The sequence below is a fragment of the Bidens hawaiensis genome, unplaced genomic scaffold (genome assembly GCF_021521415.1).
Source record: "Bidens hawaiensis isolate Kalapana, Puna unplaced genomic scaffold, B.hawaiensis_p1.1 tig00030422_1, whole genome shotgun sequence".
Classification (NCBI taxonomy): Eukaryota; Viridiplantae; Streptophyta; class Magnoliopsida; order Asterales; family Asteraceae; genus Bidens; species Bidens hawaiensis.
This window is the reverse complement of record NW_027495068.1, coordinates 9,218-81,306: the sequence shown is the minus strand read 5'-3', so window position 1 is coordinate 81,306 and position 72,089 is coordinate 9,218. Positions and strand designations below refer to the sequence as shown.

Here is a 72,089-nt window from a genome sequence, read left to right as displayed (position 1 = left end):
CAGCTGCCATGCCATATGCCAACATTCGTATGGCACACGTGCATTTTTGTCGGGGAGATAAACCGATTCTACCCACTGCATCAACTCTTTGTGTGAAATATGAATAACTTTTTTTCAAATTGTCGACAATTTGATTGAAAAGATGGCGATGCATTCGAAAACATTGTCTAAAGAAGCGCTCTTCATAGATTGGTTTCGGAGCAAAGTAGTCGTTCCAAAGACGACTGCCTGCTTCTTCATGACCCCTATGTACTGGTTTGCGCTTCGGCCATCTAGCACTAGAACCTTCTTCGGTATAGTGATGCTTTAGTTGCAAATACACGTTGTCGAAGTCATAAGACATCAATTCTTCATACTGTTTAATAGCTAAATGCATAAATTGCATATCATTAGCAGTAGACGAATTTATAAATGGTACTTGCATATCATCACTGGAACTCATATTTATTTAGGGAATACTTAATTGGGCAATTTTGAAAGGTATGGTAAATATGAAAGGAATATTTCTATCTATAATAAGAAAACTAGCCGTTATAGTGATTTGAAAAAAAAAATCATAAAGAAAACTAAAAGTGGCGTTAGCTAGCCGTTGGGTTGGAACCAATGAACATTAAAATTCATAAGTTATATAAATAAAAAATTAAAATTACATAACCTAAAAATTCAAAAGTTACATAACCTAAAAATTCAAACTTACATAACCTAGAAATTATAAGTTACGTTTGTCTTTTGATTTGTTCGCATATCGCCTTGTGCGTCGCCAATCATTCCGGATCCATGTGGGATCGACCCATCATTAGTATATTAATGTCTTGGTTAAAGAGAAATTGGTCCATTTATTGTTTGAACGCACCCGCGGCTTCCATTCGTGTTTTCATCATCTCATCAAACTCTTTGATATTTCCTGCTTCCGCATTTGCTTTTTTACTTTGACTTCACCTTTTCCTTGGCCTTCTTTTACCACATTGGACGGTTCGGTTCTTGATACTCATTCGGCTCGTCTACAACATTGAACTCCTCAAACAAGATAAGAGTGTCATCGTTGAGGTCAATCGGGATAGAGTGTCCATCGGAAGCTGATGTGCTATAGTCCCCCGAAGCTGATGTCGTACTCCTCTTCGGCAGAAAGGGTACCGGTTCGTGCCATTTCGGCTCATCTTTCACAAGTTTCCACACATGATCGAATTGAAACGTAGTACCGGTTGAAGCGTACTCTTCCCTAGCAAGAGAGATGATTTGATCATCAGACCAATCGCTTCTCTTCTTTGCTAAATACTTTTGAGTTGGTGTTGACATCGAAAGCCAGTGTGGCCTAAAGGTATTGGTGGTACGTGAAAAAGCAGGGTCACTACAGAAGTATTTTTCGATACGCACCCAGAAATCTCTTCCTCTATGGACCATTTTTGTTGAACCCTCTTAGATACTCCTATGACTTGTTTCCATTTTTTTTACTAGTAACAGGGGAAGCAGAGTCACCAAGTTTAGGTGATGGTGTCGATGTAAATGACATTTGAGTAGGTGTGAGTGTTTGAAACTATTGTAAACCGGGATGTGGATAACCGAGTTGTTGTGGAAATGGTGGAAATCCAGGTTGTTGTGAAAATGATTGATAACCGGCTTGTTGAAATTGTTGAGATCCAAAGTTTGGATGCGGGTAAGGAGAGAATCCGGGTTGTTGAAACTGTTGAAAACCGGAAGTTGGAGTCGGAATTCGGTTGGTGTTTGGAGCCGGGTTTGGGTTAGGATCGCTTAGCAAACGCTGAAAGAAATTGCTATCATCCATTTATTTTTTTGAGAGGAATATAGATGGAAATTTTTTTGTGGATTCATAAAATGGGCTAGACTAATATTTGAAACAAAAAATAAATCTTTTTTAAGAAGTTACCGTTGGATTGTAAATAACAAAAAAAAAGTATTTTTAAATTGTTATAGTGCCGTTAGTTGTGAAAAACAAAAAAAAAGAAAGAAAAATTTAATGAAATGCTAGCCGTTTGAATTGTTTTAAACAAATAATATTAATTAAGGGACCCACCTTTTTAATGTTTACATACATTTGGAATTGTGAATGAGTATTAACTAAACATCAACCTCCATTCTTCACTTGTCCAGTTCAGAAAAGTGGACATTGCCACATGAGAACTAAATAAAGCACTGGAGATGCTCTTAGAACGGATCTTACAACTAGTTTTTGGATCAATCCGGGTTATAAGCTAATGGAAATAACTTATAACCTTCAAAGATCTCAGATCTTGTTGTGTTTGTGTTATTTGCTATATGAGGAATGGTGGTGGTGAAAGAATAAGGTTAGAGAGAGAAGGTTGCTTTTCAAAAGGATTACTTTTGCATGGATATGTTTCCACTATTTATAGTGGAAACATAAATAGTGGAAATTACATACGATAATTAATGCTAACAATATAAAAGACTTAAACATATAAAATGGGCTCTATCCATTCATCAAAGGCCCAATGGGTTTTGTTTACAAGGCCTCGGTCTCAAACATTCAAAAGACTAAACCGAAAGCAAAGAAATTACATACGATAATTAATGCTAACAATATAAAAGACTTAAACATATAAAATGGGCTCTACAATCACCCTCTGGTCTTTATTTAGCTGCTTCCGTCTCTAGTTAGTTTCATACTCGAATGTGTCGGGGTGATCAATCAGTTGATTGTCAACAAGATAGCGAACACACTTGTTGAACTTCTCAACTATTTGATCAGTGTATCCTCGAGGTGGGTTTTCAAGAGTGCACAGAGGAGACTTATATAACTTCATGATGCCTGCTTCACTGAACCGCATCAACTCATGTTCATCAAACAAACAGTATCAACTCATGTTCATCAAAGAAGCGGTAGGATCACATCTGCTTGTAGTATACTACTGGTTCACCCGTCTCACCATCAAAATGCCTATAGGTAAAGTCCAAAATCCTGTCGGGCTCGAAAGGTTCTCTAAGAAAGATATTTGGCCCATCCTTTGGCATTTTGAATCCACATATCTTTCGCTTTCTTTCACCTATGCCATCACCTATGTTGTTTTCAATGTTGTCGACCGACATAAAAGAGGAATATGAATTAGAATCTTCTTCATTAAGAGCCACGTTGGTTGTATCTACAGTATGAATGGTTAGATTAACTACAACGGGTTGAGGAGCTACATGCAATACATTTCCAATTTGAGGACCACTAGATACATTAACATTACCTAAATTGTCTATGAGAGATTTAATTAACACATACTTAGATACTGCAGCTGAGGCTGGAGAAATTGCAACCGGAGGGATAAACATAACAGGGAATTGGTTAAACAAGTACTCATAATCAAACATCCAGTTTGGTCATGGGAAAGCATCTGTTTGGTTGAGCCCTTGCCAGTCAACATTGAAAGATTCCACAATCACTCATACTTTCTTGTTGTAGAATCGATAAGCGGTTTTGTTGGAGGCGTACCTAACAAAGTAACAAGCATTTGCCTTTTCTGCAAACTTAGGATCTGAAATGGAATCTGTATGAAGTAGAGTGCATGGACATCCAAAGGTCTTGAAATAGTTGACTTGTGGCTTAGTTCTGTAGTAGACTTCATATGAAGTCTTCTTCAGACGACTGTAGAGCAGCACGCGAAACTGGATAAAGCATGCAGTATGAATTGCTTCTCCCCAGAAAAAATGGGTAGCTTTGAGTATGATAACATTGTTCTTGCAGCTTCGATCAATGCTCTGTTGCGTCTTTCAGCAACCCATTTTGTTGTGGAGTGTATGGGCATTGAATTGACGTTCTATCCCTTTGGTCTTATAAAAATCATTCATCGTTCGATTATAGAATTTCGTTCCATTCTCGCTTCAAACACACATGATTCTTTTGTCTGTTTGATTCTCAACAAGAGTCATGAATCTGATCAGGATTTTAGTGGTTTCATCCTTTGATTCTAACAGAAAAGTCAGCTGATACGTGAAAAGTCATCAGTAACAACAAGACAATAGACTTTTCGGCCTATCGCCAAATGATGAATGGGTCCAAATAAGTCCATGTGCAACAATTGAAGAATGGGATCTACAAAATTTATAGTTTTAGGCCTATGAGGGGTTTTGTGTTGTTTGCATTTTGAACATGAAATACATTTTTCAATAGTTGAAAAGGTTTTTACAGGAAAACCCTTTACGTTCTCACCTTTGACAAGTTTGTTTAAATACTTAAATTTGACATGACCAAGACGTCGATGCCAAAGTGATGAATTGTTCTTGAAGGCTTTAGATATCAAACATGAAGTAGTTTGTCGTGAATACGAACTTTTAATTTCAAATATGTAAGCATCATTATGCCTCAGAGTACGCATCAGAATCCACTCCTTGGGGATGTTAAAACATGGTATCAAGATAAAACAATCAATTTTAGTAAACATGGTAGAGTATTTCTTATCACAAATTTGGGATACATTGAGGGTTAATCGAACTCAAAGTAGTCCGAAAACCTAGAATCTATAAATTATATAGAACTATACACAACTTAAATTAAAGCTGTCCAAGGAATGATTATGATGTCTACAGCAAGGATCTAACATCGATTTTTCCAAACAATGACATCGAGTAACCCTTTGATTTAAACTCGGTTAGGTTATGAACAAACAAGAACACCACTAAGTAGCCAAAGATTTTAGAACTAAATGAAGGATTACCGGTGGTGAGGGATCCGTCTTTATGATCTATTAAGTGTGAAAACAAGAGATCAAGCATATGTGTAATTGTGTTTGAAGTTGAAGAGGGGCGGTGGTGCCGACGGTTGGGTTAGAGAGAGAGAGTGTGTGAGCTGAGAGTGTTTAGGGAAAAATGACAGTGGATAATGAGAAGATATTTTGGTTTTCCCTTTATATGGGTCAGCCTATCTCGCGATATGGTCAGAACCTCTCGAGTTTTAAACGATTTTGCACACTTAACCCCCGAACTCTGAAAGTATTTGCAAACTAAACCCAAAAAAATTTTATACACTGAATCCAAACATTCAAATATATACAAGATATATTTTTGTGTGTCCATATACTTAACAACGTTTGCATCGCCGACCTTGACGTAAAGTCATTAAAACTAAAAAATAAACTATGGATAAAAATAAATAAACATAAAAGTAAAAGTAAAATTAAAATGAAACAAAATAAACTTAAAACCTAATTTAAGTTAAGAACTTAAAACAAAACAAAACAAAACAAGATAAACTTTAAAAATTTAAAGAAATAAATAGGGAGTAGATATGAAATTAATATTATATTTTACAAGATAATATATTTACAAAATTTTCTAAAGACTTTAATATTTCAATATTTTTACTAGAAAGATCACAACATGGAATCATATTGATCGATAGCGTCCAAGATCATACTTCTATTTCAATATTATAATGCCAAGAACTCAAAGTTGATTATAGATATAATCCATCTTTGACCTACATTAGAACTCTTTGACCTGAGTTTTGACCGATTGGTCTTTTGTCATTCTTCTTCCCACCTTCATGTTCGAGACTTGACTGGTCTTAATGTCATTAGCAGGTTTTGCTGGATTTGTACATTCTCTTGCAGAGTTTCCTAGTTCATTTCAATGGTAGCAACAAAGCTGATCTTTATCAAACCAATGCTCCTTACATCCTAAAGAATCTTTTCATCCTCAAGAATATTTTTCTTATCATCATCCTCAGAGCCTTCAAAAGGAGTATCAACAAGTGTCATAGTCGTAGGCTTATGAGGTCCATTCTCAATGGATCTGAAGAGATCCAAGTCAGTCATTCTTAAATAGTTCTTTAACCTCCATTATAAATCATCAAAGTTACTTTCAAATGTTATAAGCTTGGAAGGTTTTGTTGTGGTTCCAGCCTCATTCTCCAGCGTCAGACAACTTTTCAACAACTCGGGATCTTTTGACATCTTGTAAATAAGATTGGAAACTTAAACAATCTTGAGTCGAATTTTATTTAATTGAGTTGAATTTTAAATGAGTTGAGTCAAAGTTTAAATTAATCGAATCGAATTTTAAACTCAATTCGATTTGTTTGAAACTCGATTCGAATTGAATGAAATCTCTATTCGATTAGTTTTGAAAATATGGATTCGATTACTCATAACTCTTAATTCGATTGGTTTTGGAATTTTGATTCGATTGGTCCAAGATCTCGATTCGATTGGTTTTTCCTCTGTTGGTGCAATTCTGTGTGTCAAAAGCTTAATAGATTAGTCATGTTTGTAATCGAGTCTGTAATATGTTTGTGTTTGAATGTTATGCAAATGGGTTTGGAATGGCGGTGAACTTAACTAGCGAAGTTGTTAAGTTTACCTCTAATGTGCCAGGCTAACATGTCTAGTATATAAGGACATGCTCGACTTAGGGTTTAGGTGAGACTTTAAATGCAGATACCTGAGACTTCCAGCCCTATTCCAGCAGTCATGAGAGAAAACAAACAACTGGTTCGTAGTCTCTGTCTTAGATTGTTTCTTATGAGTTTACAATCAATAGTAGAATCGTTTAAAGTGATTGTTCTTGTAATATGCGTTTACTTCTCGTTAGTGTTAATCAGAAGAATTCCGCACCTCTGATAGTACGTCTCAATCATATATCGATCCATTCTAGGGACCTACAGTTGGTATCAGAACTTTTGCTCAAAATTGTGTGGTTCGGGATTGATTAACGAGTATTTACGAGTTGTTTTAACAAGATTTCACATCCAAAAATCCTCACAAAACTCATCCTCACTGAAATATCACCCTTATAGCCCATAACCATCACCAACAGCCGTCACAAACCCTAAAAATTCTGATTTTGGAAAGTTACAGCCGTCTAGCGCGAAGTTGTCGCTAGGGTTTTCCACATACCATGCGAAGTTATAACTTAGGAGAAGTTATCTTAGGAGAACTTACGAGTTAGGTGAACTTGTAACCCCAGCAAAATTGTCTAGGCGAAGTTAACTAGGCGAATTTGCATAAGTTTGCTTGAATTGAGACTCATCTTAGTAACCCCCAACTAAGTTAACTTGGCGAACTTGCTTAAGTTCGTGAAAGTTTGTTAAACAAAAATTTTTCTGATTGTTTTGAATACATAGACTGAAAATTTTGGCGACAATATTTTTCCGAAAATTATATTTTTCCTAAAATTTTGTTCGTTTTTGACTAGTTGGTTATTCAGTTTTGAGCATTGAAAGAGACTATAGATTTGGATTTTGTTATAGGTATACCAAATCCACTTGAAACCTTTTAGATGTGTATAAATTTACTTCAATGGCATGCGTTAATGACGTTTTCAAAATGAGCGATAAAACCGGAACACCAAATAAGCCACCAAAACTAGTGAAAGGTGCAAATTTTGCAGTTTGGAGAGTGTTTTAAAGAGTTAATTGAAAATCAAGATGTTAGAATGTGGAGTTGCAAGACAAATGGATATATTTGTCAACTGAAACTGAAGGAAGACAAATAGTGACAAAGTATGTCATAATATTTGATGCTGGCAAACGAATGTATGATGCAGAGGAGAAAGCCATTTGTTTAATTACGAGGGCCTTACTTGATACGGTGATCTACAATTTTAAAAAGTATTGTACTTCAACGATGAAGAGGTAGGTCCCAGCAGAGCCCAGTTGGACCCGCAAGACTCACCTTGAACAGGGACGTCTGCGCAACGACCAACTGCTCCCGCAGGACCCACCATGCTCAGAGAAAACCTTACGCGCAGTACGCCAGCTGTACCCGCAGGGAAAGCCTCCCAATGGTGAAGTACCCAGCCTGTTCCCGCAGTTGCGGATACAAGCCATCAGGGAAGGCTACTCGCACTAACAGCAAGGCTACACGCACAAGGCACTAGCTACTTCAGTAGTCACATGAAGGAATGAGCAAGGCGAGAATACTCCCGCCTAAATGAGCCAGTCCGTATGCTTCTGGAAGATCTTTTGTACTATACCTACTAAGGTATGGGCAGAACAGACGATCTGACCAGAACAGCCCATGAACCAATCACAGGGTGACAGCTCACCGACAACAGTACGAGGAGGAGCACCCTCTAGTACTGTTTGTCATTATTAGCCGCTGCCTACTCACCAACCCTTACTATGGGACGTGCGCAGCCTACAGTTGGTGGAACAGTGCATAGCCGGCAGTAAAGGAACAGTATACAGCCGACCTTGTTACTGTCGGCCGTAATCTATCCACCAACCAGCATGGCCTGTGCGTAGTCCAATGTTGGTAGAACAGGAATACTATTCAGCCGGCTGTACCTTCTAGGAAACCTAACTTCGGCTATAAATACTCCAACATCTTGGAATGGTAAGGACATCATCTGATATCTCATTCTTATCTAGCAATCTCTTAATATACACTTATATTCAGAGCAATCTAGTCTGATTCTCACGCCGGAGGGTTGTCACAAGGAGGAACCCCCCCTTCTTAGTGACGAGCTTACGGTGTCTGTTTTGCAGGTCACCTGAAGAACAACCTTCTCTGCTGGACCTCATCCTCGTGGGAAACATTACTTAACCCCCAGATTATCCGTAATCTGCCCCGGGTCACTTAGTGTTTCTTCATTGGCGCCATCCGTGCATAAAAGCTAGAACTAATTCTTAGTTTTTTCAAAAATTTCTGAAGAAATGGTAAACGTTACTCCGGTCCCAAGGCCAGTTAGCGACCAAGAAACCCCGGTAACCACAACCCCAGCAACTGGGGGGAACACCGGCGATTATACAAATTTTACGAACACTACCCCGGTTACCCAAGCCGGGGCAAGTGCAGTAAACAATATTCCACTGGGGTTCACTGATGCCCAGCTGGAAAAACGAACGAGGGTCCCTCGCCAAACACTAGATCAAGTTAAGGCGTGGGCTGAAGCACGTCAGAAAGAGTTCCAAGCTGAGTTGGATGAACGCTTGCGTTCAGTTCAACAGGCTGACGAATTCGGCAGTACTCGCCAACATCTCAATATGAACAGTGAGTGCGAGTACTCAGACGATGAGCGGGAAGAATCCGATACCGACGCAAACCCTCGCCATAAGGCAAAAGGGAAGCGTAAGGAAACGGACTTCCAACCGACAAGGAATTTTGGGGAAGCCTTTAAACCAACGAATGCGGAGAGAAACCCGCGTGACTTCTCCAAAACCTTCAGACCAACTGCTGCAAATGCAGGAAAGTCAAAGTTTGCAAGGGACATTGCGGAAGCAATCGCCCCGAGAAGTGCCAAACAAATGTCCAACATTGGCACTTATGATGGTCTATCCGACCCAGACGACCACTTGAACAGATTCATCGCGGGGGCAACCGTCAGTAACTGGACGGAACCCACGTGGTGTTATATGTTCCAGATGACTCTGGTTGGAGCGGCCAGGGCATGGTTCGATCGTTTACCGGTCCACCACATATATGATTGGGCGGACTTTCAGAACAAGTTCAGCCAACACTTCAGCCAACAAAGGAAATATACTGAAGAACAGTGGACGATCCTCAACTGCGTTAGAGAGGAGGATGAATCTTTACTAGACTTCATCACTCGCTTCAACTCCAAAAAGCTAAGTCTGGGCAACATAAGTGAAGATCTTGTTCGCGCCGCTTTTATCCAGGGCGCCGAATACCCAGAGCTTATCCGCACATTGACGGGTAAGGACGGCATGCCATCCACATGGGATGCCATCATGACGGCGGCCAAGCGCTTTGCCGAGACGGAAAAGCAACTGGGAAGGGATCTTCCCCAGAGTACACACCTCTACACGCAAAGGACTAGAGAAAACAATGTTCGGATCGCCCGGCAGAACAAAAAGAGGAAGCTAGGTATTTGGCAGTCAAGGGTAAACTTTGACACCTCATCCAGCTCTCACCCTCTTGTTGGCGGAAGAAATAACACACACCCTTCAAGCCAAAAACACAGGTGGACGCCACTCACCAAAAGCGTCACGGAGATATTTACCACTGAAAAGCTACCATGGCCAAAAGCTCCAATGATCCGGCAGCGACCTAATGCGGATCAGAGTAAATCCTGTGACTTCCACGGGACAAAAGGTCATAGTACGGAAGAGTGTACATCCTTGAAGGATATTGTTGAAGCATTCGTCAAGGATGGAAGACTGGCACACCTGGTGGAATCAATCAAGAAGGGAGGAAGGAACGATAACCGGTACCGAGGCAACGGACGAAAGCCCGTTGACATCAGCATCAACATGGTTCATGGTAAGATCAGAGGAAGAAAAAGGCGAACGACAGAACCATGCGCGTGGAAGGAAGCTGAGGTGCGCTTCCCGCGAGTGCCAGGAGGACCCAGCAAAGAAGGCCCTATCGTCATCAAAAGCCAGCTGGGGCACTACATCACTTCTCGCACTCTTGCTGACAACGGCGCCTCGTCAATGGTGATGTACAGGCAGTTCTTCGACAAGCTAGATGACGAAGACAAGGAACGCCTGGAAACGATCTGCGCCTCGATGGAAGGGTTCGATGGCAGCACAAACACCCCCATGGGTATCTTATCTTTCCCCGTCACTCTTACGGACGAGAACCACTCACGCACAGAAGACGTGGATTTTGTCGTAATGAGGAAGCCACACCACACATACGACATTCTCTTCGGAAGAGACGGGATGGCAAGATTCAACGCCGTGGTATCCTCAGTCCACGGCATGATGGGATGGCCAACAGCTGAGGGTGTAGCGATGATCACCGGCATTCCCCAGGTATGCATCGCATCTGTCTCATCCAAACCTAAACCAAAGATGGCTAAACCAACCATCACCGAACCAGAAAGATGGGCCTTCAACGGCAAATACCCTGACCAGGCCGTTTCCATTGGCCCAACAGTTTTTGATCCCACACGCACCTTACTCAAGCGCTTATTACAGAAAAACGCTGACATCTTCGCGTGGACACCAGCTGACATGACTGGCGTACCCCGAAGTAAGGCAGAGCATAAGCTCAAGTGCGACCTGGCTGTTACGCCAGTCGTACAAAAGCGCAGAGTAATGGGGCCAGAACAAACTAATGCGTGTAGAACCCAAGTTAAGGAACTCCTTGACGCAGGCATCGTACGCGTTAGCAGATATCAAACATGGGTTGCAAATCCCGTTATGGTACCGAAGAATAACAATCAATGGCGCATGTGCATAGATTTCAAGGACTTGAACAAAGCATGCCCCAAAGATTGTTATCCGTTACCCGAAATTGATCTTAAGGTGGATTCGTTAGCACCGTTTCGCCTTAAATGCTTCCTGGACGCGTATAAGGGGTACCATCAAATCCACATGGCCGTTGATGATCAGGACAAAACCGCTTTTCGGACGCCCGATGGCACATTTTGTTACCAAATGATGCCATTCGGACTTAAGAATGCCGGGTCCACATACCAACGCCTGATGGACAACCAGTTTCATGCCCAAATTGGGAGGAACTTGGAAGTCTACATGGATGACTTGGTCATCAAAAGCCCTGACGCAGAAGCGATGTTGAAAGACATCGAAAAAACTTTCAACACGCTCAGGAAGATAAACATGAAGCTCAACCCGAGCAAGTGTGCCTTTGGAATGGAAGAAGGGAAGTTCTTGGGGGTCATCGTCACTAAAGATGGCTTCAGAGCGAACCCTGAAAAGGTCGAAGCCATTATCAAAATGGAATCACCTACTACCATCAAACAGGCTCAGACACTGAATGGACGACTAGTGGCACTTAATCGCTTTTTGGCAAACCACGCGGATAAGTCGTTTCCTTTCGTGTCAACGTTGAGAAACTGTTTAAAGAAAACGCACTTCCGCTGGACACCGGAAGCGGAAGTAGCTTTTCAGGAGATTCGGTCACGCTTGATCGAACTCCCAACGCTCACAGCACCAAAAGTGGGAGAGGAGTTAATCCTATACCTTTCCGCAACAGATAGAGCAACCAGGGCAGTCCTGCTAGTAGAGCGAAAAGGCATCCAGATGCCAATCTATTATGTCAGCCGTATCCTAACAGACGTAGAAACCCGGTACTCTACCCTCGAAAAATTAGTCTTAGCACTTATACACGCTTCACGCAGGTTAAGATGATATTTCCAGCGTCACCCAATCACCATTCTCTCCAACTTCAAACTTGCAAACGTTCTAGGCAAACCCGAGTTATCGGGACGCCTAGCCAAATGGGCAATTGAGTTGGGGGAGTACGCGATAAAGTATAAGCCAAGACCAGCCATAAAAGGCCAGGTTTTGGCCGACTTTATTGCGGAAGTGCCTGCATCGCGGGAAAAAGAGTGCCAGGAAGAGGCTCAACCCTCTCCAGCACAAGACATCAATGATGTCTGGCGACTCTACACTGATGGAGCAGCCAGTAACGAGGGTTCAGGCGCAGGGCTGAAACTAACCAACCCAGCAGGCCAAGAATACACTTACGCTATTCGACTGGATTTTCCAAGTACGAATAACGAAGCCGAGTATGAGGCATTCTTGGCTGGGCAGAGAATTGCGTGTAAGATGGGAGTGAAACACTTGGAAGCCCACGTGGATTCCATGTTAGTAGCCAATCAAATCAACGGGACGTACACGGCCGTGAACGACACAATGGCCCTGTACCTCGCACAAGCAAAATCCCTTATGCGCGATTTCAACGACTGCAAAGTCATACACGTCAAGCGAAGTGAAAACAAATATGCGGATGCGTTAAGTAAGCTTGCATCATTAGCCTTCACCCACTTAGGAAAGGACATCCGCATTGAACTCCTCGAGACACCTTCGGTCCCGCACAAGGAAATTTGTGTCATCCAAACCGGCACAGAAACGTGGATGACACCAATAATAAAATACCTTGCGGCAGGTACACTACCAGAGTCAAAAACACAGGCAAGAAAACTACGCTGTAAAGCACTGAGTTATCAACTCATCGATGACATCCTTTACAGACGTAACTTTCTTGGCCCACTCTTAAGATGCGTGGACAACCAAGATGCTGACTACCTCCTAAGGGAAGTACACGAAGGCATCTGTGGAGTACACGCAGGTCCCTGCGCTGTTGTAGCTAAGCTAAACAACGCGGGATACTTTTGGCCGGGGATGCATACGGATGCGCTACCATACATCAGAAAATGCAGGTCTTGCCAGCTCTACGCACCCAACACGTACCGCCCGAAGAATGAACTTGTTCCAGTCACCTCTTCATGGCCATTTCAGAAATGGGGCATCGATGTGACAGGCCCATTTCCTACAGCAGCAGGAAATGTTCAGTTCCTAGTGGTAGCCATCGACTACTTCACCAAGTGGATAGAAGCAAAACCCTTAGCCCAAACAACCGCGAAACATATCAAAAAATTTATTTGGGAATTTATTATTTGTCGTTTTGGACTTCCACAGAATTTGGTGAGCGATAACGGCACCAACTTTGCTGACAAGAAGCTACAACAGTGGCTGAAAGAACTTCAAATCACCCACACCTTTACCTCAGTGGCACACCCGCAAGGTAATGGTGAGGTGGAAAGAGCAAATAAGAGCATCGTCGAAGGCATAAAGAAAAGACTCTTGGAACACAGATCCGGCTGGGTGGACGAGCTTCCGCACGTCATTTGGGCAAACAGAACGCTGAAGAAGGCCAGTACGGGAGAAACCCCGTTCAGTCTCACTTATGGCACTGAAGCCATGGTCCCGGTCGAATTTGGTTTACCCTCACCAAGGGTCTTGATTCAGCCAGAAGACAATGATGCGGAAAGACGGTTAGATCTTATACTAACCGAGGAACGCAGAGACTTAGCCGCAGTACGTGAAGAGAACTACAAGCGAAAAATGCAAAAGTACTACAACACGCGGGTAAAACTCTGCAACTTCAATGTAGGAGACTACATACTGCGTAACAACGAGGCTTCGAACCAAGAACGCCCAGGAAAGCTGGCCCCGGTCTGGGAAGGGCCATACATTATCAAAGAAGTTCTGGGAAAGGGCGCATACCGGCTCGAAAGGCTCGATGGCACTGCCATCCCAAGAACATGGAATGGAGCTCAATTACGCAAATGTTATATGTAGATCAATTCCAAACTTGTAAAGAAAAGGCCTAGAGCCACTTCTAATGGAAATGATTCTCTTTTCACAATGTGTTGATAGCCTTACCTTTATACTTATGAACTTCCCACTGATGTGACGGTATTCACCGCATAAATAGGGGAAGAAGTAAGTCGTTACGTGTGGAAGGCGGAAAAACCCGCATAAACACAACGGTAAAAATTTCAAGTTTTAAGGAAAACCTACACGCAGGTCAGATGTAAGTAAAGTTTAGCCATCCTTGTAAGTGCAAGTGACGGTCTTACCCGCACAATCACGAACAAGGAGGCAAAACTTCAACCTATCATCTACCACGTCCAAAGGTTAACTTATTCTGAACACTTAGAAAATTTCAAAGGAAAAGATGAGGAAAACTTCCACGCAGGTCAGATATAAGTAAAGTTAAGCCATTCTACTAAGTGTAAGTGACGGTCATACCCGCACAATCATGAAAGAAGAAGCGAAACAAACTTATAATTTGCCACGTTAAAAAGTTAACTTATCTAAGTACTAAAGAAATTGCTAAGTTAGATCAAAACATGCGTAAAATAAACAAGGCAAAGAACTAACACAATCTTTATTCCATCAAATTCAAATATTACAAAGATTGCTGGGTGCATACCCGCATACAAAAGAAGCTATACAAAAGCAAAAATCTACGCTAATGGTGGAAAGGGATCTTCAGGATCATGCTTCAGGACAACTTCCACTTGGACCCGCTCCATCAGTAGAGCGTGGTGGTTCAAGGAAAGCTTTAAGGATAGCTAGCCCATCATCAGCAGCAGCGACTTCGTTCACCTTCTCCACCACCGGATGCGGGAAGGCGGCATACTGGTTCACTGCTTGGTCATAAACAGCTTCAGTATCCACATCATACAAAGGGAAGTTGGAAGGCGGGATGCCTTTCTCAACAAACCCTAGACCAAGCAGGAAGCCGGCCTTTTCCCCATCCTCATGAGAAGTGTTGAGGGCTGTGCTCATAGCATCGTCATAGGACGTCTCCGTGAAGACCCGATGCACAACCTAAAAAAAAAAATATATACAAGTATCAAAACCTTTTCTATTTACAAAGAAAAGCGTAAAGACATGAAAAGCTTACCTGAGACAACGCTTCTCGAAGAAGCCATTCCTTGGCAACCAGAGCTTCTTGGAGGGCGGCTTGAGCTTGGGTACAGGCGCGTTCGGCTTCACTTTTATTCAGGTTGGCAAGCAACACTTCCTTTGCAGCAGCCTCTTCGACGCCCTTTAGCTTCCGCTCATTGTGGTCAAGCACGCCCCTCTGGTCCAGGATCTCTTGGAGCTTCTTCGCGTCCTCCATCGCCAAGGCATCATGAGCCTGTTGGAGCGCCTCTAATTTAGCTTTAAGTTCCTCATTCTCGAGGCGTAGAGGCTCAGCAACAGCTTCAGCCTTGGTGGCCCTTTCAGTTGCGTTCCTAGCAGTTTCCTTAGCCAGCCGAAGCTGTTCGTTAACAGCTTGGGCAGCCTTGAAACGGGCCTCGAGACGGGCCTGAACCTCAACTTCAAGGGCGTTGAACGCCTTCTCCTTCTCCGCAGCCGCGGCGGAGAGCCTCCTATTCTCCTCCCGGACAGCCCGCGCCTGAGCTACTTCTTGAATGCGAGCTGCTTTTAACTTGTCGTTTTCATGACAAAGCAGCTCGACGCGCGGCTGCATCCGGGCCAGGAGAACCCGAAGCTCATTGGTTAGCCTACCCTCCTGGTAGCTAGCCATGGCTTCCCCCAACGCACCACTGGGAGCTGCGTGACGAGCCCACTCCACGCACTCCACAGGTGTGCGAAGGGTTGTTCCTCGGCGGATGTTCCATCGTGGAACATACACTTCATTGGAATCCGACACTGCAAAAAACAAAAAGCAGTTAGGAAAAGATGATATAAAAAATAAATAAAAATTAGGCCAAAAGAACCCTACGTACCTGTAGGGTCAATAACAGGCCGATAGCCGCCAAACCCATCACCTGAACCTAAGGGAAATCCGTCCAAAAGGTCAGGTAGATGGGAAGGAGGTAGAGGTTGGCGAGAAGCCCCATGCATACCTGAAGGATCGGCCGTCGTTGCCGATGACGGAGGAGGCATGGTGAAGGCCGCCGCGGCCGCCGCGGTCGCCGTTGCAGAGTCCGCAGCAAAAGTAACCGCCGGCTCAGTGAAAGATGCTGTAAAAATGGCACTGACAGCCGGCGGTGACGTCATCACAGCTGGAATAGTTGGCTCAATGGAATGAGCAACTGAACCAGCGGAAGCAGGCGCAGCCGCCTGGGTCGTCGCCTCAGGTAGGCTGACCAAGCCTACCGTCATTGGCGGGGGGATACTCCTCCCCGCTCCACACTGGAATGCGTCAACATCCACGCCTGCACAAAGAAGAAGTATTAATGATGGAAATCTATGAAGTTAAAAATAAAGTTTGTACTTACGGGTTTTCTTGAGACTAAAAGTGCGGACAGGCGGGGATGAACCCGATGGAGCCGGCCTCTTCACGCCGGTCACCGTTGTCATCCTGGGCTCTCCGGAGGTGACAATCGTCGCAGCCTCCGGAGCAGTGGTCTTATCACCACCGGGGTTCCCCGCCACCTCCTCGCTCTCGGCCTCTGAGTCAGATCGAGGCACTGGATCGGCAGTGGAGGCCACCTTCTCCTACCCCTTCCCGCCGGCAGCCTTCTTCTTCCGCACCAACGGAGGACCATCTGCGGATTCCTGATCAGAACATACGATTAGAGGAATTCCAGCAGAGGTTTCAACATTGAGGGGTCGAGGGTTGAATAGCGCCTTACCTGGCCGCCTGGCGCTCAGGATTTCGTGGCCTAGCGGGTAGACCTCCACGAACCGATCCGCCGTTTGTTCTAGGATGGGCAACTCGTTCTCGTCTAGAGCGCGAGTACCCATCCGAGCGGGACTGTCAGCCTCCCGCGGATACATGAGCGACTGCAAGTCGTTCCCCTCTGAAATAAACAGGAAAGAAGTTAGAAGAGATTCTAAATCAACAAAAAGAAACAGAGCATACCGTAAGGAACATAGTTCGAACCGTATTCAAGGACGATTGGGATCTTTTGCGCATCCGCATCCTTCCACACCCGGCTCATCCCGAGCATCACCATCCCGGACTCCGCAAACCGGTAAACCGGAGATTGGACTCGGGATATCTTCGAGAACCATTCCGCCTCCTGGTAGTTGGAGGCGTGAAGGCTGGGAAGTGCTTGCCCATTCTTGAATTTCATGGCAAGGGGGATGGCGCGAGCGGAGATGTAGAAGAACTCTCGCTTCCACGAGCGAAGACTGCGCTCGGTTGCGCAAATCTTCAAACCCTTAATCCGGGTTATCAGCGTATACCACCCCTGGATGCACCTCCAAGAGTAGAAGGTCATCAGGCGGTCGATATAGGGCTCAATGCCCAGAATCCGGCACACCCACTCGAAGTGGCGAATCTTCGCGATCGCCATCGGGTGCACCTCGGTCAGGTGCACACCGTGCCTCTCCAGGACACGGTACACAAACTTTGTCAATGGGAACCTAAGATTCCCATAAACAAAGAATGCAGCATATACCCCGATCTTGCCTCTGGGGGCATCATACACCGTCTGATGGGGTTCAGAAAACTCAGGCTCGAGAGACTCGAGCATGAACTTGCTGACGATGTACTGATATAGATCGACAGGCAGAGCACACTGGAACTCGCCAGCAGTACTCTTGTCATCGACAAACACCCCAGCCTCCTGGGCTGTAGATTCGAGATCACGAAAAGACATCTTGCAGATGAAAGAAGAAAACGATTTCAAGAGAATGCTCGACTGAAATGTGAGTATTCGCCGGAAATCGTTTTGAAGATGAAGAGAAGAGTGAAAGTGTGGATTACAAAGAACCCTCTCCCCCTTTATATACTAATCGCAATTAATGCGATGAATTTAATGCGGAGGAGAGAAATCGAAGGTGCAATGAAACTATGACACGTGGCAAAAAGCAAGCTGGCAACAGCTGTTGAAAGGACGAGTACCATTAATTTCGCGGCCACGCGCCCGAAAAATCGCGCCCACGCGCCTGAAAAAGCGTCTGGAATGACCAGGTACTGTCACGTCACCATAACTTCCTGCACGTCCTGACATAGTCAGAAGAAACCGTCGCACGACGTTTCAGAGGTTTGGACTGTTCTTATCCTTTCACCAACTCTTCGAATTTCAAAAAAATTCAAAAAGATTCAAAAGTAAGCGGGAAAATACCCCTTACCTTGGCAACCAAGTAACCATAAGACGGGTGCGGGTACAGTGTCAAGGCAAAACCCTTCACATACTTAGCACCCGCAGGGAATTGACGCCAGGAATACCTTGGAAGTAAAGTAACCGTAAGACGAGTGCGGGTACAGTGTCAAGGAAAAACCCTTCACATACTTAGCACTCTGCAGGGAATTCAAACCAAGAAGGATCTTCTGGGCCATGCTTGCGGAAACGGGAATAACATCCCCGCATGACGGGAACGTCGAGAACTATATTGTTTGAAACTCCAAGATGGAATTGGTGGTTTTAGCATAATTCATCAATATGTTGAAAACTACCAAAACCCCATGGAGAATCCACACAAGTGGGACTCAACGCTCCTGACTTGCGAGGAGGTTACAAACCTACCCGCTTCATACCCAAAGATCAAGCAGAAAAGTCGGGAATTTCTGCGTGACATCAGGAAAACCGCGGGAAGAATCCCCACGGAAAACCTAAAAACTAAAAACCCTTTTCAAAACCCCTTGCTAGTCCAAAAGTTCACCTCACTTATTAATAATTCAGGAGAAGAACATTGGACTGGGGGGACTTGAAGAGGTAGGTCCCAGCAGAGCCCAGTTGGACCCGCAAGACTCACCTTGAACAGGGACGTCTGCGCAACGACCAACTGCTCCGGCAGGACCCACCATGCTCAGAGAAAACCTTACGCGCAGTACGCCAGCTGTACCCGCAGGGAAAGCCTCCCAATGGTGAAGTACCCAGCCTGTTCCCGCAGTTGCGGATACAAGCCATCAGGGAAGGCTACCCGCACTAACAGCAAGGCTACACGCACAAGGCACTAGCTACTTCAGTAGTCACATGAAAGAATGAGCAAGGCGGGAATACTCCCGCCTAAATGAGCCAGTCCGTATGCTTCTGGAAGATCTTTTGTACTATACCTACTAAGGTATGGGCAGAATAGACGATCTGACCAGAACAGCCCATGAACCAATCACAGGGTGACAGCTCACCGACAACAGTACGAGGAGGAGCACCCTCTAGTACTGTTTGTCATTATTAGCCGCTGCCTACTCACCAACCCTTACTATGGGACGTGCGCAGCCTACAGTTGGTGGAACAGTGCATAGCCGGCAGTAAAGGAACAGTATACAGCCGACCTTGTTACTGTCGGCCGTAGTCTATCCACCAACCAGCATGGCCTGTGCGTAGTCCACTGTTGGTAGAACAGGAATACTTTTCAGCCGGCTGTACCTTCTAGGAAACCTACCTTCGGCTATAAATACTCCAACATCTTGGAATGGTAAGGACATCATCTGATATCTCATTCTTATCTAGCAATCTCTTAATATACACTTATATTCAGAGCAATCTAGTCTGATTCTCACGCCGGAGGGTGGTCACAAGGAGGAACCCCCCCTTCTCAGTGACGAGCTTACGGTGTCTGTTTTGCAGGTCACCTGAAGAACAACCTTCTCTGCTGGACCTCATCCTCGTGGGAAACATTACTTAACCCCCAGATTATCCGTAATCTGCCCCGGGTTACTTAGTGTTTCTTCAAACGAAGATGTGGGAACAAGTAAAAAAATGTTTTGATGTGAATTCTTCATCAAAATATCTTGGATAAAGTACAAGAAATTGTGAGTTTTGAGAGTAATGTGATTATTAATAAGTCATTGGTATCTCAAAGGGATGGCTTCTATGATGAAAATGATTTTGAGGAAGCTGTACTAAGTGATTATGAAATAGTGATGGAAGAGGAAGATGCTGAAATGGTAAAGGATGCATGTGTTGGAGCTTACATGGTAGATGCACAATGTGAGGTAAGTTTGGAAGTTTCTTGTTAGAGTTGTGAAACTTTGGCTGACGAAAGGAATCTATTGACTGAACAAAATACCAAATTAATAGTGAAATACAAGCACTAAAAGAAAATAATCATTATATTAAAGAAAAGGAGAGTGCCTATTGTAACACTATTAAAATATAAGAGAAAGATATTAGAGCTCTAAAAACAAACATTGGTGAGAAAGTTCAGGTAAACGACTTAGCGTATGAGGTTGTAGAAGAGAAAACTAAAGCTTTTTCTGAAAAGGATAAGGAAATAGCCGATAAGGTTGAGTTAAATAGAAAAATTGAACAATATAAAACCCCATCTCTAGTTTTAAATCACATGATTAGCTCACAAAGATCAACTAAAGATAAAGAGGTAATGGGATTTCATGGAGTCCCACCTCCCTATAATGATAACTATACGAGCAAACCAAGTGAAGAGTAACCTGAAAATGAATCTCCATTTTGTGAAAAGTCAATAGTTGATTAGTCCAGTAAAGTTAACGTCGCTGAAATAGAGAAGGCGAGACAAGTTCACTACCCTTGCTCCAACGAAATCAACAAATTAGGTGAAATTGCCCAACTTCGCCGAAACTAGTCAGGCGAAGATGAGCAACCTCGCCATAACTGCTGTTGAAAAACGAAACTCCTCAAAAATCAAGTCGTTTACTCTGGTAAAATTTGTTAGAGGAAGTGAGATGAAGGATGAAGTTGTTGAAAGTAAAAAATGCTTCAATTCAAAGAATCAACAAATTATTGAACCAACTTTATCCTCGTACTCAAATCAAGAAGGGAGTGTAATTAGTTCTGGGGCTCGTAACTCAAACAAGTTTAAAAAACGGTCATGTTTTTATTGGCGTAATAAGGGTCATGTAATAAGCATATGCCCGTTCAAGAATGAAGAGAAACTAGGTGACGAAGTTAAGTTTGTTAAATCACCTAGTAAAAATGGTAAAGAAAAGGAGGAACCGAGAGTAAATAGGAGTAATGAGTTTACTCCTCCCTTTCAAAGAAATACATATATATTTACTCATGATTCCTCATATTATAAACATTTTAACAGACCTAGAAGTGCTAACTGAATTGCAATAAATTTAAAGGCCAGTCTAATTTCTTTCGTTCAAACAGTTGTGATCAACCAAGGCGATTTCAGAGGTATGGGAATCTTCGTTTTACAAGTCATAATAACTTTAATCAAAGGTTTGGGAATAGGGCTTTTTTCAACTCGAATTCTCACAATTTTAGTTTTAAAAATGATTATAACATCACAAAAACACAAGATAAGTGTGATAACATCACAAACAGATCAACATGTAATGTAACCAAAACACAAGATAAGTGTGATGGTTATTGGAAAGAGTTTCCATATGTTGATGAGTTAGGAAAATCCAAGACTTTAATGGCTTGGATCACTCGTTATAACTAATTTGTTTAGTGAGTTCAGGAGTAGTGAAGATGGTCTATCAGTAGAATATAGGTCTTTGATAGAGGCTACTTCTGTCACAAATTTGAGGGAGTATTTTGGTATAAAGAGTTTATACTGGTTATTTGTTTTATGAGTTTTAAGTTGTAAATGTGTGTTGTGTCTAACAGGAAGTGGTTGATAAGAAGCAAATTGTGTTTCAGGGTGTTTTAAATCCAACGATCCCGTATTTGAAATATTATTTCTCCTTAGTCCAAATTAAATGGGATGAGAAATGTCGAGTAACCATTTTTTCATAAAAAATAAATTAAAAAAGGAAAAAAAATAAAAAAAAATGTTTCATTTATCTTTATATTCTTAAAAAAATTAAAAATTGAAAAATTACAAAAAGATTTTTAAAGTATGTGGGAAATGATATGAACCTTCGTGTTAAAAGTAAGGTCAACACACGTAAGGTCCTGTAACAGAAACGTATAGACTTTGTAACTTATGTGTCGGCCAGCCCACGCGAATGAAAAGTCCTAAACACCTTAAGGGGTTAATGTTAGAACTAAAGACGTGGGGCATCATTATATGTCCTAAACACCTTGAATGAAAGACATATAAGTCCGTATTGCATGGCATGTAAGTGCAACGTTCAACCTTAATGTTTGATTTTAAAACAAAAGAATATACTAAGTTTGTATAAGAAAGTAAATGTTCTGTCATCAAAAAGATTGTCTTATCCCTCACGGTAAGTATTACTGGCATGGGTTTAAGTGGACAAGAATACTGACAATGGACCAGATCTTGCAGAGTATGTATGTGCTGAAAAGTGTTCCCTGGTCTAGCTAAGAACGATTTGATCCTAACAAAACATACTTGCGTATATATTTAGCTTTCTTTATATTTAGTTCTTTATTATTATATAATTTCATTTTAAACAACAGTTATTCATGAGTTTCTTAATAGATTTCTTAGATGACTAGAGACAAACGATTATGGTTTCTAAAATTTGAGATTGTTAGACTTTTTGAAAAGGTTAAACTTTTGATTATTTTTGGATATTTTTACTTGTTTGCGTATAAGAAGCAGGTAATTCTTGTTGAAGAAACTTGCATCTCAAAGGGGAGTAGTCAGGTGAAATTTAGATTTATGGAGAAGTCATAGATATGGAAAGATAATGATTTGAAGATTTAAAGATTTTGTAGTAGTTGGTGAGCTTAAGTTAAATTAATAGACGTCTAGACTGACAATGATCCCAAAGGGTTGTATACCCAAGTAAGATCCTTGGTTGTGTTGTTTATTTTCATCAACAAAGTCCACATATCTTTGTCATTGGATCCTGAAGATTTGTATAAGCAACTAACATGTAATCCTTGGATTCTTTGTTCCTTTTGATGGAAAGGCACATGAAAGGAAACGTTTTGGAATCGTGACATATGCTCGTAGCTCATCATATTTGGGTCCTTAATGCCTTGCAGATAGGTGCTTGTTATACCATATTCATACAATATCTACGCCAAATAAAATTCAGTAATTCGTATGTTAAACATATCCATATGTGTTTTGTTTTTATGCATGCATTTGAGAAAAGTTAAGAGTAATAACCTGGATTTGCTGATCTTTCCCTTTAGCGATCTCATCACCGACTAGGTCCGCCTTATGATCTTTGAAGAAACGTGGATCTACTCACTGGTAGCAGATCAACTTTCCTCGGGTGTGATTATACTATTTCACCGATGGTTCTTCTGGATCTGTGTTCTTCCACCTACAAAATGAACAGCGCCGTTACTTACCCCTCAGAAAGGGACAGAGGTGTCCTCTTTGGGGTAACCCTCCGGCGTGAGAATAAGTATATGTAGGAGAAGATGATAATGTGAGAGTAAGGGAATTTGAAGAGTATTGCTTAATAGCTGAATACTGTATGTTACTCTGTATGATTGTGTGATTGAATATGCTTCAATGTCAATTGATGTGTGTCTGTAACTGTGTACGTTATGATGTATTTATAGTGGTAGGGTTTCCACTGATTGAGCTGAGACCAGATTAGGGTTTTGTTGGCCTCCTCCAATCGATTTGCGCCACGTGTCCTCGGAGACACCTGGTACTTTTTTCATTGGTTATAATCACGTGGTAACCCATGAGTCACGCTGAGCTGTCCACCTTTCATTTAGCAGCTGTCAACATCAGCATATCCTTATTCCTTAAAAAGATGCCTTCTGGAAGGTTGTCTGACGTGCACAATCAAGGTTGCCCTAATCCTGATTTGGATAAGGACGAGGTTGATTATGTGCACGTGTGATATGCGCCCATCCTGAGGATGCGCGAGGTCTTCTCTTTATTCTCACGCTGTGATACGCACAAGCATGTAATACGCGTCACACGCGGATGCCCCACGCGCAGCTGCGCCATGCGCAACTGTGATGTGGGTGGGCATGTATGATGCGCGAGCATGTGATATGCGCCGCGCGCGGATGCGCCACGCACGATGTGATATGCATAAGCATATATGATGCGTGAGCATGTGATACGCGCGAGCATATGTGATGCATGAGCACATGTGATGTGTGAGCATATGTGATGCTTGAGCATATGTGATATGTGCAAGCATGTGATGCTTGAGCATAGGTTTTGGCTTTGTGCCTTGATAATATCTTTGATTTCTAATGTCTTGTATATATCTTGTGGGTTGACCCGCCCCGCTCGATGTTGAGGCGGGTACATACCTCTTCAAGCCCCCCCAGTCTAATGTGTGTCTTATCTCGCGCGAGCGCGGTAAGATAGATATTAGACTTACTGATTTGGTCTTTTAAAGGGGTTTTGTCGTTTTCTTGGTTGTTTCCATCGTTGCGCGAAGTTCTATCCATTTGGTTGAAACGAAGGGTCCAAACACGTGGTTAGTTGGTGGTGACGTGCGCCGTAAACGTGTTAGACGTTTCGTGTGCTCGAGGTGCTACAGTTGCCTTTCATGTCCCCTCACACAGCTGTCTTGAACACGTGTCGCGCTCGCATTGGTTAGTACCTGCGAGTGGGGGCGCGTCTCTGCTCCGTGGCAGGTCAGTTACGTTTTCATGTCCCCTCAAACAGTGTCAAGGACACGTGCCGCGACCACGTTGGCTTACAGCTGCGAGTGGGGGCGCGTGAAATCCGATCAGTTGCCAAATTTCTCTCTCCTGGGCCTATAAAAGCAGGCCCTTAAGAAATTTTCTATCTTCATCTTCATTGTTGCAAATTTTCGAATTTCTGCCTTTCATATTCTGATTTGAGTGTATTCATTGTTTCGAATCCTCGATTATCTGCTGCTGCAGTTGTATGTCTGATAGTTCAGACTCGTCTAACCCCTCAATCACTTCTATTGCCTCTCGAAGACGCCGTGTGAAATCTGTGGTGATGTCGACATTGAAGCAAAAGGGCAAGGGGAAGAGGGTTGTTGAGACCACATCGGAGGAAGTAGGGAGGACCAAGGCCACCAAAAGGTGGAATGAAATCCCCTGCAAATTGAGGCAGTCCGATCTCGACAGCCTCATCGCCTCTCAGGGCTTTCCCACCCTGTTTGGCTGCATGTTGCCTGGGGCCGGGCAAAAGGCGGCGGACCCGCCTGCCGGCTATATATCCCTATATAGCCACTTTTTCACCCACTGCAACCTTCGTCTCCCGATAACAAGGTTTGTGGGTGCACTGCTGAAGTTCTATGGGATTCATATATCCCAAGTCCATCCGTTTGGACTCGTGCGCGTGACTCACTTTGAGTTCATGTGCAAATCCCAGCGCGAGGAGCCCACTCCTCGGCGCTTTCAGTATTTTTACAAGCCCAAGATCCAAGACAATTGGTTCTCTTTTATTCCTCGCAGTCAGAAGGTGAAGTGCTCCACTGTTTCATTCAAGAGCCTTCATGACTGGTCTGAGAGGTTCTTTTACATAAGGGCTGGTGTGATCCCCATCCGTATGACCATGCGCTCTATCTCTTCTGCGCCTGCGGATGAGGGTGTCCTCAAGAACCCAACTGGCGCTTGGGTTAAGAAACTGACCGCCGAACCATCCCCCGCGAAGAAAATTCGCGAGGAGGCGCTAGTGGGGGTCGGCATGAGTAAGCTATGGGCCGACAGCGCGCTTGAGCCCGTTATCCAAGTCGACGGGTTGTGTAAGTTTTTTTTTTATTGCTTTATTTCTTTTTATGCGCGAACATAATTCTTTTGCTGATATCACTTGACTTGTTTTTGCGCAGTCACCAAGGATTATATCCACGCCGCTTATGATGATCAAGTGGAGGGTGGCTCCGTCGCGCTTGGCGCTGGGGAGGTTGGTTTCCCAGATCGCTTCGATGACATGTTCATCCCAGTGGATCTGGAATTTGACTTTGATAGTGACGCGCCTGGTAAGCCTTCGCACTTATGCTTATTCCTTTAGAATACCAAAATTTATTAACAGTTCTGTTTCTTGTATTTGCAGATGCGCTCGAAAACTATGAGCTGGAGCTCGCGGAAGAGGAGGAGGAGGAAGAGGAGGCGCCCCTACTAAAGCGCAAAGCTAAGGGGAAATCTGGCGCAGGGGCCAGTAAGAAACAGAAGAAAGATGACACCCCTGTCGCTCATCCCCATGCTCAAACGAAGGGACCTAAGGAAACCCAGGTGTTTACCACCAAGGTTTCTTTAGCTTCCCTGCCTGTGAGAGTGGGCAGACCTCCTGTCCACTTGAGGTATGGTGGCGTCACCTCCTCCGTTCGCGCGGCTGAAGAGAGAAGCAGTGCCGCGCCTGCAACAGGTATACTTTGCTTATCTTCATCTGATTGAGTTGTTATTAAACCTTTGCTCCTTTGAATGTTTGCAGGACCGGCGACGGTAGCAGATCAGCCGCAGGCGCAACAAGGTGCTACGGCTGCGCCGGGGGCTGCTTCGAAGTCCCCTGTTCTACCCTCTGAAAAGGGTAGAATGAACTTTATGGCGATGTTCGCCGCGCGAACAGAATTGCGCCAAGGTATGTTTTGCACATTTGTCTTCTGAATTTTTTCTTTTGGATTCAGTCATAAACCATTTTTCCTTGTTGATTTGTTCTTAGGAGTTGTAGCTGGCGCACAAGTTGCTGGTGACACTCCTGGCGCCGTTGCCGGCGCCGCTGGTTCTGCTCCTGCTCCTGCTAGTGCTGAGTCTCCCCTTATTGGGATTACAAAGGAGCAGGAAGCCGTATTGCGGGCCGAAATGGCGGCGCCGAGACCTCCCTCGCCTCCTCCTACACGCAGCCCTCCCCGCGAGACTGGTTTGGAGCCCTCCAGGTCGCAGGAGAAGAGGCCTATTGAAGAAGATGAGGAGGCTGAGGGGGCCCAAGCTGATGACTCCTTAGGAGACCGCGCCAGCCCTGCGATGCCACAAGAGTTCGCAGCACAGACTTCTGGTGGGGCTGGCGCTGACTTTTCTGCTTCATCCCCGCAGGTATGTTTTAATTTGTTGCTCCGCTGCGCATACCTCCATATAAGTATGTTTTATGACTTAGAACATTTCTTGTGTTTTGCAGGAAGGTGACCACGTTTACCGCCCGAGATGGAATATTAATGAAGACAGTTCCTTCCAATCCATGGGCGTATGCGAGGACTTCTGGGCTCATGCCGTGCCTCCTACTGAAAGGAGGTATCAGGAGGAGCGCACCCGCGCGGACTTGCTGAACGACCATATTTTCGCTGGGTCGGCTTTCTTCGCTGCTTCCCAAGAGCTTCGTCGTGATTATATTAAAGTACGCGATGCTCTTGTGGAAGCCCAGCGAGAGGCTAAGGTGGCTGCCTGGAACCTTTCTGATGCTCGCGCGCGAGCTGAGAAACTCCAGGCGGAGCTCAGCGAAAACCGAGCAAGTGCCAACACCGCCTTTATTAAGCGCGGGCATGAGCTCCAAGCTGCGCGGGAGAAGCAGCAGGCGGCGGAGGCCGAAGTTGCCAAGTACGCGCGGAGAGTGCGTGTCTTGGAACAGCAGGCGGAGGCGCGTGACCAAGCTATCGTCCAGAGTATCACTGAGAAATCATCACTGGAGAGCGAGGTTGCGCGCTTGAAGAAGGAATTGGCGGCCGCGCAGGCCGATAGAGATGAGGCCTTGGCGACGGCAGCGTCCAGCCAGGAAGCACTTGATGCTGCGCAGGCGGAGAAAGAAAAAATTTTGGCGGCAGCAGCGTCTGATAAGGAGGAGCTAAAAAAGACCAAGGAAACTGTTGAGTTATTAAACTCCCAGGTTCCCGCCCTCGAGACGTCTGTTGCTGGCCTCGCGCAGGATCGCCAATGGCTGGTGTCACAGGGCATGACTCGTTGCGCTTTGGCGATGAAATATTCCGCCGAGTTTCAGGCCCTTGTGATGGACTGCAATGCTGCCGCGCGCTTGGTGGGTCGAGCTGAAGGGTTTACGGATGGGTATGAATACGGCATGTTGAAGAAGAACCCATCCGAGTACCTTTACAAGAGCGACGCGGCCTGCGCGGACATGGCCGCGGTGGGGGAGAAGTATATGAATACTCCCATCCCCATCCTTATGCAGGTACCTTGACCTTAATGAGTTTTACTTGACTAATTTTCCAAGTGTTTTGTACTCAATACTTTTCTATTGATTTGCAGATAGCTGCGCTTGCTGACCAGCCCGACCTCGGCGCGCTAAAGAAGTTGCTCGATGAATGCGAGAGGGCTGGTGGCGATGATGGTGGCGCGGGGGATGTTGCCCCTGCCAGCGGCTCTGGCGCGGCGAAAGAATCTGCTCCTGACACCGTCGTGATAGAAGACTCCAATGAGGAGGAAGAACTTGACTATGGTCAGTTCGGAGATGAGGAGCGGGCCGCGCCAGATGCTGAGGGAGATGATGAGGGTGATGAAGCGGCTGACGTCGACGTGGAGACTTGAGAAGCCCTTCATCAAATTTCATATATTTTTTTTTTATACTTGTAATTTGTAACTCATCATACTTGTAAATTTCAATGCTATGGAATGAAACTTGTTTTCTCTTTTTCACATGTTGCGCATTTCCATTCATCTCTTCATGTTTGCTTGTATAGATATAAGATATGTTTGCACGTTAAAATAAGAACAAGGTTGTAAGGAAATTATTCACTTAACCATAGTCCTATTTTGTAAGTGGTTTCGCAGTATCTTGTTTATGCTGACATGCGCGATAACTTTTCACAATTCCTTTTCTGCGCGTCGTTGTCGCGCGGTTTCTATATGGAAGTATGAGTTTTAGCCATTACATGTCAGCATGTGTTACTCAGATATCCACTATGATTCCTCGCGCGACCTCGACCTGAGACCTTAACAACTATGATATGGCATGTACTTTGCCTTAGTTGTGTTTAAGGATTTTTATGATCAGGCTGCGCGGGATGTAAGATGGATGTTTGTGAGTGTTTTGAGCTAAGGCTCTTTGTTTTGGGCTAAGGCCCTGACGTTTTTAGAGTTAAGACTCATTAACGTGTTTGAGCTAAGGCTCGTAAGTTTGGGCTAAGGCCCTGACGTTTTAGAGTTAAGACTCGTTAACGCGTTTGAGCTAAGGCTTGCGCATGTATGTTTTACTTCGTTTTATTTTGTTTTTGAAGTCAATATAGTGTTGTCATATTGCTCCAAATTAATAAAGGAAGTGTGAAACATGTATGCAAAGGTAATAGAACAAATATTGAAAGATAGCGCGAATCATCATTCATGATGGCTTAAAAGCCTTGATTACATATTTAAACTTTTACATGAAGCATTTTCTAAGCTGTGCCGCGTTCCACGCGCGCGGTATCTTTTTTCCATTCAAATCTTTTAAAGTGTACGCGCCTTTCCCCAAATCTTCTGAAATTTGATAAGGTCCCTCCCAATTGGGGGACATTTTTCCTGGGGGTATCGCGCGGCTAGCTTCATTGTTTCGAAGGACAAAATCATTTTTCTTGAAGTGCCATTCTTTAACGCGCTGATTATAATATTTTTCCAGCTTTTTCTTGTATTTGGCTTCATTGATGATAGCCGCTTCTCTGCGCCCTTCAAGCAAGTTGAGGTCCAATCTTCTTTCGCGCTCGTTATCAGTCTTGCTCATCATGAGTACCCTATGGGATGGGCATCCAATTTCTGCTGGGATCATAGCCTCTGTCCCATAGGTTAGGCTGAACGGGGATTCACCGTTGCTAGTTTTGCTTAATGTCCTGTGCGCCCACAGGACATTAGGTAACTCTTCGACCCAAGAATGGGATTCTCCCTCCAACCTTTTCTTCAGCCCATTTAACAAACTTTGATTCGCGTGCTCCACTTGGCCATTCCCCTGAGGGTGGTAGACCGAAGTGAAGATTTGGTTGATGTGCAATTCTTTGAGCCAGCTGGATATCTTCCTGTCAGTGAATTGTTTGCCATTGTCGCTCACAATTTCCATAGGAAGACCAAAACGGCAAATGATGTGGCTCCAGATAAATTGCTTCATCGCCTCAGCTGTGATTTTTGCTAGTGGCTTGGCTTCAACCCATTTTGTGAAATAGTCTACTGCCACTACCAAAAATTTCACTCGCCCTTGCGCTTGCGGCAGGGGCCCCACAATATCAATGGCCCATTTGTGGAAAGGCCATGCGGAGGTCACTGGAATCAAGTTGTTCTTTGGCCGCATGGTGTTTGGCGCGTGGCTCTGACATGCCTTGCATTTTTGGATTTCTTTTAGCGCATCCAAGTACATGCCTGGCCAATAGTAGCCTGCACTCATTGCCTTGGCAACCACCATGCGCGGGCCAGCGTGTATTCCGCAGATTCCTTCGTGAATCTCCCTAATCACATAGCTTGCTTCTTCAGCATCCAGGCATTTCATGAGCGGTCCAAGATAAGAGCGTCGATATAATGTACCCTCAAGTAGTTCATAGTTCTGCGCCTTGTGTCTTATCTTCCTCGCCTGTGCGCGATCGTCCGGTAACTTCCCCTCCTTCAAGAATTCCATTATTGGAGTTATCCAGGATGAAGGGGTTGTATGAATTACAAGGACCGATTGCGTTTGCACTGACGGGCTGCTCATTACTTCCACCCTGACATCTTTGCCAAAGTGATCAAAATTAGTTGACGCCATTTTACTCAACGCGTCAGCGGACTTGTTTTCGCTGCGCGAGATGTGTATGATTCTGAAGAAGTCAAACTGCTCAACGAGCTTTTTTGCCTGCTCTAGATATAGAGGCATTGTGTTCTCCTTGGCGTCATATAGGCCATTGACCTGAGCAGCTACCAAGTAAGAATCAACATGGGCCTCTAACCTTTTAACTCCAAACTTGCGCGCAATGCGCAGACCAGCCAGCAGGGCTTCATACTCAGCCTCATTGTTGGTACTCTTGAAGTCCAACCTAATAGCATAAGTATATTCATGATTATCAGGGTCCACCAGTTTGAGGCCTGCGCCGGACCCTTCGTTGTTGGAGGCCCCATCAGTGAATAGCCTCCAAACATCTTCTTCATCATTTGCCCGCGGAGGGTCTACCTCGCGCTGAGCTTCTTCGATCTTTCCCTCTGGGATTTCCGTGATGAAATCCGCTAAAACTTGACCCTTTATTGCTGGACGGGGCTTATAGGTGATCGTGTGCTCACCTAATTCCAGCGCCCACTTTGTCAGCCTTCCGGAGAGCGCGGGGCGTCGCAAGACTTGCTGGATGTTGTAACCAGTCAGAACTTCAATACGATGACCATTGAAGTATCTATGTAGCTTGCGCGACGCGTGTGTTAGTGACAAAACTAATTTTTCCATGATGGAATAGCGCGTCTTAGGGTCTGTGAGCACCCGACTCACATAGTATATTGGCGTTTGGATCCCCTTGCGATCCACCAATAATACTGCGCCGATGGCGCGGTCTCCAGCTGACAGGTACAATGTAAGGGTTTCGCCAGGAAGTGGAGCTGTGAGCGCGGGCAGCTTTATGAGACATTCTTTTATCTCAGTGAAAGCTTGCTCAGCCTCAGGCGTCCACTTGAATTGGCTCTTCTTCAAGCAGTTCCTCAAAGTATTAACGAATGGAGTAGATTTGCTGGCGTGGTTCGCTAGGAACCTGTTGATTGACACCAGTCTACCATTCAGCTTCTGAACCTCTTTCATGGTGGATGGTGAAGGCATGTCAAGGATGGCTTCCACCTTTTCAGGGTTCACCTTGAAACCATCCTTAGTGACCATTACACCAAGAAATTTCCCCTCTTCCGCGCCGAAAGTACATTTGCTCGGGTTGAGCTTCATGTTAACTTCTGTTAGGCGCTGAAGAGTTTCCTCGATGTCTTTGAGCATTTGTCTCTCCTCCCTGCTCTTGATCACCAAATCATCAACGTAGACTTCTAGATTTCTTCCGATTTGTTCACTGAAAACCGAATCCATAAGTCTCTGATAGGTGGCGCCCGCATTCTTTAGACCAAAGGGCATTTTTGTGTAACAAAAAACACCCTTGTCGGTCCTGAAGGCCGTCTTGTCTTCGTCTTGTGGTGCCATCTGAATCTGGTGATAGCCTTTGTAGGCATCCAGGAAACATTTGAGCTTGAATGGCGCCACGGAGTCCACCTTTGCGTCGATGTTTGGTAGGGGGTAACAGTCTTTCGGACATGCTTTGTTGAGGTCCTTGAAGTCAATACACATCCTCCATGACCCGTTGCTCTTCTTTACCATCACAGGATTGGCTACCCACGTCTGGTATCGGATCGGGCGGATGATGTTTGCGCGCAACAGGTCCTCAACTTGCTCATTCATGGCCTTCGCCTTTTCATCCCCCATGATTCTCTTTTTCTGAGCAATTGGCTCCACCGACTTGAACGTGTTAAGAGAATGTTGCGCCAAGTCCCGCGGGACCCCAGTCATATCGGAGTGTTGCCACGCGAAAACCGACGTGTATTTTGTGAGCAACCTTTTCATTCTCAATCTCGTTTCGTCTGAAATGGTAGCGCCAATTGTGACCGTTTGCTCTGGGAATTTTGGGTTTAAAATCCACTTCTCTGGCGCATTGTCCGCCATTGGAAGTTTCATTCTCCCTTCCCGCGGCGTATTTGTCACTGCGCACAAATGATCGCGGTAAACAAATGTTACGCCTGTTGGTGTAGGGAACCCCAATGCGCCGTGCGCTGGCGACGGTACAGCATTAAATTGGGCAATCGTTCCCCTACCCAGGATCATATTGTGGCATGACGTGGTGGGCAAGACCAAGAAGTTGACAACTTCGGCTCGCTTGTGCTCATCATCCCCCATAGTTAGCTCAAACTGAATCTGGCCTAGGGGATGGATGATTTCATTTAAAACACCACAGATTGGTGCGTTCACAATTTCGAGCCGCGCTTGGTCTGCAGGGTCTAACTTTCTGAAACATTGCTCATACATAATGTCAGATTCGCTTCCAGTGTCCACCAGGACTTTTGACACTTCGTAATGAGCAATGTGTGTGGTGATGACGAGATGACTGCTTATTGAAGGGCCTCCCCTGATTCTTGGGAAGATGACTTGCTGCTCGCGCCAATCCCCGTGGATTTGCGCGCTTCTCTTTTTTGACGTCTGCCCTTGTCGTCCCCCCTCAGCCACACAGATTCTTTTGTATTTCTTGCTGGCAGAGGCTCCTTCCGGTTGCTCATCTTCTATTCTTTGGTTTTTCACCAAGTGAGCCAGCCTGCCTGACTTTACATCCTTCTCGATCGCATCCTTTAGATGATGGCATGCGTCGGTGTTGTGGCCCGGGGACCTGTGAAATTCACAATATTTGCCACTGTTTTGTGGTCCCTTGTAGTGTAGTTGCTTGGGGGGCTTGAATTGGACATTCTCAGTACTTAACACCTGTGAAGGTGTTTTAGTGAGGGGAGTCCATATTCTTGGCAGAGGTCTGCTTGGATCTCTGCCACCCTCCCTCTTGTCACCCTCCCCGCGATTACGAACATCTTTTTGGGGCTGGGGTGAGCTTGGTTGCGCTTGCTTTTCTGCGGAAGAAAAACTTGTTGGTTGCAACCTGGACCATACAGAGTTCTGTTTGGCCCTCTTCTCTTTGCTGCGCGGTGATTCAGCCTGATGCGCTCTTTCTCTTGCCCTATCTTGGGCAATCTGTTTTTCATTTCTCGCGAAAACTCGCGATGCCTCCATTAACTTGGCCCACGTGGTGGGCATGCCATCTTTGCTTACGAGAGCTCGTCGTAATTGATCACTGCGCGCGCCTTGTATAAAGGCCACGCGCAGGAGTTGCTCGGTTATACCTCCGATTGCCAGGGATTCCTAATTGAACCGAGTGATGTAATCTTCAATCGTTTCATCATTCCTGCGTACGCAGTGCATGATGTCATCAGGATCGCGCGTGTGCCTGCGCTGCTGTACGAAGTGGGCTTGGAACTTTTCTAATAGTTCCTCGAACCCATCAATTTGCCCAGTCGGCAAGCTCTCGAACCATACTCGCGCCGCGCCCGTTAGGCAGCGAGCAAACATATGACACCATGTTGGCATCGTCCAGCTCTCTAGGTTTCCCGTGTTGTAAAAACCTTGCAAGAAATCGTCTGGATCTGTCGTGCCGTCATATTTACCCAAACCACTTGGCATCTTGGTCTTGTGCTGGATGGGAGCCTGCGCGATGCGCGCAGTGAACTTTGAGTGTTTCACCAAGATGGCTGGTCTGTAGGGTGTGGTTACGTCCACTTGCCCTCTGACTGGTGGGCTGTACGGCATGTGCAGATCCAGATCGGCTCTGGCTCCAGGCGCCATGTTCACAGGCGCGCGGAGCTGTGAGCCTCCTGCATGAGTATCCCGCGTCTTCCTCATGCTATGCACCTCTTCATCACTGAACTCAGTGTGTGCAGTGTGAACAGAATGTCCTTCTTCCGGCGCGCGCGGCCTTTTTGTAGTCTGCTTATCAAACGCTTGCCTTTGTGTTTGGTCGGCTAGCTTCTTCTGTTTGACCATTTCATTGTACTTTTCTATCAGACGCCGCTGCTCGTTTATGAGCCATTCATTAGGATCATTTGTTTCTTCTTCTGGACCCATTGGTCCTTTCAGTTTCGCGCCGGCCATATTTTGTAACGTGAGATCGTCTGGAGGAGTTTCAGTCTGGCCGTGAGGGGTTGTGACGAAGGGACGGTTGCTGGTGGTACGCGTAGAATCACGCGGAACCCTCAGAACCTGCTGTCCGTCGTTAACACCCTCACGTTCAATATCCTCCAGAGCTTGATCAACGTTACGAACGCCAGAAACCATGGTGATTGATTTTTTTTTATGTAGATCTGATGAGATCTGATTGCCGATGTAACAGTGGATGGCGCCAATGAAGAAACGTGGATCTACTCACTGGTAGCAGATCAACTTTCCTCGAGTGTGATTATACTATTTCACCGATGGTTCTTCTGGATCTGTGTTCTTCCACCTACAAAATGAACAGCGCCGTTACTTACCCCTCAGAAAGGGACAGAGGGGTCCTCTTTGGGGTAACCCTCCGGCGTGAGAATAAGTATATGTAGGAGAAGATGATAATGTGAGAGTAAGGGAATTTGAAGAGTATTGCTTAATAGCTGAATACTGTATGTTACTCTGTATGATTGTGTGATTGAATATGCTTCAATGTCAATTGATGTGTGTCTGTAACTGTGTACGTTATGATGTATTTATAGTGGTAGGGTTTCCACTGATTGAGCTGAGACCAGATTAGGGTTTTGTTGGCCTCCTCCAATCGATTTGCGCCACGTGTCCTCGGAGACACCTGGTGCTTTTTTCATTGGTTATAATCACGTGGTAACCCATGAGTCACGCTGAGCTGTCCACCTTTCATTTAGCAGCTGTCAACATCAGCATATCCTTATTCCTTAAAAAGATGCCTTCTGGAAGGTTGTCTGACGTGCACAATCAAGGTTGCCCTAATCCTGATTTGGATAAGGACGAGGTTGATTATGTGCACGTGTGATATGCGCCCATCCTGAGGATGCGCGAGGTCTTCTCTTTATTCTCACGCTGTGATACGCACAAGCATGTAATACGCGTCACGCGCGGATGCCCCACGCGCAGCTGCGCCATGCGGAACTGTGATGTGGGTGGGCATGTATGATGCGCGAGCATGTGATATGCGCCGCGCGCGGATGCGCCACGCACGATGTGATATGCATAAGCATATATGATGCGTGAGCATGTGATACGCGCGAGCATATGTGATGCATGAGCACATGTGATGTGTGAGCATATGTGATGCTTGAGCATATGTGATATGTGCAAGCATGTGATGCTTGAGCATAGGTTTTGGCTTTGTGCCTTGATAATATCTTTGATTTCTAATGTCTTGTATATATCTTGTGGGTTGACCCGCCCCGCTCGATGTTGAGGCGGGTACATACCTCTTCAATCTTGAAACGCTTTGATCCACTGCACATGTTGAACCAGATCTGCTTCATCAACTTTTGCTACGGGCACTAACTCAAAAAGGCCTTCAACTTCACAGAGTTTGGAAAAACCTTCATAAGAAAACCACTGAAGACTGTAACGACCTGATTTGAATGTTATTCTCTCGAGTGAATTACACCGTTCTACATACAACTCCTCAAGCGTACTTGGAATAGATGGGAGAGACTTCAGGAGTGAACAAGAATACAAGTCGAGCGTCTTTAGCTTTTGAAGGTCAATGCTATTAGGCAAGAACTCAAATTTATTACATCCTAACCACAGCCTAAAGAATGATTGAGCATGGAATGCCACCTGAACATCATTGTTGTGCTTTATTTTGCAGAAATCAAGATATAAACTCTTTAACGAGCTTGGTAAGAGAAACAAAGACCTCTCTGAATTTCCCCTATCATTCCATAAACGTTTTGGTTTTACATTCTTCAATGAAGACTTCAACAGGTTCACGCATCCTTTCAAATCCAACACAACTAGACTCTTGAGGTCTTCTATGGATTCACTAAGATGAATTAGAGTGCTACAGTTAGAGAGGATCAAAGTCTCAAGATTAGGGAGTAGGTGGAGCTGGCGGATGCTGATAAGTTTCTCACAACCTTCAAAATGTAGTATCTTGAGTGAATTAAGAACCTATATCACAATAACAGGTACATCTAAATGAAGGATGCCTAAAACAGAGAAGCTAAAAGGTAAAATGATAAAAAGAAAACAAATTATACCGTAGGCGCTTCAAACATTTCAATGTGTCCATAACTCGTGTCTACAGCCACCAAGCTGCTCTGCAATAAGCCTGACCGCATTGTTTTCAAAGGACATCCATGCCAGCACAACCATCTTAACATTGGAAAATTCTTGTAGGACCCGGTGAGTGTCACAAATTTGAGCTGGAGCAGTTTTAGCTTGTTCATCTTCGCAAGCGAACTAGTTTTAAGCGCTACTGGCTGCGAATTTTAAATTAGGTGAATGCACCATTAGAGGTGTAAAACAAAAAAGCAGCACATAAAACTCCCTATGATTTCAGTTACAAAAAATTCAAAGAAACAGTCAATATCAGCATATGAACAAGACATATATTGTTTATCATAATGTCCAAAAAGTATACTGAATTAGCAATGTCTTTCTTGATCCTGGGCGAAGCCCATACTAATAACTTGACAAATGAAAGCCATAAATTAAACACTTTCTGTTAAATTCTTTCACGTGATAGATTTGAATGGATCTTAAATGGTAAAGAGGAATGATACAATAGAAAACACCATCGCTCCTGCGATTCGGATTGCTATGTTTCCCATTTCAAGTAAACGAATGATCAAGATACAATATTTGTGAGCAACACATTTGATCTTTAGAGTTTAGACTCATAAAGTTTTCTTCCTGTATTGATGTATGCAATTTATCATCCATTAAGAAAATCTTTGTCGATATTTCCAGATATCAAACAATAAATTACTTCTTTGTCTTACCTTAGATCCAATCCCTTGTTTAACCTTTCGCATGTCGAGTGCTAGACCTTCAATTGCATTTGAACCCTAATGAAGAAATACATGCAATTAGAGAATACTAGTTGCAAGAGGAGGCTGTGAAATAAAAAAATAAAATAAAAAGCTTAACGATACACATAACAAGCATCGTACATTGCCTTTTTTCAATAAAGAATAAGATTCATCATCATGCCAGACTCTACTACGTTTTGAAGGGTCTTTGGACTCTTCACAGGCTATCGTTCTTCCCATATCTTGAAGGAGTTGATGCATCACCAGTTTGCCAGTAACTATATTAACAAGGCACCTGTTAGCGAGGATCCGGATCCCAGATTTTGCATGCAAGTCATCTCTCAATATTTTTACCACGTGTTTACTTTCTCCAACAAAGAAACAAGCAATGTCTAGAAACAGTTGTCTCTGATTGTCAAGTGGTAAGAAGTCGAAGCTCTTTTGTAGCACACTTCGAACGTTATAATCAAGATCGCCTCCTTTCAATGAATTTATTCTACGTCTCCAAATTTCTATCATGTTATTTCTTTCCCATGGATCATTATCACTAACAAATAGAGAAGAACCTAATACTCTAAGAGCCAGCGGATTTCCTCTACAATATTGGACTAGTTGTTCTGCGAGCTCCTCAAAGCTTTCCAATGGAACTTTGGATCCAAAGGCATGACAACTTAAAAGCTCCAATGATTCAATATCATTCAAGGATTTGAGTTTGTACACCCAACACCTCCAAGATATGGATCCAAACCATGCATCTATATCTAGAAACCTAGTGGTTACTATGATCTTGCTTTGTGTAAGGAAGGTGGTTGTTCCAAGTAAAATGCTTAATTCGTCTTTGTCATCAATATCATCAAGAAAAATAAGCACTTTTTTCATTTGCAAGATCTCCACAATCTTAAGTGTTCCCTCAAAAACACTAGATATCATTATTTCCTCCCCCCCTAAAACATCTTTAAGAAGTTTTTTTTGAAGCTCAAGGAGACCATGCTTGTAGTGTTTTCCAATTTCTTTAACGAAACTGCTACTTTCAAAATGTTGCTTGTGTAAGTTATAAACGCGTTGGGCGAGCGTTGTTTTGCCGCTGCCTCCCATGCCACATATTGCTATAACATTTGGTTGCTCATCATCTTTCAGCCACAAATTGATATCTTCAACTTGAGTCTCCAATCCAGTTAAATCTAGTTGACTGTTGACCATCTCCAATCCAGTTAAATGGGCTGGAGTGCTAAATTGTTTCAAATCTTGCTGACTGTTGACTGTCTCCAATCCAGTTAAATGGGCTGGAGTGCTAAGTTGGTTCAAATCTTGTTGACTGTTGTGTATCTCCAGTCGACGGAAATGCGCTGGAGTACTCAGTTGTTTCAAATCTAGTTGATTGTTGACTGCCTCAACCACTTCTTTGATAAAGTCTGTTTCATGTGTTTTGTATCTGGAACAAAAGAACCGAAAGATAGCATATTTAGAAAATAACATTTTAACTTCTTATAGTAGCCTACCATTATATATTAACCATGTTTTTGTTTCATTTCCACTTCGATCATCATGGTTTCACATTATACAAATACGAATATTAGAATATATGCATATTGTATTTATGTCATAACGCCTAACCACAAATAAGACGTAACAGAGAGAGAAGCTTGATCCGTATAACTAAGGAAGCATAAAGCTATTCCTTTAATCAAGTGAAAGCTGCCACAATTATTATTTAACTAAACAATGGAAACCAACTCCTCCAAAGAAACACATTTTCTTTTGATGGAAACTGATATTGCTCCTCACATTGAAGGCAAAATTTATAACTTGGTATAAATTTCTAGAAACCGGCTACCTTGTTCTCTGTTCTACAAATCTGTGCTTTTAGGTTTGTTATAGGTCTTATTCATCCACACAAAAACAAAGTTTTCAAACAACAAAACAACTAGATAAGCTGTTAATTAAGCTCCTAAAAGTATTAGCTTATTTGCACTAGACTATTAACACTAAAGACATTAGAGGTCAAACTATCACATGAATTTGATCATAATCAAGGCCAGCTTTGAGGGCCGGGGGCCTGGAGGGCGGACACTTAATTATTTAAATTTAAATATGAAAAAAATATGTACTCTTAATATTTAAACATAATTATCAATTCATTTAAGTCCATTTCTATAGCCCAAATCATAGCTAATAAGCCCATTTAAAAACTTATTTGCTTAAGCACAATAAAAAAAATTCTTTTTACTAAAGGTCCAAAATTTTATCGCGCTTAAGCAATTAAGCAATTAAGTGATAATACTTAATACTTTTGAAGCGATACTTAAGTATTATCATGTCTGTTAGTTCTGTTAGGATCTGGTTATTATGATAAGGGTGGTTCCTGAAATTATAATTTACTTGAATATAATATTGAATACCAGAAAACTATATGAATATTGTGTTTATTAACTTAACACGCGCGGATATACGTAATCTATATTTCTGTCTTCTCTATTCTTTTATTGCCCTCCTGTTCTGTCGTCAATTGACAGTATGACTTAGGGCGCACTATAAAGAGTTGTTTTTTGGATCTGGTTAGTTATAATTGCTTAACCCCAAATTTTTTAACGATTATCAGGAACCAACCTTATCATAACTAACCAGATTCTAACAGAACTAACAGACATGATAATAATTTTAAATGTGAAAAGAAGTGAAAACATATATACCCTAAAAGAACCATGCCAGCCAAACTAGCCACCTCTATTAATGCCGCCTTCCACCGTGCCGTCGTATCCACCGTCCAGTTTGATCCCTCGACAAAGAAACTTTGACCTTGCTTCCTAACAGCTGATGGATATACACGATAAAAGACTGGTAAAACAAAATGATTGCACTTCTGCCTTTGCTCGAGGATCAACGAAAGCTCATCAAGACACCATTTGGAACTCGCGTAGTTCTCCGAAAGAACAATTATAGAAGCCCTGGATTCGATGATTGCATCTTTTATTTCCGGCTTGAGTTCGTGGCCTAATGGGATTGCATCGTCGTCTCTAAAAGTGCGAAGTTGCGCTTGGACTAATGCTTTGTAGAGATGATCTGCGAAAGAATAACGAGTATCTTCGCCTCTAAAGCTTAAAAAGACGTCATAAGTAATATTTGGGCGTGAAGTAAATGATGAAGTTAACGCCATTGATACGAGTTTGAGGAAGATCTAGTAGAACAGAAGTTGAGAAAGGAAGAGCGGATTTAAAGGCATCAAAAGTCAACTCTTTAGATAAGGAAGAGCTACAGTTTCTTTCTTCCCCAACCTATCACATCACGTAATTGAAACGTATGGGTACTTCCAAATAATTTTTTATATATATTTAGATCACTCTTTTGTCTGCAAAATAAAATGTGACGATCTCGGTCACTCACCTAGGAAGAAACTCATAATTCGCTCAACCTATAGCGAATTGCTTCATGGCGAAACCCGAACCAATGACTTCCTACAAGAAAAGTCATTGGGCTACATAGGATCAATTGTTCTTTTGTGATGCTTCCAACTGCTTGTTGGTTCATGTTCAAGACAATTTAAAAAAATATATTAGATGTTTAAAACTATTTATTCTTCGAACGATACTATTAATAAATGCTAGGCAAGCGGTGCTAAAGGCTGAAGCAGGAAAAATTACTAAGCACGATAAGGCGTGTGTTGAGAATCAACATGCCTTCATCGCTTTTGCTTTTGATACATTTAGGTCTCTCGCCCCCGATGCTGCTTCGTTTTTAAAAAGAGTTCAGTGGGTCATGCACAGTAACTCAGCGACGCCGAAGAACGATAACTATGTTTTCAGTAGGATCGGGTTTGCCATTCAAAAGGGGTGGCGGCGCAACTTGTTGCCCGCTTACCTGCCTCTCTGTTGTAACTGGATCCTTCTTTTTATTATTATAATTTAAATTTGATAAAAATAAAAAAATAAATAAATGCTTTTTTATTTCAAATCAAAAAATCAATTACAATATGCGATTTCTTTCTAAAACTTATATACCACATATTTCTCCTTACTAAATTATTAATTTATATTACATATTCATCCATTTTATTAAAATTCATTTATTGATTAACTATTTTACCTTATGCATTAGAGTTGGGATACAATCGTTCAATTCATATGTAGGTTCTTAGAGCATTCACAATGGTGAATGAGGAAAAACAAACTGAACAAACCACATCAGCTGTCGTCGCATCAGATTTCCACTTATTCACTTTAAAACACCAAAAACTCTTATTTTTCCTCCAAAACTACATCAACTTTTAAGCACCTCTATATTTCACATAATCACCTACTTTTATATTTTCTTTCTATAACTAAAATACTTTTATAAATAAAATATTTTATTCAAGTATCTTATTTTTTATTTCATATTATTTAAAAATAAAATAAGTTCTAGTAAATAAATTTACATAAATAATAAAAGTAATATAAATAAAAATTTAAAATTACATAATTAGTAAATAAAACAAGCACACGCAAACATAAACTAAAAAAGTTACATAAACTAATGTTAAAAACTCTACCTCAATCAAAACGACTATTGTTTAATAGACCATATATGCTCACTAAATAATTTCGAAGCGCATGATAAGCTTCATTGTTAAGTATATTCATGAATCTTGCCAAGTGCCCTTCGAAATTTACTATCGCTCCATGGTTTGCTTGTTCAAGTTCTTCACCCTCATCATCCGACCAATAGGTTATCGCGTCTCCTTCATCTTCTACAATCATATTATGTAGTACCATACATGCATACATTATACTTATTAACCTTTTGCTCCATATTTTTGTTGGCCCTTGTATAATGTGCCATCGAGCTTAAAGGACGCCGAATGCCCTCTCGACATCCTTTCTTGCCGATTCATGACGTGTCTTGAATTCCAACATTTTTGGGCTTTGCGGATATTGAAGCTTTTGACAAGCGTCGCCCAAGATATATACCATCTGCAAGATAGTATCCCATGCTGTATTATGTTCCATGCACTATAAAATTGCATTGAGGCGCACCACCTTCTAAAATTTCATTGAATATTGGTGATTGATTTATGACGTTGATATCATTATTCGACCCCGCCACACCAAAATATGCATGCCACATCCAAAGGTCATATGATGCAACTGCTTCGAGCATGATGGTGGGATGTCCATGGTCACCTCGCGCATATTGACCTTTCCATGCAACTGGGCAGTTTTTCCACGCCCAATGCATCCAGTCAACACTTCCTAGCATTCCGGGAAACCCGTGCTTGGTTGAGTGCTTATCCAGTAACTGCTGGATGTCCTTCTGAGGTATTTTTTCGAATAAAGTTCAATAAGTCCTTTACAAAACCTTTGAAGACACTCGAGAGCAGTACTTTCACCAATACGTATATATTCGTCCGTTTGGTCAGCTGCCATGCCATATGCCAACATTCGTATGGCACACGTGCATTTTTGTCGGGGAGATAAACCGATTCTACCCACTGCATCAACTCTTTGTGTGAAATATGAATAACTTTTTTTCAAATTGTCGACAATTTGATTGAAAAGATGGCGATGCATTCGAAAACGTTGTCTAAAGAAGCGCTCTTCATAGATTGGTTTCGGAGCAAAGTAGTCGTTCCAAAGACGACTGCCTGCTTCTTCATGACCCCTATGTACTGGTTTGCGCTTCGGCCATCTAGCACTAGAACCTTCTTCGGTATAGTGATGCTTTAGTTGCAAATACATGTTGTCGAAGTCATAAGACATCAATTCTTCATACTGTTTAATAGCTAAATGCATAAATTGCATATCATTAGCAGTAGACGAATTTATAAATGGTACTTGCATATCATCACTGGAACTCATATTTATTTAGGGAATACTTAATTGGGCAATTTTGAAAGGTATGGTAAATATGAAAGGAATATTTCTATCTATAATAAGAAAACTAGCCGTTATAGTGATTTGAAAAAAAAATCATAAAGAAAACTAAAAGTGGCGTTAGCTAGCCGTTGGGTTGGAACCAATGAAAATTAAAATTCATAAGTTATATAAATAAAAAATTAAAAAGTTACATAACCCTAAAATTCAAACTTACATAACCTAGAAATTATAAGTTACGTTTGTCTTTTGATTTGTTCGTATATCGCCTTGTGCGTCGCCAATCATTCCGGATCCATGTGGGATCGATCCATCATTAGTATATTAATGTCTTGGTTAAAGAGAAATTGGTCCATTTATTGTTTGAACGCACCCGCGGCTTCCATTCGTGTTTTCATCATCTCATCAAACTCTTTGATATTTCCTGCTTCCGCATTTGCTTTTTTACTTTGACTTCACCTTTTCCTTGGCCTTCTTTTACCACATTGGACGGTTCGGTTCTTGATACTCATTCGGCTCGTCTACAACATTGAACTCCTCAAACAAGATAAGAGTGTCATCGTTGAGGTCAATCGGGATAGAGTGTCCATCGGAAGCTGATGTGCTATAGTCCCCCGAAGCTGATGTCGTACTCCTCTTCGGCAGAAAGGGTACCGGTTCGTGCCATTTCGGCTCATCTTTCACAAGTTTCCACACATGATCGAATTGAAACGTAGTACCGGTTGAAGCGTACTCTTCCCTAGCAAGAGAGATGATTTGATCATCAGACCAATCGCTTCTCTTCTTTGCTAAATACTTTTGAGTTGGTGTTGACATCGAAAGCCAGTGTGGCCTAAAGGTATTGGTGGTACGTGAAAAAGCAGGGTCACTACAGAAGTATTTTTCGATACGCACCCAGAAATCTCTTCCTCTATGGACCATTTTTGTTGAACCCTCTTAGATACTCCTATGACTTGTTTCCATTTTTTTTACTAGTAACAGGGGAAGCAGAGTCACCAAGTTTAGGTGATGGTGTCGATGTAAATGACATTTGAGTAGGTGTGAGTGTTTGAAACTATTGTAAACCGGGATGTGGATAACCGAGTTGTTGTGGAAATGGTGGAAATCCAGGTTGTTGTGAAAATGATTGATAACCGGCTTGTTGAAATTGTTGAGATCCAAAGTTTGGATGCGGGTAAGGAGAGAATCCGGGTTGTTGAAACTGTTGAAAACCGGAAGTTGGAGTCGGAATTCGGTTGGTGTTTGGAGCCGGGTTTGGGTTAGGATCGCTTAGCAAACGCTGAAAGAAATTGCTATCATCCATTTATTTTTTTGAGAGGAATATAGATGGAAATTTTTTTGTGGATTCATAAAATGGGCTAGACTAATATTTGAAACAAAAAATAAATCTTTTTTAAGAAGTTACCGTTGGATTGTAAATAACAAAAAAAAAGTATTTTTAAATTGTTATAGTGCCGTTAGTTGTGAAAAACAAAAAAAAAGATAAAGAAAAATTTAATGAAATGCTAGCCGTTTGAATTGTTTTAAACAAATAATATTAATTAAGGGACCCGCCTTTTTAATGTTTACATACATTTGGAATTGTGAATGAGTATTAACTGAACATCAACCTCCATTCTTCACTTGTCCAGTTCAGAAAAGTGGACATTGCCACATGAGAACTAAATAAAGCACTGGAGATGCTCTTAGAACGGATCTTACAACTAGTTTTTGGATCAATCCGGGTTATAAGCTAATGGAAATAACTTATAACCTTCAAAGATCTCAGATCTTGTTGTGTTTGTGTTATTTGCTATATGAGGAATGGTGGTGGTGAAAGAATAAGGTTAGAGAGAGAAGGTTGCTTTTCAAAAGGATTACTTTTGCATGGACATGTTTCCACTATTTATAGTGGAAGACATGCCATGCATCTATCCATTCATCAAAGGCCCAATGGGTTTTGTTTACAAGGCCTCGGTCTCAAACATTCAAAAGACTAAACCGAAAGCAAAGAATTACATACGATAATTAATGCTAACAATATAAAAGACTTAAACATATAAAATGGGCTCTACAATCACCCTCTGGTCTTTATTTAGCTGCTTCCGTCTCTAGTTAGTTTCATACTCGAATGTGTCGGGGTGATCAATCAGTTGATTGTCAACAAGATAGCGAACACACTTGTTGAACTTCTCAACTATTTGATCAGTGTTTCCTCGAGGTGGGTTTTCAAGAGTGCACAGAGGAGACTTATATAACTTCATGATGCCTGCTTCACTGAACCGCATCAACTCATGTTCATCAAACAAACAGTATCAACTCATGTTCATCAAAGAAGAGGTAGGATCACATCTGCTTGTAGTATACCACTGGTTCACCCGTCTCACCATCAAATGCCTATAGGTAAAGTCCAAAATCCTGTCGGGCTCGAAAGGTTCTCTAAGAAAGATATTTGGCCCATCCTTTGGCATTTTGAATCCACATATCTTTCGCTTTCTTCCGGTTAGAGCATCTATTTCAGTTTGATGTCTGTGTTTTTTCTCCATGTTTAGCTTGAAGTCGGGGTAATCATCTTTGGCTTGTTTGTGGATATGTCTCTTGAACCAACCTTGCAGCCCTTCTCACCTATGCCATCACCTATGTTGTTTTCAATGTTGTCGACCGACATAAAAGAGGAATATGAATTAGAATCTTCTTCATTAAGAGCCACGTTGGTTGTATCTACAGTATGAATGGTTAGATTAACTACAACGGGTTGAGGAGCTACATGCAATACATTTCCAATTTGAGGACCACTAGATACATTAACATTACCTAAATTGTCTATGAGAGATTTAATTAACACATACTTAGATACTGCAGCTGAGGCTGGAGAAATTGCAACCGGAGGGATAAACATAACAGGGAATTGGTTAAACAAGTAATCATAATCAAACATCCAGTTTGGTCATGGGCAAGCATCTGTTTGGTTGAGCCCTTGCCAGTCAACATTGAAAGATTCCACAATCACTCATACTTTCTTGTTGTAGAATCGATAAGCGGTTTTGTTGGAGGCGTACCTAACAAAGTAACAAGCATTTGCCTTTTCTGAAACTTAGGATCTGAAATGGAATCTGTATGAAGTAGAGTGCATGGACATCCAAAGGTCTTGAAATAGTTGACTTGTGGCTTAGTTTTGTAGTAGACTTCATATGAAGTCTTCTTCAGACGACTGTAGAGCAGCACGCGAATCTGGATAAAGCATGCGGTATGAATTGCTTCTCCCCAGAAAAAAATGGGTAGCTTTGAGTATGATAACATTGTTCTTGCAGCTTCGATCAATGCTCTGTTGCGTCTTTCAGCAACCCATTTTGTTGTGGAGTGTATGGGCATTGAATTGACGTTCTATCCCTTTGGTCTTATAAAAATCATTCATCGTTCGATTATAGAATTTCGTTCCATTCTCGCTTCAAACACACATGATTCTTTTGTCTGTTTGATTCTCAACAAGAGTCATGAATCTGATCAGGATTTGAGTGGTTTCATCCTTTGATTCTAACAGAAAAGTCAGCTGATACGTGAAAAGTCATCAGTAACAACAAGACAATAGACTTTTCGGCCTATCGCCAAATGATGAATGGGTCCAAGTAAGTCCATGTGCAACAATTGAAGAATGGGATCTACAAAATTTATAGTTTTAGGCCTATGAGGGGGTTTGTGTTGTTTGCATTTTGAACATGAAATACATTTTTCAATAGTTGAAAAGGTTTTTACAGGAAAACCCTTTACGTTCTCACCTTTGACAAGTTTGTTTAAATACTTAAATTTGACATGACCAAGACGTCGATGCCAAAGTGATGAATTGTTCTTGAAGGCTTTAGATATCAAACATGAAGTAGTTTGTCGTGAATACGAACTTTTAATGTCAAATATGTAAGCATCATTATGCCTTAGAGTACGCATCAGAATCCACTCCTTGGGGATGTTAAAACATGGTATCAAGATAAAACAATCAATTTTAGTAAACATGGTAGAGTATTTCTTATCACAAATTTGGGATACATTGAGGGTTAATCGAACTCAAAGTAGTCCGAAAACCTAGAATCTATAAATTATATAGAACTATACACAACTTAAATTAAAGCTGTCCAAGGAATGATTATGATGTCTACAACAAGGATCTAACATCGATTTTTCCAAACAATGACATCGAGTAACCCTTTGATTTAAACTCGGTTAGGTTATGAACAAACAAGAACACCACTAAGTAGCCAAAGATTTTAGAACTAAATGAAGGATTACCGGTGGTGAGGGATCCGTCTTTATGATCTATTAAGTGTGAAAACAAGAGATGAAGCATATGTGTAATTGTGTTTGAAGTTGAAGAGGGGCGGTGGTGCCGACGGTTGGGTTAGAGAGAGAGAGAGAGTGTGTGTGAGCTGAGAGTGTTTAGGGAAAAATGACAGTGGATAATGAGAAGATATTTTGGTTTTCCCTTTATATGGGTCAGCCTATCTCGCGATATGGTCAGAACCTCTCGAGTTTTAAACGATTTTGCACACTTAACCCCCGAACTCTGAAAGTATTTGCAAACTAAACCCGAAAAAATTTTATACACTGAATCCAAACACTCAAATATATACAAGATATATTTTTGTGTGTCCATATACTTAACAACGTTTGCATCGCCGACCTTGACGTAAAGTCATTAAAACTAAAAAATAAACTATGGATAAAAATAAATAAACATAAAAGTAAAAGTAAAATTAAAATGAAACAAAATAAACTTAAAACCTAATTTAAGTTAAGAACTTAAAACAAAACAAAACAAAACAAAACAAAACAAAACAAGATAAACTTTAAAAATTTAAAGAAATAAATAGGGAGTAGATATGAAATTAATATTATATTTTACAAGATAATATATTTACAAAATTTTCTAAAGACTTTAATATTTCAATATTTTTACTAGAAAGATCACAACATGGAATCATATTGATCGATAGCGTCCAAGATCATACTTCTATTTCAATATTATAATGCCAAGAACTCAAAGTTGATTATAGATATAATCCATCTTTGACCTACATTAGAACTCTTTGACCTGAGTTTTGACCGATTGGTCTTTTGTCATTCTTCTTCCCACCTTCATGTTCGAGACTTGACTGGTCTTAATGTCATTAGCAGGTTTTGCTGGATTTGTACATTCTCTTGCAGAGTTTCCTAGTTCATTTCAATGGTAGCAACAAAGCTGATCTTTATCAAACCAATGCTCCTTACATCCTAAAGAATCTTTTCATCCTCAAGAATATTTTTCTTATCATCATCCTCAGAGCCTTCAAAAGGAGTATCAACAAGTGTCATAGTCGTAGGCCAATGAGGTCCATTCTCAATGGATCTGAAGAGATCCAAGTCAGTCATTCTTAAATAGGTCTTTAACCTCCATTATAAATCATCAAAGTTACTTTCAAATGTTATAAGCTTGGAAGGTTTTGTTGTGGTTCCAGCCTCATTCTCCAGCGTCAGACAACTTTTCAACAACTCGGGATCTTTTGACATCTTGTAAATAAGATTGGAAACTTAAACAATCTTGAGTCGAATTTTATTTAATTGAGTTGAATTTTAAATGAGTTGAGTCAAAGTTTAAATTAATCGAATCGAATTTTAAAATCAATTCGATTTGTTTGAAACTCGATTCGAATTGAATGAAATCTCTATTCGATTAGTTTTGAAAATCTGGATTCGATTACTCATAACTCTTAATTCGATTGGTTTTGGAATTTTGATTCGATTGGTCCAAGATCTCGATTCGATTGGTTTTTCCTCTGTTGGTGCAATTCTGTGTGTCAAAAGCTTAATAGATTAGTCATGTTTGTAATCGAGTCTGTAATATGTTTGTGTTTGAATGTTATGCAAATGGGTTTGGAATGGCGGTGAACTTAACTAGCGAAGTTGTTAAGTTCACCTCTAATGTGCCAGGCTAACATGTCTAGTATATAAGGACATGCTCGACTTAGGGTTTAGGTGAGACTTTAAATGCAGATACCCGAGACTTCCAGCCCTATTCCAGCCGTCATGAGAGAAAACAAACAACTGGTTCGTAGTCTCTGTCTTAGATTGTTTCTTATGAGTTTACAATCAATAGTAGAATCGTTTAAAGTAATTGTTCTTGTAATATGCGTTTACTTCTCGTTAGTGTTAATCAGAAGAATTCCGCACCTCTGATAGTACGTCTCAATCATATATCGATCCATTCTAGGGACCTACAGTTGGTATCAGAACTTTTGCTCAAAATTGTGTGGTTCGGGATTGATTAACGAGTATTTACGAGTTGTTTTAACAAGATTTCACATCCAAAAATCCTCACAAAACTCATCCTCACTGAAATATCACCCTTATAGCCCATAACCATCACCAACAGCCGTCACAAACCCTAAAAATTCTGATTTTGGAAAGTTACAGCCGTCTAGCGCGAAGTTGTCGCTAGGGTTTTCCACATACCATGCGAAGTTATAACTTAGGAGAAGTTATCTTAGGAGAACTTACGAGTTAGGTGAACTTGTAACCCCAGCAAAATTGTCTAGGCGAAGTTAACTAGATGAATTTGCATAAGTTTGCTTGAATTGAGACTCATCTTAGTAACCCCCAACTAAGTTAACTTGGCGAACTTGCTTAAGTTCGTGAAAGTTTGTTAAACAAAAATTTTTCTGATTGTTTTGAATACATAGACTGAAAATTTTGGCGACAATATTTTTCCGAAAATTATACTTTTCCTAAAATTTTGTTCGTTTTTGACTAGTTGGTTATTCAGTTTTGAGCATTGAAAGAGACTATAGATTTGGATTTTGTTATAGGTATACCAAATCCACTTGAAACCTTTTAGATGTGTATAAATTTACTTCAATGGCATGCGTTAATGACGTTTTCAAAATGAGCGATAAAACCGGAACACCAAATAAGCCACCAAAACTAGTGAAAGGTGCAAATTTTGCAGTTTGGAGAGTGTTTTAAAGAGTTAATTGAAAATCAAGATGTTAGAATGTGGAGTTGCATGACAAATGGATATATTTGTCAACTGAAACTGAAGGAAGACAAATAGTGACAAAGTATGTCAAAATATTTGATGCTGGCAAACGAATGTATGATGCAGAGGAGAAGCCATTTGTTTAATTACGAGGGCCTTACTTGATATGGTGATCTACAATTTTAAAAAGTATTGTACTTCAACGAAGATGTGGGAACAAGTAAAAAAATGTTTTGATGTGAATTCTTCATCAAAATATCTTGGATAAAGTACAAGAAATTGTGAGTTTTGAGAGTAATGTGATTATTAATAAGTCATTGGTATCTCAAAGGGATGGCTTCTATGATGAAAATGATTTTGAGGAAGCTGTACTAAGTGATTATGAAATAGTGACGGAAGAGGAAGATGCTGAAATGGTAAAGGATGCATGTGTTGGAGCTTACATGGTAGATGCACAATGTGAGGTAAGTTTGGAAGTTTCTTGTTAGAGTTGTGAAACTTTGGCTGACGAAAGGAATCTATTGACTGAACAAAATACCAAATTAATAGTGAAATACAAGCACTAAAAGAAAATAATCATTATATTAAAGAAAAGGAGAGTGCCTATTGTAACACTATTAAAATATAAGAGAAAGATATTAGAGCTCTAAAAACAAACATTGGTGAGAAAGTTCAGGTAAACGACTTAGCGTATGAGGTTGTAGAAGAGAAAACTAAAGCTTTTTCTGAAAAGGATAAGGAAATAGCCGATGAGGTTGAGTTAAATAGAAAAATTGAACAATATAAAACCCCATCTCTAGTTTTAAATCACATGATTAGCTCACAAAGATCAACTAAAGATAAAGAGGTAATGGGATTTCATGGAGTCCCACCTCCCTATAATGATAACTATACGAGCAAACCAAGTGAAGAGTAACCTGAAAATGAATCTCCATTTTGTGAAAAGTCAATAGTTGATTAGTCCAGTAAAGTTAACGTCGCTGAAATAGAGAAGGCGAGACAAGTTCACTACCCTTGCTCCAACGAAATCAACAAATTAGGTGAAATTGCCCAACTTCGCCGAAACTAGTCAGGCGAAGATGAGCAACCTCGCCATAACTGCTGTTGAAAAACGAAACTCCTCAAAAATCAAGTCGTTTACTCTGGTAAAATTTGTTAGAGGAAGTGAGATGAAGGATGAAGTTGTTGAAAGTAAAAAATGCTTCAATTCAAAGAATCAACAAATTATTGAACCAACTTTATCCTCGTACTCAAATCAAGAAGGGAGTGTAATTAGTTCTGGGGCTCGTAACTCAAACAAGTTTAAAAAAACGGTCATGTTTTTATTGGCGTAATAAGGGTCATGTAATAAGCATATGCCCGTTCAAGAATGAAGAGAAACTAGGTGACGAAGTTAAGTTTGTTAAATCACCTAGTAAAAATGGTAAAGAAAAGGAGGAACCGAGAGTAAATAGGAGTAATGAGTTTACTCCTCCCTTTCAAAGAAATACATAAATATTTACTCATGATTCCTCATATTATAAACATTTTAACAGACCTAGAAGTGCTAACTGAATTGCAATAAATTTAAAGGCCAGTCTAATTTCTTTCGTTCAAACAGTTGTGATCAACCAAGGCGATTTCAGAGGTATGGGAATCTTCGTTTTACAAGTCATAATAACTTTAATCAAAGGTTTGGGAATAGGGCTTTTTTCAACTCGAATTCTCACAATTTAAGTTTTAAAAATGATTATAACATCACAAAAACACAAGTTAAGTGTGATAACATCACAAACAGATCAACATGTAATGTAACCAAAACACAAGATAAGTGTGATGGTTATTGGAAAGAGTTTCCATATGTTGATGAGTTAGGAAAATCCAAGACTTTAATGGCTTGGATCACTCGTTATAACTAATTTGTTTAGTGAGTTCAGGAGTAGTGAAGATGGTCTATCAGTAGAATATAGGTCTTTGATAGAGGCTACTTCTGTCACAAATTTGAGGGAGTATTTTGGTATAAAGAGTTGATACTGGTTATTTGTTTTATGAGTTTTAAGTTATAAATGTGTGTTGTGTCTAACAGGAAGTGGTTGATAAGAAGCAAATTGTGTTTCAGGGTGTTTTAAATCCAACGTTCCCGTATTTGAAATATTATTTCCCCTTAGTCCAAATTAAATGGGATGAGAAATGTCGAGTAACCATTTTTTCATAAAAAATAAATTAAAAAAGGAAAAAAAATAAAAAAAATGTTTCATTTATCTTTTATATTCTTAAAAAAATTAAAAATTGAAAAATTACAAAAAGATTTTTAAAAGTATGTGGGAAATGATATGAACCTTCGTGTTAAAAGTAAGGTCAACACACGTAAGGTCCTGTAACAGAAACGTATAGACTTTGTAACTTATGTGTCGGCCAGCCCACGCGAATGAAAAGTCCTAAACACCTTAAGGGGTTAATGTTAGAACTAAAGACGTGGGGCATCATTATATGTCCTAAACACCTTGAATGAAAGACATATAAGTCCGTATTGCATGGCATGTAAGTGCAACGTTCAACCTTAATGTTTGATTTTAAAACAAAAGAATATACTAAGTTTGTATAAGAAAGTAAATGTTCTGTCATCAAAAAGATTGTCTTATCCCTCACGGTAAGTATTACTGGCATGGTTTTAAGTGGACAAGAATACTGACAATGGACCAGATCTTGCAGAGTATGTATGTGCTGAAAAGTGTTCCCTGGTCTAGCTAAGAACGATTTGATCCTAACAAAACATACTTGCGTATATATTTAGCTTTCTTTATATTTAGTTCTTTATTATTATATAATTTCATTTTAAACAACAGTTATTCATGAGTTTCTTAATAGATTTCTTAGATGACTAGAGACAAACGATTATGGTTTCTAAAATTTGAGATTGTTAGACTTTTTGAAAAGGTTAAACTTTTGATTATTTTTGGATATTTTTACTTGTTTGCGTATAAGAAGCAGGTAATTCTTGTTGAAGAAACTTGCATCTCAAAGGGGAGTAGTCAGGTGAAATTTAGATTTATGGAGAAGTCATAGATATGGAAAGATAATGATTTGAAGATTTAAAGATTTTGTAGTAGTTGGTGAGCTTAAGTTAAATTAATAGACGTCTAGACTGACAATGATCCCAAAGGGTTGTATACCCAAGTAAGATCCTTGGTTGTGTTGTTTATTTTCATCAACAAAGTCCACATATCTTTGTCATTGGATCCTGAAGATTTGTATAAGCAACTAACATGTAATCCTTGGATTCTTTGTTCCTTTTGATGGAAAGGCACATGAAAGGAAACGTTTGGGAATCGTGACATATGCTCGTAGCTCATCATATTTGGGTCCTTAATGCCTTGCAGATAGGTGCTTGTTATACCATATTCATACAATATCTACGCCAAATAAAAGTCAGTAATTCGTATGTTAAACATATCCATATGTGTTTTGTTTTTATGCATGCATTTGAGAAAAGTTAAGAATAATAACCTGGATTTGCTGGTCTTTCCCTTTAGCGATCTCATCACCGACTAGGTCCGCCTTATGATCTTGAAACGCTTTGATCCACTGCACATGTTGAACCAGATCTGCTTCATCAACTTTTGCTACGGGCACTAACTCAAAAAGGCCTTCAACTTCACAGAGTTTGGAAAAACCTTCATAAGAAAACCACTGAAGACTGTAACGACCTGATTTGAATGTTATTCTCTCGAGTGAATTACACCGTTCTACATACAACTCCTCAAGCGTACTTGGAATAGATGGGAGAGACTTCAGGAGTGAACAAGAATACAAGTCGAGCGTCTTTAGCTTTTGAAGGTCAATGCTATTAGGCAAGAACTCAAATTTATTACATCCTAACCACAGCCTAAAGAATGATTGAGCATGGAATGCCACCTGAACATCATTGTTGTGCTTTATTTTGCAGAAATCAAGATATAAACTCTTTAACGAGCTTGGTAAGAGAAACAAAGACCTCTCTGAATTTCCTCTATCATTCCATAAACGTTTTGGTTTTACATTCTTCAATGAAGACTTCAACAGGTTCACGCATCCTTTCAAATCCAACACAACTAGACTCTTGAGGTCTTCTATGGATTCACTAAGATGAATTAGAGTGCTACAGTTAGAGAGGATCAAAGTCTCAAGATTAGGGAGTAGGTGGAGCTGGCGGATGCTGATAAGTTTCTCACAACCTTCAAAATGTAGTATCTTGAGTGAATTAAGAACCTATATCACAATAACAGGTACATCTAAATGAAGGATGCCTAAAACAGAGAAGCTAAAAGGTAAAATGATAAAAAGAAAACAAATTATACCGTAGGCGCTTCAAACATTTCAATGTGTCCATAACTCATGTCTACAGCCACCAGGCTGCTCTGCAATAAGCCTGTCCGCATTGTTTTCAAAGGACATCCATGCCAGCACAACCATCTTAACATTGGAAAATTCTTGTAGGACCCGGTGAGTGTCACAAATTTGAGCTGGAGCAGTTTTAGCTTGTTCATCTTCGCAAGCGAACTAGTTTTAAGCGCTACTGGCTGCGAATTTTAAATTAGGTGAATGCACCATTAGAGGTGTAAAACAAAAAAGCAGCACATAAAACTCCCTATGATTTCAGTTACAAAAAATTCAAAGAAACAGTCAATATCAGCATATGAACAAGACATATATTGTTTATCATAATGTCCAAAAAGTATACTGAATTAGCAATGTCTTTCTTGATCCTGGGCGAAGCCCATACGTATAACTTGACAAATGAAAGCCTTAAATTAAACACTTTCTGTTAAATTCTTTCACGTGATAGATTTGAATGGATCTTAAATGGTAAAGAGGAATGATACAATAGAAAACACCATCGCTCCTGCGATTCGGATTGCTATGTTTCCCATTTCAAGTAAACGAATGATCAAGATACAAAATTTGTGAGCAACACATTTGATCTTTAGAGTTTAGACTCATAAAGTTTTCTTCCTGTATTGATGTATGCAATTTATCATCCATTAAGAAAATCTTTGTCGATATTTCCAGATATCAAACAATAAATTACTTCTTTGTCTTACCTTAGATCCAATCCCTTGTTTAACCTTTCGCATGTCGAGTGCTAGACCTTCAATTGCATTTGAACCCTATTGAAGAAATACATGCAATTAGAGAATACTAGTTGCAAGAGGAGGCTGTGAAATAAAAAATAAAATAAAAAGCTTAACGATACACATAACAAGCATCGTACATTGCCTTTTTTCAACAAAGAATAAGATTCATCATCATGCCAGACTCTACTACGTTTTGAAGGGTCTTTGGACTCTTCACAGGCTATCGTTCTTCCCATATCTTGAAGGAGTTGATGCATCACCAGTTTGCCAGTAACTATATTAACAAGGCACCTGTTAGCGAGGATCCGGATCCCAGATTTTGCATGCAAGTCATCTCTCAATATTTTTACCACGTGTTTACTTTCTCCAACAAAGAAACAAGCAATGTCTAGAAACAGTTGTCTCTGATTGTCAAGTGGTAAGAAGTCGAAGCTCTTTTGTAGCACACTTCGAATGTTATAATCAAGATCGCCTCCTTTCAATGAATTTATTCTACGTCTCCAAATTTCTATCATGTTATTTCTTTCCCATGGATCATTATCACTAACAAATAGAGAAGAACCTAATACTCTAAGAGCCAGCGGATTTCCTCTACAATATTGGACTAGTTGTTCTGCGAGCTCCTCAAAGCCTTCCAATGGAACTTTGGATCCAAAGGCATGACAACTTAAAAGCTCCAATGATTCAATATCATTCAAGGATTTGAGTTTGTACACCCAACACCTCCAAGATATGGATCCAAACCATGCATCTATATCTAGAAACCTAGTGGTTACTATGATCTTGCTTTGTGTAAGGAAGGTGTTTGTTCCAAGTAAAATGCTTAATTCGTCTTTGTCATCAATATCATCAAGAAAAATAAGCACTTTTTTCATTTGCAAGATCTCCACAATCTTAAGTGTACCCTCAAAAACACTAGATATCATTATTTCCTCCCCCCCCTAAAACATCTTTAAGAAGTTTTTTTTGAAGCTCAAGGAGACCATGCTTGTAGTGTTTTCCAATTTCTTTAACGAAACTGCTACTTTCAAAATGTTGCTTGTGTAAGTTATAAACGCGTTGGGCGAGCGTTGTTTTGCCGCTGCCTCCCATGCCACATATTGCTATAACATTTGGTTGCTCATCATCTTTCAGCCACAAATTGATATCTTCAACTTGAGTCTCCAATCCAGTTAAATCTAGTTGACTGTTGACCATCTCCAATCCAGTTAAATGGGCTGGAGTGCTAAATTGTTTCAAATCTTGCTGACTGTTGACTGTCTCCAATCCAGTTAAATGGGCTGGAGTGCTAAGTTGGTTCAAATCTTGTTGACTGTTGTGTATCTCCAGTCGACGGAAATGCGCTGGAGTACTCAGTTGTTTCAAATCTAGTTGATTGTTGACTGCCTCAACCACTTCTTTGATAAAGTCTGTTTCATGTGTTTTGTATCTGGAACAAAAGAACCGAAAGATAGCATATTTAGAAAATAACATTTTAACTTCTTATAGTAGCCTACCATTATATATTAACCATGTTTTTGTTTCATTTCCACTTCGATCATCATGGTTTCACATTATACAAATACGAATATTAGAATATATGCATATTGTATTTATGTCATAACGCCTAACCACAAATTAGACGTAACGGAGAGAGAAGCTTGATCCGTATAACTAAGGAAGCATAAAGCTATTCCTTAATCAAGTGAAAGCTGCCACAATTATTATTTAACTAAACAATGGAAACCAACTCCTCCAAAGAAACACATTTTCTTTTGATGGAAACTGATATTGCTCCTCACATTCAAGGCAAAATTTATAACTTGGTATAAATTTCTGGAAACCGGCTACCTTGTTCTCTGTTCTACAAATCTGTGCTTTTAGGTTTGTTATAGGTCTTATTCATCCACACAAAAACAAAGTTTTCAAACAACAAAACAACTAGATAAGCTGTTAATTAAGCTCCTAAAAGTATTAGCTTATTTGCACTAGACTATTAACACTAAAGACATTAGAGGTCAAACTATCACATGAATTTGATCATAATCAAGGCCAGCTTTGAGGGCCGGGGGCCTGGAGGGCGGACACTTGATTATTTAAATTTAAATATGAAAAAAATATGTACTCTTAATATTTAAACATAATTATCAATTCATTTAAGTCCATTTCTATAGCCCAAATCATAGCTAATAAGCCCATTTAAAAACTTATTTGCTTAAGCACAATAAAAAAAATTCTTTTTACTAAAGGTCCAAAATTTTATCGCGCTTAAGCAATTAAGCAATTAAGTGATAATACTTAATACTTTTGAAGCGATACTTAAGTATTATCATGTCTGTTAGTTCTGTTAGGATCTGGTTATTATGATAAGGGTGGTTCCTGAAATTATAATTTACTTGAATATAATATTTACTTGAATATAATATTGAATACCATAAAACTATATGAATATTGTGTTTATTAACTTAACACGCGCGGATATACCTAATCTATATTTCTGTCTTCTCTATTCTTTTATTGCCCTCCTGTTCTGTCGTCAATTGACAGTATGACTTAGGGCGCACTATAAAGAGTTGTTTTTTGGATCTGGTTAGTTATAATTGCTTAACCCCAAATTTTTTAACGATTATCAGGAACCACCCTTATCATAACTAACCAGATTCTAACAGAACCAACAGACATGATAATAATTTTAAATGTGAAAAGAAGTAAAAACATATATACCCTAAAAGAACCATGCCAGCCAAACTAGCCACCTCTATTAATGCCGCCTTCCACCGTGCCGTCGTATCCACCGTCCAGTTTGATCCCTCGACAAAGAAACTTTGACCTTGCTTCCTAACAGCTGATGGATATACACGATAAAAGACTGGTAAAACAAAATGATTGCACTTCTGCCTTTGCTCGAGGATCAACGAAAGCTCATCAAGACACCATTTGGAACTCGCGTAGTTCTCCGAAAGAACAATTATAGAAGCCCTGGATTCGATGATTGCATCTTTTATTTCCGGCTTGAGTTCGTGGCCTAATGGGATTGCATCGTCGTCTCTAAAAGTGCGAAGTTGCGCTTGGACTAATGCTTTGTAGAGATGATCTGCGAAAGAATAACGAGTATCTTCGCCTCTAAAGCTTAAAAAGACGTCATAAGTAATATTTGGGCGTGAAGTAAATGATGAAGTTAACGCCATTGATACGAGTTTGAGGAAGATCTAGTAGAACAGAAGTTGAGAAAGGAAGAGCGGATTTAAAGGCATCAAAAGTCAACTATTTCGATAAGGAAGAGCTACAGTTTCTTTCTTCCCCAACCTATCACATCACGTAATTGAAACGTATGGGTACTTCCAAATAATTTTTTATATATATTTAGGTGCTGTTTGTTTTTCAGATGTAAAATGTCAGAAGACTGCGAAACCACATCTGCCAACATCTGTAGCAGAAGAGGTGAACCAAAACTCTGAAGTCTGCAACAAGAATACTGTTTGTTTTTTAACATCTGCAGACTGCTAAAATAAGCTGAAATTTAAATAATTAAAGAAAAATAAGTAGTATAAACGATGATGGTTCGGGTGAAATATATGACTCAAAAATCTTCAAATACCATCATCTATAAATATCAAAAGAAACTAAACTTGAAATTCATCAATGATTTAATAATCACTATAAAGAGGCTCAGACCTATCGAAACATTGGTGCAAAAGGTTCAAAGTGCCATGGCTGCAAGGGTACCTGCCATCCTGCATTTTTGCCACGCCAGGCACATATCCTGAGCTGATGTTAACTCGAACAACATTAGATCATCACAGCCACAAACCTGATTTCATATTTCAAACAACCATCCAAAAAACCCAAATCAAATGTCAATCGACATCGACAGAGGCGGCAACCGGCGTCAGAAACCGTGGATTTAAAAGCCATCACTTCCCCACACCGGAGTACAGCCACCACACCGAATCCGGTAACAATCAGAGGTCATAAACCCTAGATTTAACAACCGTAATTTCCCAACATCGGAGAGCTGCCACCACCACACGATCGCTGCCTAGGGTTCGTAAATCAAACCCGGTAACAATCGGCGATGATGGCGGCAATCGATAGAAAAACACAGCCATAAACAAAGATTATGGTGACAACAAATGAAAAGAATAAAATGAAGAGTGAAGAATTGCTGGTGGAGTCATCAGTAGCAACTTGGCTCATCACTTCTGGGAGAAGAGGTTAAAGAAGTAATAATACCAACACTTATGGGAGAAGAGGGCGCGCAGACGTTTTTTAATGAAACGTCTTCGAAAAAACAAACACACTGCAGAGCCCAACGTCTGCGCGCCCTCTTCTCTGTGCAGACAAAAGAGGTGGAGAAGTCCTTCTGAGGAAAAACAAACAGCACCTTAGATCACTCTTTTGTCTGCAAAATAAAATGTGACGATCTCGGTCACTCACCTAGGAAGAAACTCATAATTCGCTCAACCTATAGCGAATTGCTTCATGGCGAAACCCGAACCAATGACTTCCTACAAGAAAAGTCATTGGGCTGCATAGGATCAATTGTTCTTTTGTGATACTTCCTGTTCTTTTGTGATACTTCCAACTGCTTGTTGGTTCATGTTCAAGACAATTTAAAAAAATATATTAGATGTTTAAAACTATTTATTCTTCGAACGATACTATTAATAAATGCTAGGCAAGCGGACTAAGCACGATAAGGCGTGTGTTGAGAATCAACATGCCTTCATCGCTTTTGCTTTTGATACATTTAGGTCTCTCGCCCCCGATGCTGCTTCGTTTTTAAAAAAAGTTCAGCGGGTCATGCACAGTAACTCAGCGACGCCGAAGAACGATAACTATGTTTTCAGTAGGATCGGGTTTGCCATTCAAAAGGGGTGGCGGCGCAACTTGTTGCCCGCTTACCCGCCTCTCTGTTGTAACTGGATCCTTCTTCTTATTATTATAATTTAAATTTGATAAAAATAAAAAAATAAATAAATGCTTTTTTATTTCAAATCAAAAAATCAATTACAATATGCGATTTCTTTATAAAACTTATATACCACATATTTCTCCTTACTAAATTATTAATTTATATTACATATTCATCCATTTTATTAAAATTAATTTATTGATTAACTATTTTACCTTATGCATTAGAGTTGGGATACAATCGTTCAATTCATATGTAGGTTCTTAGAGCATTCACAATGGTGAATGAGGAAAAACAAACTGAACACACCACATCAGCTGTCGCCGCATCAGATTTCCACTTATTCACTTTAAAACACCAAAAACTCTTATTTTTCCTCCAACACTACATCAACTTTTAAGCACCTCTATATTTCACATAATCACCTACTTTTATATTTTCTTTCAATAACTAAAATACTTTTATAAATAAAATATTTTATTCAAATATCTTATTTTTTATTTCATATTATTTAAAAATAAAATAAGTTCTAGTAAATAAATTTACATAAATAATAAAAGTAATATAAATAAAAATTTAAAATTACATAATTAGTAAATAAAACAAGCACACGCAAACATAAACTAAAAATGTTACATAAACTAATGTTAAAAACTCTACCTCAATCAAAACGACTATTTTTTAATAGACCATATATGCTCACTAAATAATTTCGAAGCGCATGATAAGCTTCATTGTTACGTATATTCATGAATCTTGCCAAGTGCCCTTCGAAATTTACTATCGCTCCATGGTTTGCTTGTTCAAGTTCTTCACCCTCATCATCCGACCAATAGGTTATCGTGTCTCCTTCATCTTCTACAATCATATTATGTAGTACCATACATGCATACATTATACTTATTAACCTTTTGCTCCATATTTTTGTTGGCCCTTGTATAATGTGCCATCGAGCTTAAAGGACGCCGAATGCCCTCTCGACATCCTTTCTTGCCGATTCATGACGTGTCTTGAATTCCAACATTTTTGGGCTTTGCGGATATTGAAGCTTTTGACAAGCGTCGCCCAAGATATATACCATCTGCAAGATAGTATCCCCATGCTGTATTATGTTCCATGCACTATAAAATTGCATTGAGGCGCACCACCTTCTAAAATTTCATTGAATATTGGTGATTGATTTATGACGTTGATATCATTATTCGACCCCGCCACACCAAAATATGCATGCCACATCCAAAGGTCATATGATGCAACTGCTTCGAGCATGATGGTGGGATGTCCATGGTCACCTCGCGCATATTGACCTTTCCATGCAACTGGGCAGTTTTTCCACGCCCAATGCATCCAGTCAACACTTCCTAGCATTCCGGGAAACCCGTGCTTGGTTGAGTGCTTATCCAGTAACTGCTGGATGTCCTTCTGAGGTATTTTTCGAATAAAGTTCAATAAGTCCTTTACAAAACCTTTGAAGACACTCGAGAGCAGTACTTTCACCAATACGTATATATTCGTCCGTTTGGTCAGCTGCCATGCCATATGCCAACATTCGTATGGCACACGTGCATTTTTGTCGGGGAGATAAACCGATTCTACCCACTGCATCAACTCTTTGTGTGAAATATGAATAACTTTTTTTCAAATTGTCGACAATTTGATTGAAAAGATGGCGATGCATTCGAAAACGTTGTCTAAAGAAGCGCTCTTCATAGATTGGTTTCGGAGCAAAGTAGTCGTTCCAAAGACGACTGCCTGCTTCTTCATGACCCCTATGTACTGGTTTGCGCTTCGGCCATCTAGCACTAGAACCTTCTTCGGTATAGTGATGCTTTAGTTGCAAATACATGTTGTCGAAGTCATAAGACATCAATTCTTCATACTGTTTAATAGCTAAATGCATAAATTGCATATCATTAGCAGTAGACGAATTTATAAATGGTACTTGCATATCATCACTGGAACTCATATTTATTTAGGGAATACTTAATTGGGCAATTTTGAAAGGTATGGTAAATATGAAAGGAATATTTCTATCTATAATAAGAAAACTAGCCGTTATAGTGATTTGAAAAAAAAATCATAAAGAAAACTAAAAGTGGCGTTAGCTAGCCGTTGGGTTGGAACCAATGAAAATTAAAATTCATAAGTTATATAAATAAAAAATTAAAAAGTTACATAACCCTAAAATTCAAACTTACATAACCTAGAAATTATAAGTTACGTTTGTCTTTTGATTTGTTCGTATATCGCCTTGTGCGTCGCCAATCATTCCGGATCCATGTGGGATCGATCCATCATTAGTATATTAATGTCTTGGTTAAAGAGAAATTGGTCCATTTATTGTTTGAACGCACCCGCGGCTTCCATTCGTGTTTTCATCATCTCATCAAACTCTTTGATATTTCCTGCTTCCGCATTTGCTTTTTTACTTTGACTTCACCTTTTCCTTGGCCTTCTTTTACCACATTGGACGGTTCGGTTCTTGATACTCATTCGGCTCGTCTACAACATTGAACTCCTCAAACAAGATAAGAGTGTCATCGTTGAGGTCAATCGGGATAGAGTGTCCATCGGAAGCTGATGTGCTATAGTCCCCCGAAGCTGATGTCGTACTCCTCTTCGGCAGAAAGGGTACCGGTTCGTGCCATTTCGGCTCATCTTTCACAAGTTTCCACACATGATCGAATTGAAACGTAGTACCGGTTGAAGCGTACTCTTCCCTAGCAAGAGAGATGATTTGATCATCAGACCAATCGCTTCTCTTCTTTGCTAAATACTTTTGAGTTGGTGTTGACATCGAAAGCCAGTGTGGCCTAAAGGTATTGGTGGTACGTGAAAAAGCAGGGTCACTACAGAAGTATTTTTCGATACGCACCCAGAAATCTCTTCCTCTATGGACCATTTTTGTTGAACCCTCTTAGATACTCCTATGACTTGTTTCCATTTTTTTTACTAGTAACAGGGGAAGCAGAGTCACCAAGTTTAGGTGATGGTGTCGATGTAAATGACATTTGAGTAGGTGTGAGTGTTTGAAACTATTGTAAACCGGGATGTGGATAACCGAGTTGTTGTGGAAATGGTGGAAATCCAGGTTGTTGTGAAAATGATTGATAACCGGCTTGTTGAAATTGTTGAGATCCAAAGTTTGGATGCGGGTAAGGAGAGAATCCGGGTTGTTGAAACTGTTGAAAACCGAAAGTTGGAGTCGGAATTCGGTTGGTGTTTGGAGCCGGGTTTGGGTTAGGATCGCTTAGCAAACGCTGAAAGAAATTGCTATCATCCATTTATTTTTTTGAGAGGAATATAGATGGAAATTTTTTTGTGGATTCATAAAATGGGCTAGACTAATATTTGAAACAAAAAATAAATCTTTTTTAAGAAGTTACCGTTGGATTGTAAATAACAAAAAAAAAGTATTTTTAAATTGTTATAGTGCCAAACAAACAAAATAAGCAAAATCACTAAAAGGCAATTTTATCTGTTCCTCTGAAATGAGTCTCGCTCTTTTATCCAGGACCCCATCTCTCACCGGAAAACCCTAAGGGGATCCGGCCGCCGCCACCCTACGGGGAAAACCCTAATCTCCCACCTTCACTCTTCCTACTCCTCCACCACACCTCAGCCTCCACCACTCCACAGTCGCCGCCAACCGACCCAGCCGAAAAACCAGAAAACCCTCCACAGTCGCCGGAAACCCCTCTCCACAGCCACCACCACTCCACAGTCGCCGGAAAACCCTCTCCTCCACCTTCACTCTTCCCTCTCCTCCACAGTCGCCGCCAACTGACCCAACCGCCCAGCCTCCACTTCGACGATCCTCCACTTCGACGATCCACGGCGGCATGGATTCAGAAGAATGGGAACAACCACGTAATCGGAAAGGGAAACGGAATGGTCATCAGTCTCAAGGTAATAACAAGGTTTTATCGAAGTTTTTTGTCTCAAATCTTCCACCAAAGTGTTCTTCGCAAGACTTAAAAGATGTTATGGGTAGCTTTGGTCATTACGAAGGTTCCTATATAGCTAGGAAGCTGGATAAATGGGGCAAGAGGTTTGCTTTCGTATCGTTTTCCAAGGTGAAAGATGTCAAAAACGGTTGGGAGATGAGTTATCAGACGTATGGATCGGTTCGTATAAGTTGTTTATTGCGATTGCTCGGTTTGTGGATGGTGAGAATCTACATAGACCCGACTCTGGTAATAGGAGGAAGACGGCTTCGGTTCCTGTTAATAGCCATGCAAAACCTAGTGGTCAAACAAACCCTAGTTCCGAAGGATCCGATAGGAATGGGGTTCCCTTTGCATCAGTTGGTAATGGGCATTCCTTTGTTGATTCTTTGTTAAATCGGAACAAAGTAGATGAGATTAAGGTGGATGATTCGGTGGAACGGTTTTCTCATTGGAAGGGATGTGCTCTTACGGGGAGGGTGGTGAATCTTCACACGTTAACTTCTCTGAAAAAGTTGGTTCGGAAGCATGGTTGGAGATCATTAGAGATTAAGTATCTGGGAGGGCTTTCGATGGTGCTGGTATTCTGCGTTAGTGGGGATAGGGATGCCTTCCTGAATGACAAAGACAAATGGTCAGACTGGTTTGAGTTTTTAGAACCTTGGTCTGATAGAACTAGAGTGGAGGAGGGTCGGATCGCCTGGCTCCAAGTTCATGGGGTTCCGGCTCAGTTGATGTTAGACGAGGTATTCGATTTGATTGGAAGCAGATTTGGCAAGGTGGTTCAATCGGCTTCCTTATCAGGTGAAGAGAACAACTTATCGTATGCTCTCATCGGTGTGTTGAGTAAAGAGTGCAAACGGATTGTGGATCGGGTGGACATTAATTGGAGGGGAAAAATTTTTAAAGTGTGGGTGGATGAAGATGTTGGGGAATGGATACCGGAATGTGTAGTAGAGTATGAAGAGGATGATGGTTCCGTTTTACCGGAGGAGGATAAGTGTGATGATAATATCGTGCAGGATGAGTTCCATAATGTGCATCGTGAAGAGGGCGAATGTTCTCAAGCTAATGAGTTTTCTGTCAGGGAACATGTTGTTAATGGGTTGGATGGTTGTGTGAACGATAATTCTAACGTGATGGTCGAGGAGTTTTCGAACTCTTATGATCATTCTAATGAGGAGGCGGTCGAGAATGGTAACGTTGATAGTACTAATGTTGCTGTGTTGAAAGGCAAGGGACATAAGAAGTTCAGACGGAAGTCTTTATTTTCTAATCGGAGTGGGGGTAGTGGTTCTAGGGAGCGTCCTAAGAAGAGACCAAGGGAGGATAAAGATATGTTTGATCTTGATAGGTTTATCGGTATTATGCACGTGCCTTTGGATGTTACTAGGGGTATCGAGACAGGTGTTGAAGGAGTGTTCTTAACACCGGATCTTAACAAAGGGATGTCTACTAATACAGAGGTGGTTCGAGACATCGAGGGAGAGACTGCGGAGCCCTCGATGATTGGTAGAGGTATTGATCCGGTGCAACACCAAGGTCCGATTGAGGTGGAGTTGGAGAAGACCACTGAGTTGAGTAAGGCGTTAGGTGTTGAGAATTTGCAAGATTTTGTTTCTAATGTTAAAGAGGTTCTTGTTTCCGAAGGCTATCAAGAAGGTGTTCAATGAATGTTTTTTCTCTGAACATTCGTGGGTTAGGGAGTTCTAGCAAAGCCGATTGGATTCGAGGTCTTCGAGTCCATCATGAGGTTAGTTTTATTGTTTTACAAGAGTCGCAATTTGTTTCCTTGGATTCTGTGGATGTGGGACGGTTTTGGGGTTATGGTGAGTATTCTTTTGATTGGGTTCCTTCGTCTGGAAGGTCAGGTGGGTTACTATCGATCTGGGATTCCCAAGTCTTTCGTATGGAAAGGGTGGTCAAGAATAATAATTGGCTTCTAGTTTCGGGCACTGTGAAAGGAAAGAGTAGCTTGTTTCATATTCTCAATGTTTATTCTCCTCAAAATCTAGTTACGAAACGAGCACTTTGGGGGGAAATTCGTGATTTGATCGGGGAGGGTAATGGGAGGTGGATTGTGGCAGGAGATTTTAACTCGGTTCGATGTGCCGAGGATAGGCGGAATTCTTTGTTTAATGTGGGTGAGGCCAATGAGTTTAACGATTTCATTGATGATTCGAATCTTCACGAGTACTCCTTGAAAGGGAGGCGTTTTACTTTTGTTGCAGGAAATAAATTAAGCCGTATTGACAGAATCTTCGTTAATTGGGATTTTTTTATGGAATGGCCGTGTGCGGAGTATATTGCTCTCGAAAGGAATAAGCCGGATCATAGTCCGTTGGTTTTGAAAATTGGTTCTTCCAAGAACTATGGTCCCAAACCGTTTAGGTTTTTCAATTCATGGCTTGGTAGAGAGGATTTTGGGACTTTGGTTAAGAAGACGCTTGTTGATGGCTCGTTTCATGGTTCTCCGGACGCGAGATTGTTGTATAAATTTAAAGCTTTGCGTGATGCAATCACTAGATGGGCGATCGATTGTAAAGCCAAAGAAAAGGAGGAAAGGGTTTTATTGGAGCAAGAGTTGCGTGATTTGGACCAAACCATGGAGGTCCGGGATTTGTTGGAAGAAGAGACATGGTCTTTAAGCGAAATTAAAAGACGGCTAGGCGAGTTGGATAATCATTATTATCGGGATTTGAAGCAAAAGGCTCGGTGTAATTGGGCGATTCATGAAATTCTCGATTTTTTCACGGTTTTATTAATAAACGTAAAGCTTCAAATTATTTTCCGGGTTTGGAATTGAATGGGGCGAGGGAAACAAACCCGGTTCTCATTAAAAAGGAAGTTTTGCGTTTCTTTGCTGGTAAGTTTAAAGAATCTATTACTCATCGGCCTCGGTTGATTGGATATGGGTTTTCGGTCTTGTCTTCGGTGGAGGCGGATTTTTTGATCAGTGATTTTTCCGTGCATGAGATCAAGAAGGCGGTGGTGACAAAGCTCCTGGGCCGGATGGTTTTAATTTTAGGTTCATTCGGTTTTTTTGGGAGTTGTTCGAGAAGGATTTTGCGGATATTCTTGATCATTTTCATAGGGTTAAAAGTTTTTGCTCGGGGGTTGGTTCGTCTTTTATCACCTTAATTCCTAAGGTAAACAATCCGCCTTCTTTGGGGGATTTTAGACCGATAAGTCTCATTGGTTGTATTTTAAAGACTGTGTCGAAGGTGTTAGTGAATCGACTCAAAACGGTTATGAATAAGATTGTCTCAGAGCATCAGTCGGCTTTCTTATCCGGGAGATATATTCTTGATGGCCCTTTGGTGGCTAATGAGGTTATTGCTTGGGCTAAGAAGAGGGAGAGAAGAATTTTTATGTTCAAGATTGACTTCGATAAAGCCTTTGATAATGTGAATTGGGAGTTCTTATTGTCGGTTCTTTCTCAGATGGGTTTTCCTTCGGTCTGGTGCGATTGGATTAGTGGTATCTTGTTGGCGACCAGATCATCTGTTCTTGTTAATGGATCTCCTACATTCGAATTTGTTTGTCTTAAAGGCATTCGTCAAGGTGACCCGCTATCGCCTTTTCTTTTTATTATTCTGATGGAGGCTTTTTCAGGTATGTTGAAACAAGCCTGTGATATAGGTGCGTTTCATGGTATTACTCTTCTTAATGAAGGTCCTACTTTATCCCATCTTTTTTATGCGGATGATGCTATGATTATGGGAGAGTGGTCTTCTTTTAATTTTGATAACTTGAAACGTATTCTTCGCATATTTTACTTGTGTTCGGGGCTAAAGATTAATCTCCATAAATCAGTGTTATTTGGAGTAGGTGTAGAAGATGGTGAGATCGATATCCAAGCTGGTTTCATGGGTTGTAAGCCGGGTAGAATCCCGTTTTCTTATCTAGGGATTATGGTTGGCGCTAACATGAATAGGGTGGTTAATTGGGAACCGGTTGTGTCCAAGTTCAAGAAGAGGCTATCTAAATGGAATGTTAATTCGTTATCTATTGCCGGTCGGTTAGCCCTTATTAAATCGGTGCTGGATAGTCTTCCCGCTTATTATTTTTCGCTTTTTAAGGCACCCAAGAAGGTTACCAATGATTTAGAAGCTTTGATGAGAAGGTTCTTATGGGGTGGTTCGGATGATGTGAGGAAGATGTCATGGGTGGCTTGGGAGGTAGTCACCAAACCTATAAAAGAAGGGGGTTTAGGTATCGCTCGTTTAGAGGTTAATAATCAAGCGCTGATTACTAAATGGCTTGGGAGATTTCTAAATGATCATCACGCGATGTGGAGAAGAGTAGTGTTGTCTATTCACGGGTCCTCGCGCTGTTGGGGGCTTGCTCCGGTTAATAATGGGGTTCCCGGGGTTTGGAAGAATTGTGTTATGTTTTGGAACAAATTTAAGGTTGATGGTGTGGGTTTTAATAGAGTGATCCGGGCCACAGTTGGGAATGGTCGCCAAGTTCGGTTTTGGATGGATTTGTGGTTGGGTTCGGTGCCGATTATGGACAAGTATCCGTCCTTATATGCGGTAGAAAAACATAAAAATGTCTTGTTAGCAGATCGGTTGGTGGTCACTGGATCTTCTCGTCGCATTGTGTGGGATTGGCTTAGAGCTCCTTGCTCCCAACAAGAGGTGATCGAGAAGCAAGAGTTGGAAGATCTCCTTCAAGGGGTGGTGATGGTTGACCGTGAAGATTCATGGTCTTGGGCGGTTGGTAGCTACAAAGAGTTCGAGGTTTCGGCGATTAAAAGATGGATGGTGCGGTCCGTTGTGGATGCTGGGAGTTTCGGTTTCCAATGGAGCGATTGGGTCCCGAAAAAATGTAATATTTTTATGTGGAGGGCCGTTCTGGATAGTCTTCCAACCAAGCAGGCTTTAGCTAGACGTCATTTGCATTGTGATGATCATAGTTGCGCTTTATGTGAGAGTAATGAGGAATCGCTCGAGCACTTGTTAACCAGGTGTTTCATTTCTATGGCCGTTTGGAATGCGATTGGTTCATGGTGCAACATCCCTAGATCTTTTGTTTTTCATGTCAATGATTTGGTGGAAGTGCATAAGGTTTGTGGTGCGACGGGGAACAAGAGATTGATTATTCATGGAATTGTCATCATTACTTGTTGGAGGATTTGGCGGGCTAGGAATGAAAAGATTTTTTCGGGCAAAAACACTAAGGTGATAGAAATGGTTGCGGATATAAAATCTTTGGGTTTTCTTTGGTACAAAAATAGATCTAAGATAGGGGTAGTGGATTGGAAAAGATGATGTTTATTTGATGTAACGTGATTGTTGTTTTTGGTTTTTGGATTTCAGCGTCTTTCTCCGTCTTGGTGATAGTCGTTGGTTGTGTTTGTTTTTAATGAAAGTCAATTTTCAAAAAAAAAAAAAAATTGTTATAGTGCCGTTAGTTGTGAAAAACAAAAAAAAAGATAAAGAAAAATTTAATGAAATGCTAGCCGTTTGAATTGTTTTAAACAAATAATATTAATTAAGGGACCCACCTTTTTAATGTTCACATACATTTGGAATTGTGAATGAGTATTAACTGAACATCAACCTCCATTCTTCACTTGTCCAGTTCAGAAAAGTGGACATTGCCACATGAGAACTAAATAAAGCACTGGAGATGCTCTTAGAACGGATCTTACAACTAGTTTTTGGATCAATCCGGGTTATAAGCTAATGGAAATAACTTATAACCTTCAAAGATCTCAGATCTTGTTGTGTTTGTGTTATTTGCTATATGAGGAATGGTGGTGGTGAAAGAATAAGGTTAGAGAGAGAAGTTTGCTTTTCAAAAGGATTACTTTTGCATGGACATGTTTCCACTATTTATAGTGGAAGACATGCCATGCAACTATCCATTCATCAAAGGCCCAATGGGTTTTGTTTACAAGGCCTCGGTCTCAAACATTCAAAAGACTAAACCGAAAGCAAAGAAATTACATACGATAATTAATGCTAACAATATAAAAGACTTAAACATATAAAATGGGCTCTACAATCACCCTCTGGTCTTTATTTAGCTGCTTCCGTCTCTAGTTAGTTTCATACTCGAATGTGTCGGGGTGATCAATTAGGTGATTGTCAACAAGATAGCGAACACACTTGTTGAACTTCTCAACTATTTGATCAGTGTTCCCTCGAGGTGGGTTTTCAAGAGTGCACAGAGGAGACTTATATAACTTCATGATGCCTGCTTCACTGAACCGCATCAACTCATGTTCATCAAACAAACAGTATCAACTCATGTTCATCAAAGAAACGGTAGGATCACATCTGCTTGTAGTATACCACTGGTTCACCCGTCTCACCATCAAAATGCCTATAGGTAAAGTCCAAAATCCTGTCGGGCTCGAAAGGTTCTCTAAGAAAGATATTTGGCCCATCCTTTGGCATTTTGAATCCACATATCTTTCGCTTTCTTCCGGTTAGAGCATCTAATTCAGTTGGATGTCTGTGTTTTTTCTCCATGTTTAGCTTGAAGTCGGGGTAATCATCTTTGGCTTGTTTGTGGATATGTCTCTTGAACCAACCTTGCAGCCCTTCTCACCTATGCCATCACCTATGTTGTTTTCAATGTTGTCGACCGACATAAAAGAGGAATATGAATTAGAATCTTCTTCATTAAGAGCCACATTGGTTGTATCTACAATCTGAATGGTTAGATTAACTACAACGGGTTGAGGAGCTACATGCAATACATTTCCAATTTGAGGACCACTAGATACCATAACATTACCTAAATTGTCTATGAGAAATTTAATTAACACATACTTAGATACTGCAGCTGAGGCTGGAGAAATTGCAACCGGAGGGATAAACATAACAGGGAATTGGTTAAACAAGTAATCATAATCAAACATCCAGTTTGGTCATGGGCAAGCATCTGTTTGGTTGAGCTCTTGCCAGTCAACATTGAAAGATTCCACAATCACTCCTACTTTCTTGTTGTAGAATCGATAAGCGGTTTTGTTGGAGGCGTACCTAACAAAGTAACAAGCATTTGCCTTTTCTGCAAACTTAGGATCTGAAATGGAATCTGTATGAAGTAGAGTGCATGGACATCCAAAGGTCTTGAAATAGTTGACTTGTGGCTTAGTTCTGTAGTAGACTTCATATGAAGTCTTCTTCAGACGACTATAGAGCAGCACGCGAATCTGGATAAAACATGCGGTATGAATTGCTTCTCCCCAGAAAAAAATGGGTAGCTTTGAGTATGATAACATTGTTCTTGCAGCTTCGATCAATGCTCTGTTGCGTCTTTCAGCAACCCATTTTGTTGTGGAGTGTATGGGCATTGAATTGACGTTCTATCCCTTTGGTCTTACAAAAATCATTCACCGTTCGATTATAGAATTTCGTTCCATTCTCGCTTCAAACACACATGATTCTTTTGTCTGTTTGATTCTCAACAAGAGTCATGAATCTGATCAGGATTTGAGTGGTTTCATCCTTTGATTCTAACAGAAAAGTTAGCTGATACGTGAAAAGTCATCAGTAACAACAAGACAATAGACTTTTCGGCCTATCGCCAAATGATGAATGGGTCCAAATAAGTCCATGTGCAACAATTGAAGAATGGGATCTACAAAATTTATAGTTTTAGGCCTATGAGGGGTTTGTGTTGTTTGCATTTTGAACATGAAATACATTTTTCAATAGTTGAAAAGGTTTTTACAGGAAAACCCTTTACGTTCTCACCTTTGACAAGTTTGTTTAAATACTTAAATTTGACATGACCAAGACGTCGATGCCAAAGTGATGAATTGTTCTTGAAGGCTTTAGATATCAAACATGAATTAGTTTGTCGTGAATACGAACTTTTAATGTCAAATATGTAAGCATCATTATGCCTCAGAGTACGCATCAGAATCCACTCCTTGGGGATGTTAAAACATGGTATCAAGATAAAACAATCAATTTTAGTAAACATGGTAGAGTATTTCTTATCACAAATTTGGGATACATTGAGGGTTAATCGAAATCAAAGTAGTCCGAAAACCTAGAATCTATAAATTATATAGAACTATACATAACTTAAATT

At 41.0% G+C, this 72,089-nt stretch overlaps 2 protein-coding genes, 1 long non-coding RNA gene and 2 pseudogenes across 3 annotated transcripts; all 5 read right to left on the bottom strand.

Annotated features, from left to right (window-relative positions):
- Nucleotides 1-442, bottom strand: part of LOC143580399 (uncharacterized) — a 1,305-nt pseudogene extending 863 nt beyond the window's left edge.
- A 35,723-nt stretch (nucleotides 443-36,165) lies between these two features.
- LOC143580395 (uncharacterized) lies at nucleotides 36,166-38,075 on the bottom strand. Its single transcript, XR_013143648.1, has 3 exons — nucleotides 37,240-38,075; nucleotides 36,496-36,717; nucleotides 36,166-36,406 (listed from the first exon to the last, which is right to left on the bottom strand). It is a non-coding gene; the product is annotated as an uncharacterized LOC143580395 (long non-coding RNA).
- A 21-nt stretch (nucleotides 38,076-38,096) lies between these two features.
- Nucleotides 38,097-40,423, bottom strand: LOC143580398 (disease resistance protein RPV1-like). The gene is made up of 3 exons (XM_077063430.1): nucleotides 39,960-40,423; nucleotides 38,221-38,701; nucleotides 38,097-38,105 (listed from the first exon to the last, which is right to left on the bottom strand). The coding sequence occupies exons 1-3, from the start codon at nucleotides 40,421-40,423 to the stop codon at nucleotides 38,097-38,099; spliced, it is 954 nt and encodes a 317-aa protein (XP_076919545.1).
- A 12,793-nt stretch (nucleotides 40,424-53,216) lies between these two features.
- Nucleotides 53,217-58,357, bottom strand: LOC143580397 (disease resistance protein RPV1-like). The gene is made up of 7 exons (XM_077063429.1): nucleotides 57,894-58,357; nucleotides 56,247-56,619; nucleotides 55,328-56,131; nucleotides 55,158-55,223; nucleotides 54,414-54,635; nucleotides 53,584-54,324; nucleotides 53,217-53,489 (listed from the first exon to the last, which is right to left on the bottom strand). Exons 1-7 carry the CDS (start codon nucleotides 58,355-58,357, stop codon nucleotides 53,217-53,219), a joined length of 2,943 nt encoding a protein of 980 aa, XP_076919544.1.
- A 2,834-nt stretch (nucleotides 58,358-61,191) lies between these two features.
- LOC143580396 (uncharacterized) lies at nucleotides 61,192-62,050 on the bottom strand (annotated as a pseudogene).
- Nucleotides 62,051-72,089: the final 10,039 nt, after the last annotated feature.

What these genes read in the sequence shown, in the direction of transcription:
- LOC143580398 (XM_077063430.1), bottom strand. Translation starts at nt 40,423, where the DNA reads ATGGCGTTAACTTCATCATTTACTTCACGCCCAAATATTACTTATGAC. An exon ending in GCTGGCATGGTTCTTTTAGG is followed by an intron (nt 38,702 to 39,959) that starts GTATATATGTTT and finishes CTTTTGTTCCAG; the next exon opens with ATACAAAACACATGAAACAG.
- LOC143580397 (XM_077063429.1), bottom strand. Translation starts at nt 58,357, where the DNA reads ATGGCGTTAACTTCATCATTTACTTCACGCCCAAATATTACTTATGAC. An exon ending in GCTGGCATGGTTCTTTTAGG is followed by an intron (nt 56,620 to 57,893) that starts GTATATATGTTT and finishes CTTTTGTTCCAG; the next exon opens with ATACAAAACACATGAAACAG. An exon ending in CTTTGTTGAAAAAAGGCAAT is followed by an intron (nt 55,224 to 55,327) that starts GTACGATGCTTG and finishes TTTCTTCAATAG; the next exon opens with GGTTCAAATGCAATTGAAGG.